At 42.4% G+C, this 72,089-nt stretch overlaps 1 long non-coding RNA gene across 1 annotated transcript; it reads left to right on the top strand.

Moving 5' to 3' along the window:
- Positions 1 to 56,877: 56,877 nt before the first annotated feature.
- On the top strand, positions 56,878 to 62,441 carry LOC310888797. The gene is made up of 3 exons (XR_014576169.1): positions 56,878 to 56,992; positions 57,653 to 57,746; positions 62,094 to 62,441. It is a non-coding gene; the product is annotated as an uncharacterized lncRNA (long non-coding RNA).
- Positions 62,442 to 72,089: the final 9,648 nt, after the last annotated feature.

Genomic DNA, 72,089 nt, shown 5'->3' with positions numbered 1-72,089 from the left:
CCTTCATTACTGAGTTTAGAGAGTAATGTGGTATTATTGGAACAGATGGCACAGCTGTGAGCAGCCTCAGCCTCAGCCCTCTCCCCCTGGGGGTAAATCCAAGTGCCACTCCTGTGCAAAGTCATCTGCTGTCAGCCAATGGACTGAATGGATGGATGGCTGCATCTAGCTTGTACATTCATACATGACAGCCAGGACAGCTAAAGTCTTTAAGAATGGGCTCCTTAAAGAGAAGAGCGCCTTCTGTAATCCCTTGTTACCTATGTGCAGTGGAAAGCGGGGAGGGGAAGAGGAAAGCAATGCCGTGAACATTGAGAACGAACTTCCTGTGCTGCTCTGTAACTTAATTGCTGAGATTATGGGGTATCATTATGTCAACTGCAATTGTCTGTTAATTTCAAGCTGGCATCTCTTCCATCTCCCCCCTCCTCTCCTCCCTGTCTTTATTCTCTCCCTCTTATTGAGTGAGTGAGTGGGTGTTGAGAGAGAGTGGCAAAGACAAGGGAGAACCATCCAGACACATTTTGATGATTATTAATTAAACAAAAAACAAAGGAAGAAACAGGTGAATGTGAAGGCAGGGTCTGTGCTGTCAGAATCCAAGAAGGGATTAGCTGCATGGCTATTAACACTGTCACAGCTTCAGGAAAGAGCAGCCTCACACCTCAGGAGAGTACTTCTGGAGCTTTCCCTTGCATTGAGTTTTCAGCTGGATAAAGGCACAGAGAATGTCCATTTATGATTAAGGCCCTGGCTCCTAAATTTATGTGACAGTGTCAGATTCATCACATTCCCTGTTGTCTATGTTTTCAATATTGTATACAAAGAGAGTGCACAGGCCCTCAAAATGCCTCCCTCCTGGCCTTGCACTGATGGAATTGTTTTCCGGGGAATGACGTCTAGTTTATTTGTGCACTCCTTTATCCACCTAGCGAATAAGCTAAGTTTTCTGAAAGGTTAATATTATTTCTGCTTAACAACATTCAGTCATGCCGGATGGTATTTTGGAACAGAAGCCAGAATCCAGATTAAAGAAGTATCTTGGGAACACCTGCTGGAGAACCATCAGTCCTGTAGACTCCATCAAAGCATCCTTCCATAGATCTGAGCATCTTTTGTGAGCTGAAGTACCTACTTGGGGGTAAATGTCCAGGATTGAATTAATATGTTAATTTTTAATTCTAGAAGCTAGAAGTAGAGATACAGAGCATTTAGTGATACCCATTATGTTTTGTAGTTCCTCCAGAGGTTTTCTTTCTGACCTTAAAAATCTCTCTAATTTTTTAAACAGGGTTTCCATCACTTCAGTGAACCTCCTCTTTCTGTATTCCAGTCTTTCCTTGAGTAAAGGTCACCAGGACTGTATTCAGTATTCTAGAGGAGATAACATAAATGGCTTGTATAATAGCATTAGCTTTTCCTTACCACTATCACAGACACCTATTTCACGTCTATTAGGACTGCATTTACTTTTTCCATAGCGATGCGGATGCTTCAAAGTCAAGCTGTAATCAAGTAAGACAAGCAACTCTTTCTCTTCCTTTGAACTTTACCAAATAAATGAATTTTGAGCTTTTTGTAAAGTTAAATTTTCTTAATCCTTCAGCATGCAATCTTTGATCTGTTGTTGTTTCTATTACTTCAGTTTCTGAGATCATCTCTTTCTTTTTGGATGGTAAATCATGACTTTTCTGCTTTGGCATTCTGTCTAAATTGTGCATCACTAGGAAATTTCTTTATCTTGCTCATGATTGGAACATATGGAACGTCAAACAAAGCAGCAAACACAAAAAACAAACCTCGCTCTTTTAAAATCCTTAAATTAAGATTTCAATAATATCAGACAAGTAAATGAAGCATCAAATGAGGTCCAGAGATAATTAAGCTTCCAGCTTAATTTAAATTCTATGACTGTCTAAGTAGTCATAAATAGCAGCAGATTTCAGAATCCAATATAGATGTATACCGGCAGCTTTGGTTGCCAAACGTAAAGTGACAGAGATATTTATTGTAAGTACCTAAGATTTGTATTCTTGTTTTCTTTTCACTCCAACTGTTAGGTATTGTTGCTTAATTTTCATTTCAGCTAAGAAAGTTGCATGAACTCATTTCTTTATTTGGAGTAGGCTAAGAATATGTGAACAGTTACTATGCTCAGCTGACAAACAATAACTCCTTAAAATGCCACATCTCTATTGATCTCTGAACAGTACTATATGGCAAAGATTTGTAGGCATCACAGAAAAGGTAGATTTTTGAAGTCGGGATTTACAAAAGGACGCAGAGGTAGCGACATGGAATTTGATTTTCAGGATTCTACAGCAGTGAATATTTGATCTCATGAAGGATAATATTTATATGTGTACTGGGTCTGGCTGGGATGTTAACTTTCCCTGCAGCAGCCCATACAGTGCTGTGCTCTGCACTTGTAGCTAGAACAGCAGTGGTATCACACCAGTGTTGTGTCTGCTGCTGAGCAGTGCTGGCACAGCATCAGCACTCTCTCTAACCCCCACCTCTCTAACTGGTGGGCAAAGATGTGAGAAAAGAAACATCACCAGGGCAGCTGACCTAAACCAACCAAAGGGATATTCCATACCATATGATGTCACACTCAGCAATAAAAGGTGGAAAAAGGAGGAAGAGGGGAGGGGTGGGCTCTCGTTGTGAAAACGTCTGTCCTCCTCCCGAACACCGGCTACGTGTGTTGAGGCCCTGCTTCAAGGACATGGTCAAGCATCGCTCATTTGTGGGAAGTAGAGAGTAATTTCTTTCTTCTGCACTTCCACACAGCCTTTACTTGTTTTGTTTTGTTTTGTTTTCCTTTTCCCCTCCCTTTTCCCCTTTCCCTTCTTCCCTTTAGATAAATTGTTTAATTAATAATAATCTTTCGTTAATAATTATTTTTTCCCTTTAATTAAATCATTGTTATCTCAACCTGTGAGTTGTTCTTTCCTTTACTTCTTCCCCTCCTCATCTAAGGAGGGGAAGTGAGAGAGTGGTTGTGGTGGAGTTCAGTTGCCTAGCATGGTAAAACCACCACAATATGGAAAAAAAAAATACAAGGGAAAATGATTTATTGTGTGCTTAGGATATTTTTCAAGCTCTTTGGAACATGGGAATTTGCAAACTGGATTAGAAACAAGGACTGTGTATTCCTACCTTAGAGAAAAATCATTTTCTGTTCAGATAAATTTGCAGAACTATTCTTGGAGCTGCCCAAAGAGATGTTTTCTTATTTTCTAATGTAAACTTGCTGCATGTTGCTGACAAATTTAAAATAAGAACCTAATCCAATCATTATGCAAGGGTACTTTAACTTTTCCACTTGCTTTATTTAGTTTTAAATCAATGGCATTTCCTAGAAATCAAAACGCTATAAGGGAGATTAAAGAAAATGGAAGGATTCAAACTAAGATACAGCACTCAGAGCTGTGATGATCATCAGACATTTTAATGGCCTTAACAGTTGCTGCAATTTGTGTTGAACTAAACTGCCAGGCAGACATGGAAACAAGTTTAGAAGGTGCCACTTTGCTAAAAGAAGTCTCTATTAACAGGGTAAGATACCACTGGGAACAGAGGCTTCCTGTGAATTGAAGCGTCTTTGCAAAGCCAAGCAACTCTTTAACATTATTTATGTGTTTTAGCTTCACACACATTGTTATTTTGCCTTAGTTTTCATAGAATCATAGAATATCCGGGATCGGAAGGGACCCACAAAGATCATCCAGTCCCACTTCTGTCTCCTCACAGGACTACCTAAAAATTAACCCATATGTCTGAGAGCATTGTCCAAACACTCCTTGAACTCCAGCAGGTTTGGTGCCATGACCACTTCCTGGGGAGCCTGTTCCAGTGCCTGACCACCCGCTTGGTGAAAAACCTTTTCCTATATGCAATTGGAACCTCCCCTGATGCAGCTTCATGCTGTTCCACTGGCCACCTGAGAGAAGAGTGCAGTGCCTCCCACTCTGCTTCCCCTCCTGCATATTCTTGTGAAAACAACAACCACAAAGACCATGTCTGCATGTCTTGCTGCAGGAAGACTTGTGTAGGAGCTGGTAATTATCATAGCTGACTGGCTCTCAGTTAAATCGGACCCAAAAGAACCTCACTGCTAGAGTCTGGTACTCAGGAAAAGCACATCTTACCTTGGTTACTTCACTGTGTTAACGCAACTTCACAGTTTCTGTACCCATAATCATAGAATCATTAAGGTTGGAAAAGACCTCCAAGATCATCTGGTCCAACTGTCCCTCTACCACCAACATTACCCTCTAAACCATGTCCCTAAGTATCACAGCCAACCTTTCTTTAAACACCCCCAGGGATGGGTTTGCATAGGGGCTCCACCCACAGAGACATGCCCCTATATTTATGGATATGCTTCCAACCATCTTTAATTTCCAGAAGTGCTCTCTTCAGATTTCTACTTTGTTTATGTGAATTCCATTCCATTTACAAGGCTGAAAGCATTAATATAAAGAATCTATAAAGAAGCTGGCAAGCAAAAACCATTTCTGGCTGGCAGGGTAATGGAAGATTGCTCTGTTATTTTACCAATAGAGGCTGATTAGCACTAATTACAGTTTGAGACATTGAGGGAAATTTGGAGTAAAAATGCAATATGTCCTTTAAAAATAACTATTGCAATAATAACGCTATTTGTCTTGAAGTAAACAGAACAAAGCAAAAAAAAAATAGGCTTTCCATTTACTGGACTTTTTCTTTTTAATGTGTCGTTTCACTGTATACTTGCATGTAAGCCAATTTATATTTGATGCTGTTTTGTCACCTGGGGTTTAAGCTGAGCAATAATTTCAGAAAGAACTGGACAGGACCAGGGAGACAGCAGAGAGAAACATGCAGAGAAACAGAGAAACAGAGGCAATGTATGTGAAGCATGGGCTGGACTGTGTGGAACTTGAAGTTGGCAATGGCAAAGTTGAGAGCCTCTGGGTAAGGATTAAGGGACAAACAAATAAAGGGGATGTCGTTGTGGGAGTCTATTACAGGCCACCCGGCCAGGACAACAACGCCGATGAATTATTCTTTGCAGAACTAAGAGATGCCTCGAGATCAACTCCCCTTGTCCTAATGGGGGATTTCAACTTGCCAGACGTCAACTGGGATCACCACACGGCTGACACGAGCAAGTCCACGAGGTTCAAAAAGCATCTAGACGATAACTTCTTGGTGCAGGTGCTAAGGGAGCCAACTAGGAAAGGTGCCCTCCTAGATCTGTTGCTGGAGACCGGAGAAGGTCTTGTGGGAGAAGTGGCAATTGGCGGCCGTCTCGGTCATAGTGACCATGAAGTGGTTGAGTTTAGAATTTATGGTGACAGAAGGAAAACTGCCACCAAAACTTCAGCCCTGGATATGGGGAAAGCAGACTTCAGGCTGTTCGGGGAACTAGTCAGCAAGGTCCCCTGGGAAACTGCTTTTGAAGGCATTGGCGTCCATCACTGCTGGTCAGTCTTTAAGCACTGCCTCCTAAAAGCACAAGATCAGGCGATTCCAAAATATCGGAAGTCAAGCAGGCGGGGCAGAAGGCCGGCCTGGCTGACCAGGGATCTTCTACTGGAGCTTAGGTGAAAAAAGAAAGTGTACGGCTGCTGGAAGGAGGGTCAAGTGACGAGGAAGGAATACAGGGATGCTGTTCGTGTTTGTAGGGAGAAAATTCGTGTGGCCAAAGCCCAACTAGAGTTGAAGCTGGCCATGTCTGTGGGAGACAATAAAAAAGGTTTTTTTAGGTATGTGAACAGAAAAAGGAGAACCAAAGAAAACATAGGTCCGCTACTAGATGGGGAAGGTCTCCTCACAGACAAGGACATAGGCAAAGCAGAGACGTTTAACGCCTTCTTCGCCTCTGTCTTCAACACTGATGATGGGCTTTGGGACCCAGGGTGCCCTGAGCTGGAGGACCATGACGGTGGGAATGATAAACTCCCAACCGACCCTGAACGTGTGCAGGATTTGCTGCTCCACCTGGATCCATACAAGTCCATGGGTCCGGATGGGATTCATCCCAGCATGCTTAAAGAGGTGATGGGGTGTGTCAAGCCTTAAATGTTTATGTGAATGCCAAAGAACCTTTTCGTTTAGAAGAAAGCGAATATGCGAATATGCGGGTTTCTGGCTGGGCTCGGGGTATTGAGTTAATTTGTGTTCGTTAAAAGAAAAAGGAGGGGAGGAGAAAGGGGAAGAGAAACGTAAGAAAAAGAATCGGGAATTGGAGGTCCCGGTATCACGACCTCCCTATGTCCTGCCCACGGCCCCCCCAGGGCCTTCGAACTCACAGTCTTCAGGGGAGTCGGACAGTGATGTCGATCAAGGGCCAGTAACTAGGAGTCAAATTAGAAAACGGAGACAGAAATCTCAGAAACCTGAGAGCGTGGGGGGGCTGTATCCGTTGAGAGAAATATCTATGGGAGGCCCGCAACCCGAAACGGGGTATGTGGCGGTCCCCATTAATTCTGGGGATGTCCACGATTTTAAGAAAGAGATGGGAAGTTTATTAGAAAACCCCCTCGGAGGAGCAGAGCGAGTGGATCAGTTCCTAGGACCCAATGTGTACACTTGGGAGGAGATACAATCTATACTGGGGATTTTATTTACCTCGGAAGAGAGGGGAATGATTAGGAGAGCGGGAATGCGAATCTGGGATCAACAGCATCAGCAAGGTCCAGCTGCAGATGTTAAGTGGCCACTGCAGAGACCTAATTGGAATAATCAGGACCCCGTACACCGTGGTCATATGCAGGATTTAAGAACCATTATTATACAAGGGATTAGGGAATCAGTCCCGAGAGGTCACAACATCATTAAGGCCTTTAGTGAACAACAACAACAAATAAAAAACAAAAAAAAGAGAGAGAAAAGAAAAAGAAAAAAAGAGGGATGAAACCCCGACGGAATGGCTAGAGAGGCTGCGTAAAAGCCTGCAGCTATATTCAGGGGTGGATCCGGGGACTCCTGTGGGAGAGACCCTGCTGAAAACTCAATTCGTAGCAAAATCCTGGCTGGATATTAGAAATTAGAAAGAAATTAGAAGAATTAGAATTAGAAGAAATTAGAGAAGATAGAAGATTGGCAGGATCGAGGTATCGGGGTTTGGACGAGTTATTAAGAGAAGCGCAGAAAGTGTTTGTCAGGAGAGAGAATGAGAAGGAGAAAGAACTAGCACGCCCCTCAGTGTTAAGTTTGCCAGATTTGAGGAGGCCGTTTTTTTTTTGTTTTGTTTTTTTCTTTGTTCGTGAACAGCGCGGAAGGCATGGCATACGGAGTGCTGGCCCAAGAATGGGCAGGGAGTAAAAAACCTGTGGCCTATTTGTCTAAATTATTAGACTCAGTTAGCCGGGGGTGGCCAAATTGTTTGCAAGTAGTGGTAGCTGCCACCTTGTTAGTAGAGGAAGCACAAAAAATCACTTTCGGAGGGGAAATCAAAGTAATATCTCCACACAATATACGTGGAGTACTGCAACAAAAGGCAGAAAAATGGATCACTGATGCCAGATTATTAAAATATGAAGGAATTTTGATTTCCTCTCCGAAATTAACATTAGAAACAACCTCCCTACAGAACCCTGCCTAATTTCTTTATGGGGAACCAAATGGGCCCTTGGGTCAAAATTGCTTCCGAAATATAGAAGAGCAAACGAAGTTGAGACCTGATCTAGAAGAAGTGGAATTACCTGTCGGTGAACAAATATATGTGGATGGTTCCTCAAGAATAGTTGAAGGGAAACGAAAATCAGGGTATGCGCTGGTAAATGGGAAAACATTTGAGATAGTAGAATCTGGACCCCTGAGCCCTAGCTGGTCGGCCCGAGCTTGTGAACTATGTGCCATCTTGCGAGCCCTAAAATTGTTAAAGAATAAAAGTGGCACAATATATACAGATTCAAAATATGCTTATGGGGTAGTACATACATTTGGTAAAATATGGGAAGAAAGGGGGCTCATCAATTCACAAGGAAAGGGTTTAATACATCAGGAATTAATTGCCCAGGTCCTACAAGCTATTAGAGAACCTAAGGACATTGCTGTAGTACATATAAAAGGACATCAGAGGGGCCTCACCCCTCAGGTTAGGGGTAATAACCTGGCGGATCAGGAGGCGAAAAGAACAGCATTAATGAGTATGAGAACTATAAGAGCGAGGGAAGATTGCCCAGACTGTGGCATCAAATGCGCTGCCTCTAAACGGTTTTTTACAGTCGCGAATACTCGATTAAGAATACATGGTCCAAAAGTTAGCCCCAACACTAATAACAACAAAGGTCCTGCTATTGTCGACAGTAAAGTTGTAAGCCAGGGTGAATAATTAAACCAAGATTCGTACCAATTCTGCCTAGCTTCATTTTCTCCTTTTCTTTTTTCTAATCCTTCTCTGAGCTTCATCATTGTATCCCTCACTACTCCAGTGTGGTCTGCATATACACAGCATTCCTCTTTCAAGGCGGCACATAATCCACCGTGTTGTAAAAACACCAGATCTAATCCTCTACGATTTTGCAAAACAACTTCTGATAGTGACCGTACCGATTTTTCCAGGGCAGTAATCGACTGTTCAACTCGAGTTAAGTCTTCATCTACAGCCACACGTAGGGAGGTGAACTCCTGGCTTTGTCTGACCAGAGAGGCAACTCCAGTGCCCACCCCGGTGCCTCTCAGAATTATCAGCGTTGCCAATGTTATAGCCGTGGTTGGTTCTCTTTTTGTTAGATGGTTCTCTGCTACTGTGTGCCGTGTATATACGTACTCTTCAGAATGGTATAGAATTCTTGGTACAATTATCACCTGTATACAGAAATCTTGGGATACATTAAAGAGTTCAAATGATAAACAAGGGGTAACACCTATCGATGAGCAGACCCATCTAGCGTTATTTGCGGGTATTAACCACCTTTCTCTACTTCCTGGTGTAACCTTCTCTGTAATACCGCATAGATGGAGCTTCTCACTAGGGATTGTACCTACACACCTGCCATTCCCAGTTACTTCCGTCAATGTTATTCCTACATCCCTTCCCCAATTGCATTGTGGAGGGTTGGGGTTACGTGAACGGGTGGCCTCTCCCAGATCCCCAATGGCGTCGTAATATGGAGGCCTTATTTCAAGACATAACCAGCAAGGTCTAGGTATGTTTGGATTTGTTTGATTCAATAATAACTAGCATCCATGATTTTCCACATGTTATTCTCAGTCATCCCTTCATTTTTAATTTCATATTTTTGACCTACTGATTTATTAATGACCTTTAGTGGTTTTGGGCTATTGGAAGTTTGTATTTCAAAAGCTTGTGTAGGTTGAATTCTTAAAACACTCCCTGACAGTTCTTGGTTTGGTCCCACCCGTTGGGGGTTCTTAGCCTCTTCTTTCCTTATATATATTATCCCTCCCCTGTCAGCTCCAGATTCATGAAACCTGATTCCCCAACGTTGTCCTAGGGTCCATCTTTGATCCCCTGGTTGGGTTACATTGATGTATATGAATTTGCAATCTGACCTGGAGTACTGTAGGCTTCCACCAGAGAGGGTGGTGTAATGCTGTAGTTCGCCCTTATGGTTACATCCTGGTGGCCCGTACCCCACCTTCAAATATCTGTCTGCTCCAGCTCCGGGATTCCAGTCTGTGGCGATAGTCTCACAATCCCAATAAGCACAAAAGTATTCATGTGGATAATTACAATACGGTCTTCCCGGGTTAGAACTTGGGCACATATAGAAGCTCAATTGACCAGAACGCGTTTGCTATATTTTTGCCCCATGTCACAAGGTTGCACAGTGAGACCCTAAAGCTAGGGCCCCCAGCGGTGGTTATTTGCTGCACAACAAGATAATCTTCCCATCTAATTAGGCTCCAAGTAAAAGGTCTGTGAGGGTGCGCAGACCCAGGAACAGTGAAAACAATTGCACCTATTATTATGTATCGCAAAAAGTGGATAGGGCTCATTTTTGGAGTTCTTTACCTGGCCACGCAGTTCCCCACCGTTTCACTCTCTGCCTCACTTGTCAGTTCGGTTGCAGCAAACTACAAGGTGCAGGTTCTTCTTGGCAGCAGTAGTGTTCTTCAGGGGAGTTTCTCGGTTAGCCGCGACCTCTCGACCTGTCACCGATCACACAGAGCCCCCCTCCTCCCCCTTTTTACGATACATAGACAGTGACAGTATATATACTTATCGAGGTCATTTCAGAGTGAGCTTTAAGTCATCAGGGCCTGCAACCGCTTCCCATTCGCTTGTCTGGATTGGTCCCTTCACACGACTGGCATGCGTCCACCCCTTCTCAGCCGTCCGGATAGCCTTCTCTGTGGTAAGTAAAACAACATAGGGGCCTTCCCACTGTGGTGTTAAAGATGTTTCTTTCCATGTCTTAATTAGAACCTTATCTCCAGGCTGTATTCTGTGGATTGCTATATCTAATGGGGGACGCTGTGCCACCAAACCTTTCGCTTGTAATTCCCTCCGTCTATTCATAAGCTGTATTAAATAAGGTCTTAATTGAATGTCCTGTACCTGGGGGTGATCAGATGGCATCTCTAAATCATAAGGCATACCATATAGCATTTCAAAAGGTGAGATTCCGACATCGGCTTGAGGCTGTGTTCGGATATTCAATAGTGCAAGCGGTAAACATTTCACCCAGGAGGTTTTTGTCTCTATCATAAGCTTTGTTAGTTGCTTTTTAATTTCACCATTCATTCGTTCTACCTTCCCAGAGCTTTGAGGGTGCCACGGAGTATGATATTCCCAACTTGTCCCCAAGGCCTTCATAGTTTCTTGGGACACTTTCGATATAAAGTGCGGGCCTCGGTCAGAATCAATTGTTTCTACAATCCCGTATCTCGGGATAATGTTTTCTAATAGTATTTTTACCACGGCTTGGGCCGTTGTTCTCGTCGTCGGGAAAGCTTCGACAAAGTGCGTGAGATGGTCTACAATCACTAATAAATATTTGTACCTTCCTACTTTTGGAAGCTCTGTGAAATCCAATTGAATTCTGGCAAAAGGTCGGTGCGCTAATTCCCGACCTCCTAACACCCTTTTCCTCATCTGTCGGGCATTCACTCTCTTGCAGACAAGACAATCATTCACGACTCGTTTTGCTACATTGTATATTCCAATACACATATATCTTGTAGCAAATTGATCCACTAGTGCTTGAGCTCCCCAGTGGGTATTTTCATGAAACCTCCGTAGCACTCGCAAAGCTGCAGACTTAGGGAGCATTTCCCGTCCATCAGGCAATACCCATTTACCCCCATCTGTTTCTTTTATGCCCATTTGAGCCATTTTATCCTTTTCTGGCTGCGTAAAACAGAGTAATGTATATATAGGTCCGTGTAAATAGCAATAGCAATGCGAATTTTTCCCTTCCTCCTTTTCCCAGAACGAGCAACTACATTGTATAGCATCGAAGCCGAAATCCTTCCAAAAGGCATAACATGGAAATTCCTTTAAGTTTTTACCCCAGTCTGGGCAATCTTCCCTCGTTTTTATAGTTCTTATACTCATTAATGCTGCTCTTTTTGCCTCCTGATCCGCCAGGTTATTACCCCTAACCTGAGGGGTGAGGCCCCTCTGATGTCCTTTTATATGTACTACAGCAATTTCTTTAGGTTCCCTAATAGCTTGTAGGACCTGGGCAATCAATTCCTGATGTATTAAACCCTTTCCTTGTGAATTGATGAGCCCCCTTTCTTCCCATATTTTACCAAATGTATGTACTACCCCATAAGCATATTTTGAATCTGTATATATTGTGCCACTTTTATTCTTTAACAATTTTAGGGCTCACAAGATGGCACATAGTTCACAAGCTCGGGCCGACCAGCTAGGGCTCAGGGGTCCAGATTCTACTATCTCAAATGTTTTCCCATTTACCAGCGCATACCCTGATTTTCGTTTCCCTTCAACTATTCTTGAGGAACCATCCACATATATTTGTTCACCGACGGGTAATTCCACTTCTTCTAGATCAGGTCTCAACTTCGTTTGCTCTTCTATATTTCGGAGGCAGTTGTGTCCTAAGGACCTGTTAGTGTTGGGGAGAATCGAATGGATGTTCTATTAATGTTTCTCAGGTGATGGATCATACGGTATAATTAAATATTATTAAATGTACTTACATTATCAAGTAATCTATGTATACTGGAAACTTAGGGAGTACATTGAACAATCAAAAGAATCGTTGGAGGGGAACCCCGGGAGGGAATAGGTACAACCTGACCTTGGATAAGGGCCTGGAAATGATGAAGTGAGTTGAAGCAGAACCGAGGAGCGGAGAGAGCATGCGTCGAATAGAAAGGTGAAAAGTTTAGCGAAGAGGAAGACTCCTTACTTCATCTGGACGACCACCTGGACGACCACCAGAGTGCGCCACGCATGTGCAAAGGGGAGGGGAGCTAATTAGAATGAAAAGCGAGGCTGATGTTGCAACCTGTAATGAATATGTATACCTGACGCAATGTTGTATGTATAAATAACGGCTGGGAAGTAACGGGACTGGAAGCCAGATTTGGGCACCTGCCCCGGCTTCCAGCGCTGAATAAAGCACCTTCATATAATCACTTGGTGGTTATGTGGTTGCTACGCTAACATTTTGGCGACCCAGATGGGACAGCGTGGGCACTGCTGAGGCGGATCGTGTCTCGGTTTCGCTCCAGCCGGCACCGAGGGATTCTCGGGGAGCAGTCGACCACAACCGACCTCCGCTGCTCACGACGTACCACTGGAGCGGTAAGCAAAGGTGCTTTCAACTTTGGGTATTCGGTACCGATTTGGTTGGGAAAGCCTGCCGGTCAGACGCGGCGAAAGCCACGCTCGGTTGGGCAGGGAGCTCCCGGGGTAAGCCTAGGCGCCGTCCGTTAGACAGAGCGAAAGCTCTGCAGGTTCGGCATTGGTGATTGTATTGGTTTGTGCTGAAGGGTCAGCACCTGGTATTATTGGTATGTAGAAAGCGTGCTGCTGCTCCGGCAGCTTCTGGGAAAGCACGCTGCTGCTCCGGCAGCTTCTGGGAAAGCACGCTGCTGCTCCGGCAGCATCTGGGAAAGCGTGCTGCTGCTCCGGCAGCTTTTGGGAAAGCGTGCTGCTGCTGCTCCGGCAGCTTCTGGGAAAGCACGCTGCTGCTCCGGCAGCTTTTGGGAAAGCACGCTGCTGCTCCGGCAGCTTCTGGAAAGTGTGCTGTTGCTGCTCCGGCAGCTTTCGGGAGAGTGTGTTGCTGCTCCGGCAGCTTTCGGGAGAGTGTATTGCTGCTCCGGCAGCTTCCGGGAGAGTGTGTTGCTGCTCCGGCAGCTTTTGGGTTCGTATCATAAGCTCAAAATGAAAAAGATTAAAGAAATTCTGGGAAAAGATGTACCTATCCCGCGGACATCCCCGCTGGGGTGTTTGCTAGCACACTGGAAAGAGGGAGGTTTTGGTCAAGAAATGTGGAAAGGAAAGCTGATTGATTATTGTAACATTTGGTGGCCACAGTATAAACTAGAAGACCAAGAAACTTGGCCTGAGAATGGGACATTGCAATATAATACAATTTTACAATTGATGCTATTTTGTAAGCGGGAAGGAAAATATGATGAACTGCCGTATGTGGAATTATTCTTTTATTTGCGCCGAAAGCCTGAATGGCAGCATGCTTGTGGAATAATGGTGCTTGAGGTTTCAACTGAGGAACGTTGTTGTGCATGTACTAAGGAGGGACGCTGTATACAGCATCAGGCAATAGAGAATAATAAGTATTATGGGGAAATGAATAACGGAAATATTGACTTGGAAGCTGCGCCGTCGGCTCCGCCGGAAGAGCCAGGACAGGGAGGAAAAAAAAAAAAAAAGGAAGATAGCAGTAGTAATGGAGAATCCCCGACTTTAGCCTCCCCTGTGTCACATAGGACCCGGCAACAGCGAAGGGCAGGAGAAACTATAAATGAAGAGGGAGGGAAAATAATCGCTCCCCTCAGGCAAGGAGTGGGGACAGAAGGACCGGTATATGTCAAGGTGCCTTTTTCAGCTGGGGATTTAATGATATGGAAGCAAGCAGCAGGCACCTACAGGGAAAACCCAGATAAAGTAGCTAGGGTAATGAAAATGATAATTAAAACCCAAAATCCCGATTGGGATGATCTCCAGGTGATCCTGGATACTTTGATGGATTCAACAGAAAAGGACATGGTATTGCGGGCAGCCAGAGAGAGAGCCCGAGAAGATATACGAAATGGATTAGTGCTTGGAAATCTAGATCAAAACTTCCCCACCGAGGATCCCCAATGGGATTATAACACAGGGGATGGAATAAGGAGGCTGAAGAGATATCAAGATTGGGTACAAATCGGGGTACAGAATGCCATGCCCCGGACCATAAATTGGTCAAAATTGTATAATGTCAGGCAAGAAAAAGCGGAATCACCTTCCGCCTTTTTAGAGAGATTGAAAGAAACTGCTAAGAAATATACAGATTTAGACGTAGAGACTGAGCAAGTTAAAGCTCAGTTAGCACTCATTTTCCTGGGACAAGCCCAAGAGGATATTAGGAAGAAATTGCAAAAGTTGGAAGGTGCAGATTTGAGAAATTTGGATAGGCTGTTGGAAATAGCCTGGAAAGTGTATAATAGCAGAGAAAAGGAAACGACAAAAAGGCAACAACAGAACTTATTAGCAGTAATTCAAGGGAGAGAACATGCAGGATTAAGGGGCAGGGGAAGGAGGAAATACGGCCGTTCTTACAACCCCTTGATTTACGGTTTGGAGGTAAAGAAATTACGCATGAATTTTTATATGTACCAGAATGCCCTATTCCTCTTTTGGGACGGGATTTGCTAACTAAACTAAACGCTACCGTAATGTTTGAAGATGGAGAATTGATTATGAGAATCCCGGAATCAAAAGTGGGACAAATATTAATGATTAAAGAGAAGGCTGTTCCTCATATCCCAAAAGAGGTAGAAAATGCAGTAATGCCTGCAGTTTGGGAAACGGATGTGCCTGGAAAATCAAAAGTAGCCCAGCCAGTAAAAATTGAACTTAAGGAAGGGGCACGACCGGTACGGATTAAACAGTACCCGTTGAAGCTAGAAGCTAGGCTAGGAATAGTAAAGATTATAGATAAATTTCTTAGCTACCACATTCTGGAGGAATGCAAATCTGAATATAATACCCCAATTTTCCCAGTAAAGAAACCTAACGGGGAATACAGGCTAGTGCAGGACCTTAGGGCAATAAACGAAATAACAAAAGATATTCACCCAGTGGTGGCTAATCCTTATACATTGTTAACATCTGTAAAAGAGAAATATAAGTGGTTTACGGTAATTGATTTAAAAGATGCCTTCTTCTGCATACCCATTGACAAGGATAGTAGAAAACTTTTTGCTTTTGAATGGGAAAATCCACGGAACGGACGAAAGATGCAACTGACCTGGACAAGGTTGCCTCAAGGATTCAAGAATAGCCCGACCCTCTTCGGCAGTCAACTAGCTAAAGAAATAGAAGATTGGATTAACCAAGGACAGATTCAGGTACCAATGGATCGATACGTGCTGTTACAATATGTGGACGATATATTAATAGCTACCGAAGGAGAGTCAGAATGTATTCAGGTAACTATTGATATTTTGAATCAATTGGGACTAAATGGGTACAAGGTTTCTAAACAAAAGGCACAAATCGCGTGCACAACAGTAATTTGTTTGGGATGTGAAATTTCTCAAGGACAAAGAAAATTGGGAGTTAACCGAATACAAGCTATTTGTGAAATCCCCGAGCCGCGAAATTTGCATGAACTACGGGCTTTCCTAGGTATGGCCGGGTGGTGTAGACTGTGGGTAATGGACTATGGACTCATAACAAAGCCCCTCTATGAAACCCAAAAGGCCTGTACATTCACCTGGGGAAAGCCACAACAAGAGGCCTTTAAAAAAATTAAAAGAAGCCCTGATAAAGGCGCCTGCCTTGGGCTTGCCGGACTTATCAAAGGACTTCCAGCTGTTTGTGCACGAGAGACAACGATTGGCATTAGGAGTACTGACCCAGCGACTTGGGAGCTGGAAAAGACCTGTGGGGTATTTTTCTAAACAATTGGATGCGGTAAGCGCCGGATGGCCCTCGTGTTTAAGGGCCGTGGCAGCCACAGTCCTTTTAATACAGGAAGCCAGGAAGCTCACATTAGGGAAACGAATTGAGGTGTTCGTGCCACATATGGTGACTACGGTATTGGGGCAAAAGGGGGGCCATTGGCTATCGCCCAGCCAAATGATGAAATATCAAGCTATACTAACTGAGCAAGATGATGTAATCTTAAGAACTACTAACTTATTGAACCCAGCAGTGTTTCTAGGAACAACTACGGAGGAAGGAGACCTCAGTCATGATTGCATGGAGATCATCGAATATACCTATGCCAGCAGAACAGACTTAAAGGATCAGCCTCTGGGGAAACCGGATTGGGAACTTTTCACGGATGGAAGCAGCTTTGTGGAAAATGGGACTCGTTATGCAGGATACGCGGTAACTACATCAAAGGTAGTGTTTGAGGCAAATTCCCTACCTCCGGGGACTTCAGCCCAACGAGCAGAAATAGTCGTCCTGACACGAGCCCTGGAACTAAGCGAGGGTAAGAACGTGAATATTTGGACAGATTCAAAATATGCATTCGGGGTAGTTCATGTACATGGGGCATTATGGAAAGAAAGGGGAATGCTATCCTCACAAGGGACTAATATAAAATACCAGGAAGAAATATTGAAATTGATAACAGCTGTACAGAAACCCCAACAGGTGGCCATAATGCATTGTAAAGCCCATCAAGGAGGGGCGTCAGAGATTGCAGAAGGTAACAGACTGGCAGATTTGACGGCCCGGAAGGTTGCGCATGAAGTATGGAAAGCAATGGCTCTAATTCCATCGAAGGTAGGCCTCTCTTGTTTTAAATTACCTAAAGACCCAAAGTATTCAGCAGAAGACGAGAGACTTGCAAATTTGATGAAGGCCCAGAAGAATCCTGACGGATGGTATGTGACTGCGACAGGACAACTTATAGTGCCTCCTATAGTAATGCGAGAAATCTTACAAATAAAACATAATGAATGTCACTGGGGTGCAGAAGCAATGGTGACCTATTTGAAACGAGGTGTCATCTCGGTACACATGTTAACAATGGCAAAGTCAGTAATGTCAAAATGTGAGCTTTGCTTAAAGAATAATCCGGTAGCAAGGAAACATGCTGAGATGGGAAGAACTAGAGCTGGGATAGAGCCTGGAGATTACTGGCAAATAGACTTCGTGGAACTGCCTAAAGCAAGAGGTTATAAATACCTATTGGTAGGGGTTGATACTTTTTCAGGATGGCCGGAGGCCCTTCCCTGTCGCACCAACCAAGCAAAGGAAACGGTAAAATGGTTACTACGGGAAATAATCCCTAGATTTGGTGTACCGTTGGGTATTTCTTCAGACAGGGGACCACATTTCATTGCCAATGTGGTTAAGGAGGTTAGTAGGTTACTGGGAATTACCTGGAACTTACATACCCCATGGAGGCCTCAATCTAGTGGTCAGGTAGAGAGGATGAACCAAACTTTAAAAGGACAATTAAGCAAAATCTGTCAGGAGGCTAAGATACAGTGGCCACAGGCCTTACCGATAGCCTTGCTAAGAATTAGAATAAAGCCAAGAAGTGGGATGTCAGTAAGTCCCTATGAAATCATGTCTCCTGAACCGAACCCGAATATGCATGTTACCGGTACACAGGATGTATATAATTATGTTTTAATAGTAATGAAAATACTTGCTCTTGGTATGAGTGAAGTATTTTCAAAGGGGGGAAATGTTAGTGTTGGGGAGAATCGAATGGATGTTCTATTAATGTTTCTCAGGTGATGGATCATACGGTATAATTAAATATTATTAAATGTACTTACATTATCAAGTAATCTATGTATACTGGAAACTTAGGGAGTACATTGAACAATCAAAAGAATCGTTGGAGGGGAACCCCGGGAGGGAATAGGTACAACCTGACCTTGGATAAGGGCCTGGAGATGATGAAGTGAGTTGAAGCAGAACCGAGGAGCGGAGAGAGCATGCGTCGAATAGAAAGGTGAAAAGTTTAGCGAAGAGGAAGACTCCTTACTTCATCTGGACGACCACCTGGACGACCACCAGAGTGCGCCACGCATGTGCAAAGGGGAGGGGAGCTAATTAGAATGAAAAGCGAGGCTGATGTTGCAACCTGTAATGAATATGTATACCTGACGCAATGTTGTATGTATAAATAACGGCTGGGAAGTAACGGGACTGGAAGCCAGATTTGGGCACCTGCCCCGGCTTCCAGCGCTGAATAAAGCACCTTCATATAATCACTTGGTGGTTATGTGGTTGCTACGCTAACAGACCCATTTGGTTCCCCATAAAGAAATTGAGCAGGGTTCTGTAGGGAGGTTGTTTCTAATGTTAATTTCGGAGAGGAAATCAAAATTCCTTCATATTTTAATAATCTGGCATCAGTGATCCATTTTTCTGCCTTTTGTTGCAGTACTCCACGTATATTGTGTGGAGATATTACTTTGATTTCCCCTCCGAAAGTGATTTTTTGTGCTTCCTCTACTAACAAGGTGGCAGCTACCACTACTTGCAAACAATTTGGCCAACCCCGGCTAACTGAGTCTAATAATTTAGACAAATAGGCCACAGGTTTTTTACTCCCTGCCCATTCTTGGGCCAGCACTCCGTATGCCATGCCTTCTGCGCTGTTCACAAACAGAAAAAACGGCCTCCTTAAATCTGGCAAGCTTAACACTGGAGGGCGTGCTAGTTCCTCTTTTAACTTATTCAGCCGCTCCTCATCTTCCCTAGTCCATTTCAGCAACCCGTCCCTAGTGAGTTTTTCATAGAGAAATTTTACTTTCCCACTATAATCCTCTACCCATTGTCTACAATAGCCTATTAATCCCAACAATTGCCGTACCTGCCTTTTAGTTCGCGGGGGCGTTAAAGCTAATATTCCACTGATTCTGTCAGGGTCTAACTTCTTAGTTCCCTTACTTAACTGGTGCCCCAGGTACTTTACCTCTTGCTCCACAAATTGTAATTTTGATTTTGTAACTTTTAATCCCTGTAGACAAAGAAAATTTAACAGCCTTATGCTCGCTTGTCTAACAGCAGTTTCATTCTTTCCTGCTAGTAATAAATCATCTACGTATTGTACTAAGGTTACTCCTGGTACCCTGTCATAACCCCACAGAATTCGTTCTAATGCTTGTCCAAACAAATTGGGGGATTCGGTAAACCCCTGGGGAAGTACTGTCCACCGCAATTGTTGTTTTCGGTGGGTATCCGGATCCTCCCATTCAAAAGCGAAATAATCCCTGCTCTTTTCTTCCAGGGGACATGCCCAGAATGCATCCTTCAAATCTGTCACACTATACCATCGATCTTCCGGGTGCAAATGGCTTAGCAGGGTATGAGGGTTAGCTACCACTGGAAATCTAGTTACTGTTCTTTTATTAATTTCCCTTAAATCGTGAACCAACCGATATTTACCATCTTTTTTCTTTACTGGCAAAATTGGGGTGTTAAAGGGGGACATACAGGGTTCTAATAACCCTTGTTGTAGCAGTCATTCGATCTCAGGCTTTAACCCTCGTCTGCCTTCCTCAGACAGGGGGTATTGTTTAATTCGTATTGGCATACTTGGGTTGGTTATAGTCACCTTAAAAGGTGCAATATCCAATTTTCCCACACTGTCAGGAGTATACCAAACTTCTGGATTTATATCTTGCTCATCCTCTACTCTCAGAGGACACAATTTGACTTTCAATTCCTTATCTACTACTTCCAGACTTATACCTAATTCTACTATTAAGTCCCTACCTAATAAATTATAATCTGCCTCAGGTACCAAAAGTAAAGACCCTATCCCCAGTTTCGAATTAGATTCAATCAGCACTTCTTTTATAACGGGGATCCCAAACAGTTCCCCTTTGGCCCCAATCACCTGTACCTTCTCCGTTGATATTTTGCACCCCCGAGGCAGAACTTGGACCATAAATCTTTCGGCCCCTGTATCTATGAGAAACTCCACCTCCTCTCGCTGGGGACCTACTTTTAATTTTATCAAGGGCTCAGTGTTATTCCGGGTCCCCAGCAAATAGAGCCCCTGACACCCCTAATCTTCCTTAAACATCCTCTCATCTTCCATCCTCTGTCGGCATTCCCTTTTCATGTGACCCTTTTTGTTACAGTAAAAGCAAGTCACATCCCTCGGCCTGCGATCGATTGGTCTGTCGCTCCCCACCTGCCTCCAACAACCCACTCCAGACCCCTGTTTGCACTCAATCCTCCTCTGTCCTTCCCTGACCGCTGCCACCATCATTCGCACCTGTTTTTTCTCCTTCTTATTCTCTCTCCTGACAAACACTTTCTGCGCTTCTCTTAACAACTCGTCCAAACCCCGATACCTCGATCCTGCCAATCTTCTATCTTCTCTAATTTCTTCCTAATATCCAGCCAGGATTTTGCTACGAATTGAGTTTTCAGCAGGGCCTCTCCCACAGGAGTCCCCGGATCCACCCCTGAATATAGCTGCAGGCTTTTACGCAGCCTCTCTAGCCATTCTGTCGGGGTTTCATCCTTTTTTTGTTGTTCGCTAAAGGCCTTATTAAGGTTGTGACCTCTCGGGACTGATTCCCTAATCCCTTGTATAATAATGGTTCTTAAATCCTGCATATGACCACGGTGTACGGGGTCCTGATTATTCCAATTAGGTCTCTGCAGTGGCCATTTAATATCTGCAGCCGGACCTTGCTGATGCTGCTGATCCCAGATTCGCATTCCCGCTCTCCTAATCATTCCCCTCTCTTCCGAGGTAAATAAAATCCCCAATATAGATTGTATCTCCTCCCAAGTGTACACATTGGGTCCTAGGAACTGATCCACTCGCTCTGCTACTCCGAGGGGGTCTTCCAATAAACTTCCCATCTCTTTCTTAAAATCGCGGACATCCCCAGAATTAATGGGGACTGCCACATACCCCATTTCGGGTTGCGGGCCTCCCATAGATATTTCTCTCAACGGATACAGCCCCCCCACGCTCTCAGGTTTCTGAGATTTCTGTCTCCATTTTCTAATTCGGCTCCTAGTTACCGGCCCCTGATCAACGTCACTGTCCGACTCCCCTGAAGACTGTGAGTTAGAAGGCCCTGGGGGGGCCGTGGGCAGGATATAGGGAGGTGGTGATACCGGGACCTCCAATTCCCGATTCTTTTTCTTACGTTTCTCCTCCCCTTCTTTTTCTTTTAACGGATACAAATTAACTTGATTCCCCGAGCCCAGCCAGAAGCTCGCATATTCGCTTTCTTCTAAACAAAAAGGTTCCTTGGCATTCACATAAACATTTAAGGCTTGGCACACCCAGTCGTCAGACGACCCAAACACGGGCCAATAAAGACAGTCGCCTTGAATTTGCTGACCTCCCCAAACTTCAACACAATAATGAGTCATTTTTACTTTGTCCTTTCCCTGCCTAGAAGGGGAATCACTCCAATTCTTAATCATTAACCCCAGTGGGCTATCTGGGGGAATAGGGGGCAACCTAACACTAGGCATTACCCCACCCATGGGACCAGAAGGCTTACTCTTCTTCTGTCCCATCTTCCGGAGCGCCTTTCACACACACACACACACAGCCACTTCTCCCTGGTCGTGGCCCAGTCCCTCGCGGGATGTGGGAACCGCACTACTGAGGGGTCCGCACTCACTTCGTCCGCAATGGGACGTCTCACATAGACACGCTCTGGGATCACCAACCCCAACCGAACGGATCACCGGCCTATACTTACCCACCCCGTGTGTTCTTTCGGCCTTCGTGCACAAAGATTTCCTAGGGGTTTTGCCGGCTTTATTTGCTTGCTGCCCGAAATTTAGGGTTCGTCGGTAGAGGGCCCAAACGGGAATAGTCCCGACGAAGGCCGCCGAAATCAGCGGGGCGCCCCCCTCGATAGGCTTCCCGATCAAATTACCTCTATCCTAGTCACGGCACCAAATTTGTTATAAATTACTCTTTTAGCCATAAAGAATTAATTTATTGAGTAAGCGATCAGCAAGCAAAACAGCGCTGGGCGGCCAGGGAGTCCATGCTCCTCCAAACGGCGCGCCCCCCCCCCCCCCGCTTCACAGTACCCTTTTATCACTGAGTTCTTCCGGGGTTACGTAGCCCCCTTCCTGGTACTGCGGCTGCTTCGATTGTTGCTAGGGGGTCGTCTCTGGTCCCTCTGGTGGTCGCACGGATGAAGGCAGTGTAATGGGTAAAGCCTTGTTTGTTCATTAAATGTTGCTGATAGGGGGGTTTCAACGGTTGACTGCTTATACCCCCAATATCCTGGTGAAGGAAAAAAACAAGTATGGGAACTTTCCTGTAGAAGATTTCCTGTAGTAGCTAACCCACATACTTTGCTAAGCCAGCTGTCCCCAGCGCAGAAATGGTATAGTGTCATAGACCTAAAAGATGCGTTTTGGGCATGTCCTTTAAAAAGGGAATGCAGGGATTATTTCGCCCTCGAGTGGGAAGATCCTGCAACCCATCGGAAACAACAATTAAGATGGACGGTGCTTCCCCTAGGATTCACGGAATCACCAAATCTATTCGGTCAGGCATTAGAACAAGTATTAGAGAACTATGAACCAAATCCTGAAGTAACCTTAGTCCAATATGTGGATGATTTGCTGTTAGCAGGAGAGAGTCAGGAGGCAGTCAGGACAGAAAGTATCGAGCTGCTAAACTTCTTGAGCTTAAAGGGACTAAAAGTATCAAAGTCAAAATTACAGTTTACGGAGGAAGAGGTGAAATATTTAGGACATTGGCTAAGTAAGGGTACTAAGAAACTAGACCCCGAATGAGTAAATGGGATTTTGTCACTACAAGCGCCAAAAAGCAAAAGACAAGTTAGGCAGCTGCTGGGATTGTTAGGATATTGTCGGCAATGGATTGAAAATTATAGTAGCAAAGTGAAGTTTTTGTATCAGAAACTGGTTGGGGAAGGATTAATGAAATGGAGCCAAAGCGATGAGCAAAGCCTGATAGACTTAAAAATGGATTTAGTGAACGCTCCTGTGTTAAATTTACCTGATGTGAAGAGACCCTTTTATCTATTTATCAACATAAAGGAGGGGACAGCGTTCGGGGTCTTAACTCAAGACTGGGCAGGGAAAAAGAAACCCGTGGGATATCTTTCTAAACTTTTGGACCCCGTGAGTAGGGGATGGCCCACCTGTCTCCAGGCAGTGGTTGCGGCTGCGCTCTTGGTGGAAGAAACGCATAAAATCACCTTTGGGGGCGAACTGAGGGTATTGTCACCTCACAATATAAGGGGGATCCTGCAGCAAAGTGAGTAGTACAACGCCCCCCCCTCTAGAGATGGCCATACACAGGATCAAACCAGGAGACCAGGTTCTGATAAAATCCTGGAAAGAGACCTCTTTAACTCCTCGTTGGGAAGGACCCTACCTTGTTCTACTTACCACAGACACAGCTGTCTGGACAGCCGAGAAAGGATGGACTCACGCTAGCCGAGTTAAAGGACCAATACCGGAGGAACGGTGGAGAGTGGTCAGCCGACCCGGAGACTTGAGGCTGACCATGCGAAAAGGGACTGAAGAGTGAATTCGTAATCGTATGATCGGTAACCCTCTCTAAGGAATAATAGGTTCACTGTAAACGAAACTGGGAAGTAGGGGAAGGGAAATTCTTTAATGTACCCAGACCCATACATCAGAAGGGTAACGCGCCTAAGGAGGAGTGAGTAACTGGGACTGGGAGTGGCTGGAACAGGGAAATCGGTACCTAGGCCCCTGAAGATTACCCTTGCTGCCGTGAAGAAAGTGAACCCCGCTGCTTGAGGCAACCAAGTAGGCGGGCGAGGCAGAGGGGTACAACAGTGGGGAGAGTTATTTGGTACCCACCCCTATTTGAGATGATGGAGTCCGGCCGAATAAACCGCCCTAGTACCCACCATAACTCGAAGCCGCCTCCCCAGAATTCTAAAAGGACGTTGCCCTTCTGGTGTATGTTGGCGCTACCTCTCCTATTGAATATCCCCTGTCCAGCTGGGGCCGACCAGGGATATTCGCACCAGCCCTTTAAGTGGAGTTTAATTAGGTGGGAGGACCAAGTTATCATTAACCAAGTAACTACGGCGGGTGCACCAAGTTTTCTCACATCCCTTTGTCAACTGGCACCCACAAGCCTGTGTCTGAACCAAATAGATTTCTACCTCTGCCCCAGCTCGAACCCAGGAAGGGGCCCTGTGGAAATTGATGCAAGTAAGCTACCAGCCGTCAAATGCTACCAACCCTCACCTGACTGAGCGGTGCTGGCTCTGTTACGGGGTAAGGCTGCCCTTTTACGAAGCTGTGGGGGTCAATGAGAAGGCCCGACGGGTAAATGGATCCAATCCCTCACAATGTATGTGGGGGAAGAGGGTCAGGGCATAACGCTGACCCAAGTGACTGGGAAGGGGAGATGCGTGGGACAAGTCCCACCCGATAAAATGCACTTGTGTGCAAATCAAACTAACATCAGAAATATAAAGAAACCGGCGGAATGGTTATTACCAGGGAAGGATGCTAGGTGGATATGCTCAAAGATAGGAGTCACCCCTTGTTTATCCCTGGACTTGTTCAATGGGTCTGCAGAATTCTGTGTTCAAGTAATAATCATCCCAAAGATACTCTACCACCCAGAGAATTTTATGTATGACAATCAGATCAATCAAGAACACCATTTGACAAAACGGGAACCAATTTCCACACTGACAGTGGCTACCCTAATGGTTTTGGGGGGGAGGTGCAGGGGTAGGCACAGGAGTTGCTTCGCTAATCAAACAGGGAAGAGAGTTCACCTCTCTACGAACAGCTGTGGATGAAGATTTAGCCAGAATTGAGAAATCTATCAGTGCTTTAGAAAAATCTATAAGATCATTATCTGAAGGGGTATTACAGAATCGCAGAGGACTAGATTTATTGTACAACAAGGGGGATTGTGCGCCGCACTCAGGGAGGAATGCTGTGTATATGCTGATCATACTGGAATTGTGAGGGATACCATGACCAAACTTAGAGAAGGATTGGAAAGGAGAAAAAGAGAGCGGGAGGCCCAGCAAAGCTGGTATGAGTCCTGGTATAATCACTCGCCGTGGCTCACCACTCTGTTGTCAACAATAGCTGGCCCGCTGATTTTATTAACCCTAGGACTGATGTTTGGTCCTTGTATCCTTAACAAAGTCATAGCTATTGTTAAAGGTAGATTGGAGGCTGCTCATCTGATGCTTATGAGGACAAAGTATGAATCGATAAATGATAGACCCCTACTAGAGGAAACATTAATCCTGAGTCAATTAGAACTAAATAGATTTAATGAACAAAATGATACAGAGAAAAAGGGGGGATTGTAATGGGTAAAGCCTTGTTTGTTCATTAAATGTTGCTGATAGGGGAGTTTCAACGGTTGACTGCTTATACCCCCAATATCCTGTTGAAGGAAAAAAACAAGTATGGGAACTTCCTGTTAAGTTAACAATTGCAATAGAAACCAGCTCCAAATAAGGGCAAAATGGCATTCCTCCTTGCATGGGAACACACATACTGCAGCAAAGTCACGACCCCAACGCAGAGGAAGACGACGATCTTCATCCCCACGACCACCAGAGGACTGATGAAGACCCCCTAGCAACAGGCCGCACAGTCGTAGAAGACACCAGGAGGTGCTACTAAACCCGGAACTACTAGGCTATAAATCAAGACTCTGGCAGGCTTAGGTGCGCGCCGTTGGCGGAGCAGGAGACTCCCCGGCCGCCCAGCGCTGTTTTACTTATCGCTGCTTGCTGAATTGCTCAAATAAATAGAAATTTGATCTACCTTACCCACGATGTGTCGGGAATGATTTCTACCAAAACTAATTTATAACAGGCAGTAGTCTTCCTCTGCTTGGTATGTGGTGTTTTTCCCTCCTTAACTGGTCATGTTGGTTTGTCTTAAGATAGGACAGTGGGTTATCGGTTTTGCAATTATAGTATTTACACAAAGTTCTCTCAACTTTCCATCCGAGACAGCAACAGGCAGGGAGCCTCAAGGTCCTTACAGCCACCTGGCGACTCCCTTTGTCCCTTCTTAATATAGCCATGGGAAATAATGAACAAACATGCTTCATACATCACAATAAAGATGTTGAAGAGCACCGGACCCAAGACCGACCCCTGAGGGACACCACTTGTGACCAGCCTCCACCCAGGCATAGAACTGTTGACCACAACCCTTTGGCTGCAACCAGCCAACCAATTCTTTATTCACCTAACAGTCCATCCTTCAAATCCATACCTCTCCAATTTAGAGAGAAGAATGTGGTGAGGGACCATATCAAAGGCTTTGCTCAAGTCCAGGTAGATGATATCCATCACTCTTCCTTTGTCCACCGATGACGTCACTCCATCACAGAAGGCCACGAGATTGGTTAGGCAAGATCTGCCTTTGGTGAAGCCGTGCTGGCTGTCTCGGATCACCTCTTTATCTCGTGCATGCCTTAACATGTCTTCCAGGAGGATCTGCTCCATGATCTTCCCAGGCACAGAGGTGAGGCTCACCAGCCTGTAGTTCCCCGGGTCTTCCTTTCTCCCTTTCTTAAAAATGGGAGTAATGTTTCCCTTTTTCCAGTCACCAGGGACTTCACCCGACAGCCATGATTTTTCAAATATGATGGAGAGCGGCTTGGCAACCACATCAGCCATCTTTCTCAGCACCCTGGGATGTATACCATCTGTCCCCGTGGACTTGTACACATCCAATTTCATTAGGCGGTCCTGGACTTTTTCTGCTGTCACAGTGGAACAGAATCCGCTCCTCTCACCCTCTCCTCGAGGTTCAGGGTCCTGACAGACATAGGAAACTTGACCACCAGTGAAGACCGAGGCAAAGCATTTATTGAATACCTCAGCTTTTTCCATGTCTGAGGAAGCCAGTTCTCCTGTCTCGTTTATCAGAGGGGGAACACTCTCCTAAAAAAATACGGAACGCTTCACAAATTTGCATGTCATCCTTGCGCAGGGGCCTTGTTAATCTCTGTATCGTTCCCATTTTAGTATATGTGATGCCGAAGCGAGCACAATTTTTATTCTGCTGTAGATGAAAAATAAAACTCCTTTATGTGTGACTGAAAAAAAAAAATAAAAAAGAGGAAAAGTATAATAACCCAGGACTAAGATATGTTGTATAAATGAGAGACATTGAGCTTTTAGACCATTTTCTCTTAACATCAGTTGTCAGTAGCATAAACTGCTGTCTCTCCTGTTCAAGCTGTTCAACTGCATCTTAGTTTAGTCTTTAGCAATGTTGATATGGTGGCTAGGGCTCTCGTGTACCAGGTGAGGGGTGCACATTCATATCTGCTCCAAAGTAGGTAAATCAGGGCTTGTAGCCATGCTGAAGGCCCTTCTCTACAGAAGTTTCTGTAGAGATTACTTCCTGATAAAACCTGGTAAAACTGAGGCACTCTGCAGTCTGTAGAATGTATTCTGCAGGAAGTTTTTGGCTGCAGGGAAAAGATGTATTTCACCAATAAAATATTTTCTGAGAAGTGTAGACTTATTTCTACGTTTTAAAAATTGCAAGGACAATATATTAACTAAATCTAAAACTTGTAAATTGAAACTGCTACAGCAAATGTAAGTGTCCAAGTTTTGTAAAATTTAAATTCACTATGATGGGTGCTCAATATTATGCAATGGCATGAGTAAACTGAAGTCTGTTTAGTTACTAATTCACTCCCTCCGAAGACGTAGATAGTGGGCTATTGCTTTCTGTAATTCATTTCTATTGCAGGAGAACACAGCAGAGTGAAACTCTGGGGGACATTTGTCTTCCATATCAATTATCCTTTCCTTTCCCTAACTAAAATTACCCAATCAGAATTCCAAGAGTCTTGAACAATGACTTCCAGTACACACCGCAGAATGTCTGAGGTTGGCAGAGACCTCTAGAGGTCATCTTGTCCAACTCCCCTGCTCAAGTAGAGCCACCTAGAGTAGGTTGCCCCAGACCATGTCCAGGCAACTTTTTAGTATCTCCAAGGAGAGAGACTCCACAACCTCTCTGGGCAACCTGTGCTGTGCCAGTGCTCAGCCACTCTCAAAGTAAAGAAGTGTTTCCTGATGTTCAGAGGGAACCTCTTTTCCTCCAATTTGTACTCATTGCCTCTTATTCTGTCACCGGGCACCACCTGAAACAGCCTGGTTCCGTCTTCTTTGCATCCTCCCTTCAGGACACTGACATTGATGAAATACCCTTGAGATTTTTCTTCTTCAGTCTGAACAGTCCCATCTCTCTCAGCCTTTCCTCTCTGGAAGGAATTGTCATCTTCCATCGCCTTTGTAGCCCTTTGTTGGACTCTGTCCGGAACATCCATGTCTCTCTTGTACTGTGGAGCTCAGAACTGGACTCAGTACTCCAGGTATGGTCTTTGAGTAGAGCAGAAGGATCACATCCCTCGACCTGCTGGCAACACTGCCTAATGTAGCCCAGGATACTACTACTAACATTTCTGGGCACACTGCTGGCTCATGCTCAACTTGGTGTTGACCAGGAAACCAGGTCCCTTTTTTGCCAAGCTGCTTTCCAGCTGGGTGACCACCAGCATAACTTATTAACTTATTTTTTCTTCAGGAGGTCATACATTGAATCTCTGCATTTTATTCTACAAAAATGATCTGGACACTCCACTCCATTCAGTTGCATAGCCATTCTATTAATCTATAAGTAACATTTTTCTAAGTAATTGCATAGTACAAATATTAATTTGTTACTACAAGTTGCATATAAAGATATTTAAATCTGGTTAGAGGGTACAGTTGAATTAATGTTTTACACTACACTTATGAACTCAACACACATTCTTTGCAATCTTCAAAGCATATTTTCATATATATTTTTTCCATAAGTCAAAAATAATATATGTGAATAAAGAAATTAATTGTGGACAAACTATGGAGTAATTTGCTTTCTTTACTTTTGGTAAGGTAGTGAGAATACAGTTTACTTTATATTCTTGCTGGATCTGCATCAGCAAATAAATGATATGTTGCCATGATCATATTTGTCAGTTCAGCAACATACTTTAGCATAGATTTTAAAACCATTCAAGTACATACTTACTCTGAGCACACATTTACAGTCCATTGACATTCAGACATTTTAGGTCTACTATGAATTAAAGCATGTATATAAATAGATTTAAAAAAATAATAATAAAAGGGGAAGTAAGTTCTTCTATACTTTTGGTTAGCAGGCAAAATAAGAAATTATTTCCAAGGATTAAATCACAGAATCATAGAAGCATAGAATGGGTTACGTTGGAAGGAGCCTTAAAGATCTTCCATTTCCAACCTTCCCGCCACAAACAGAGATAGCTTCCACTAGATCAGGTTGCCCAAAGCCCCATCCAACCTGGCCTTGAACACTTCCATGGATGGGGAATCCACAACTTCTATGGCCAACATGTTCTAATGCCTTACCACCCTCATCATGAAGAATTTATTCCTTATACCTAATCTAAACCTACTCTTTTTTAGTTTAAAACCATTTATCCCTTGCTTGATCACTGTACTCCCTGTTAAAGAGTCACTCTCCAGCTTTCCTGTAGGCCCTCTTTAAATACTAGAAGGCCGCTATAAGGTCTCCCTGGAGCCTTCTCTTCTCTAAGCTTAGTAACTCCAACTTTATAAGCTTGTCTTCATAGGAGAGGTGCTCCAGGCCTCTGGTCATCTTCATGGCCCTCTTCTGGATCCAGTCTAACAGGTCCATGTCTTTCTTATGCTGGGGGGTCACAAAGCTCAATGAAGTACTCCAGGTGGGGTCCTATGAGAGTGGGCTAGAGGTGGAGAATCACCTACCTCAACCTACTTGCCACACTTCTTTTGATACAGCCCAGGATATGGTTGGCTTCCTGGGTTGCAAGCACACATTCCTGGTTCGTGTTGAGCTTTTAATCCACCAGTATGCACAAATCCTTCTTTGCAGGTCTCTGTCCTTTCATTGCCCAGTCTGTATTAATGTTCTGGATGGCCTTGATCCAGGTGCAGGACCTTGTACTTGGCATTGTTGAACAGTATGTTGTTTGTGGGGGCCAACTCTTGAGGGCCATCCCTTCCCTTCAGTGTGTTGACCACACTACTCAGCTTGGCACCATCCACATACCTGCTGAGGGTGCGCTCAATCCTATTGTCTAAGTCACCAACAAAGACGTTAAATAGCACCAGTCCCAGTACAGACCACTGAGGAACACCACTCATCATTGTTTTCTACCTGGACGTCAAGCCATTGACTTCAACTCTTTGAGTGCAACCATCCAGCCAATTCCTTAGCCATTAAGTGGTCCATCCAATTCATTTTCTTTTGTTTGCTTATAAATTCTGTTTGCAACTTCCATTGCTGCATTTAAGATTCTGTCCTGTTTCAGTGAGGTATTTTCTTGACATATGATTAACACTTTTGCTAATTTTCAGGTTATTGTGAACCTTATCCAATGATATTTAAATCAGTGAGTTTGGAAATAGACTTTTTCCCTCCTTGTACAATTTAAAACAATTCCCCTTGACTCTAAACATTTTAATTTCAAGTATTGTCAGGGTTTCAGCATCATATATCTATTAGCCTATTTTGTGAAGAAAGGATATTTCTAAAACTCCAGTCCCTATAACATATCTACACACAAACTGTGAGTTTCTCAGTTAAATCAGATTGAAATTAGAAAAGTGTCTATTCTTTTAAAACTGTATGCAACCATTTCATCTGTTAGCTAAATTGCATTAAGTGCTGGAAATTCTCTGAAGTCTCATGTGATTAAAACATCCGGCCTCAGAGGCAAAAAGCTTTCACTTGCATAAATTTCATGCCTAGAAATACACAGATATTTTTAAATGAATAAAAGAAAAAAAAAGTGTTTGTTTTTTTTTCAATGAGAACTATTAATATTTTATAACTCATTGAAGAGCTGCCTCCTTTTCTCTTTTTTTCTTGACACCAGAGAGGCTATTAGCTCTTTATTTTTATGTCTCCCATTTCCTCACCCCTACCGTGCCCCACAACCCAAATAATAACAACAACTTCAATCTGCCTCTTCTTAGTCGGGACACCATACTCACTATCTTTCCACTTTATTAACTTAAGCATTGCTTTTTGAAGCGAGTAAAATTATAAATGACATGTAATCCCATGCTGGGTGGCAGAGGGCTGCTTTCTGAAGCTGTGATTGACTGAGGTGAACAGGGAAAGGGAAAAATTTGTTCTGAGGGCTGCAGAGTGCCAAGTGATATGTCATGGCTTCTGACAACAAGAGCAGCATTGTATTTATAATCAGTGCAACATGCTGAGAGGGCAAATTAAGCTGCAGGAAACCCAGCTGTGGCAGTGACATAAGGGGCCATACTTTACTCTATATCCTTTCATGGATGTTAACTTGTGCTGGAGCCACAGCTCCAGCAACGTATTTTGGGTCTTAGAGAAAGCAGTCTCTGCTCACAGATGAGGAATCACTCTTTCTCAGCTTGCGTGGCATGGATCCTTGTATTTCACCAAGCCGTTTAGTTCTATAAATCCAAACAACTCTCTACACTTATGAAAACTGTTCCAAAAGAGGTTGATAGACCCCACTGAAAAATTAGGCTCACTGTTCAAGATGGTCTGAAGTTATAAAATGAGGGCTAGTGCAAGCTCAGACCCAATAAAGCAAATGTCAAAATTATGTCAGCAGGAAAATATGGAAGTGACGCATCTTTAGAATGTGCCGAAAGCTCATGTTTATTCAAACATAGAATCAGTGGTATCTGCATGTGAAGTGACCTTAGAATTCTTTGAAAATCTCACACCTCAAAGAGACTATTCAGCTCAACTGAAGCACGTTCATGTTGGTAGATTTTACATCAGCGAGTAAAGATCCAAGTTCTCTTAGTTAAGATTAAAAATCTTGAAGTTTGAGATGTCATCCCCAAACTACATCTAATACTGCCTCTCCAAGGAGCTTTCAAGTCAGACACATAGTTAAAAAATATTGATGATTTCACCAATTACTCGTGAAAAAAAAAAAAAGGAGTGGGGGGAACCACAAAACAAACATGTATTTGAAAATAGACAATGGCAAGAAATGCTTTAACTGTTATACAATTGACTCAAACAACCTAAACAGATTTGTTCAAATCAAGCTTTTTTCTAACTCATCTTCCTTTAATTCTCTTCTTTCTAGTTTATTATACAGATCTTTTTGCTTGTGTAGAGTGCATGAACTACAGACATTAATTCAGCTATAGTAGAAAGAACAACTTTAAGGTTTTTTTCTCTACTCGAAGTGAGGGGTAGCCTCAAGTTTTAGCTTCTATGATGTTACAATGTAGACTGTGTATTTCTTATGGATCTTGGACCAGGCATGATGGTAACTAGTTGAAAATACAGCTTTTATCTTAATAGTAAATTTCTGATAATGGTGATAGAGAATCTGTCCAATTTTTTTTATTATATTAAGCATTAGCATTAACTGAGACATGCAAAAGTATATTTTAGTAGTTCTCAATTTCCAAATTTAATTCTTTCAAATCCAGGAGAGAACTCTCCCTGCCCCATGTGTCTGTCCGTCCATCCCCCCCCCCCCCCCAAAAAAAAAAAAAGAACAATTTTGGGCCTTAGAGGGAAACTTCCGACATGCTTTCCATGGAAAAAGCTACATTCTGGCATTCCTTATGCAAATTTCTGGTTTTATTTCAAGTTCTGTATAGACTTGAGACATTTGACTCTTATACTCTTATGATTCTGATTAAAAGTTTGAGCAGGAAGATGTTATGTCAAGCTAAGTATTTGCTAATGTACTTGGGATGAATACAAAATATTGAAACAATCTTTTCCATTATTATGTTCTTGTAGCCATAAAATGTTCAGATTTTTGGCCTTTCAAGCTTCCTCTTTTTTAGGTAAATTCCACTGAGTTCAATGCCATTAATTTGCTGTAAATCAAACTTTCATGTTCTGCAAACCATGTACACTTTTGAGGCTCCGGGATTTGGTATGGTATTTAAATCCTGTTCACATTGTCCTTTTGTGCTATCATTTGCTTACCAGAACTTGCCTGGACACATTCCTATATCTGAAAGCATGGCTCATTGTTGAAGTTGTCGGGGAGGATTTTCTTACAGCATCCATCATGCAACACCTTGGCCACACCAAATTTTAACTGTACAGATTCTAATCTATATGCTTCCTGTGAGCTGTTCGGGATCAAAATGCACACAGAAGTTTAATCATATTTGAATTCACAATAACTTAGGTGAGGCTTTCATGTCTAGCAGTTCAAAGATTAGAAAGATCTTATTTTGTCACAGACATCAATTAATTTATTCAGATGACATTTAGCTATCATCTAAAGTAATTGTATGGCTTCCATTACTGTATCATTTTAGTATATTCATCGCCATGAGGGTTCCAAGAAGCTCCAGAAAACTGTGGCCTGTGTTTATTCCACCTAATCATATGCATTTAGTTGAGAGGTCTGAAATAAAAGTCCAGTCACCTTGAGCTGTCTTCAGTACAGAACAGAGATAGGTGTCTCCAGACAGATATTTAGGTCAGAGCTAGGCTGAATCGCTCTCTGGAAGTGCCTCTTTCTCCATCAGCTACTGGGAACAATTAATTACAATATGATTGAGGCCCCTCTGCGATAGATTAGATGCTTCTGGACCCAGACAACATATCTAACAAAAGTGTGGCAGTGCTTAGAATGCAAACAACAGTCCTAACAAAACAAACAAACAAATAAAACAAAACAGACAAAAAAAAAACTACATTTTTGCTAGCTTCTGCACTGTTTTTTTCTCCTCATCCTGTTCTATTGACTTTGTGTTTACATTTTAAGTTACGATGGATTATTCAGTATCTTAAAATTAACATTTAAAGCTGGGAAGAGAGTCTTTCCATACAATACTGCTTACTCTGGGAGATCCCATATTGGCTTACAACATCTTTCCATAAACAACTCAAAAACAAATGAACAACATTCAGTAAGTACACTGTTATCTCCCTTATTTAGAATAAATTCAATACATATATCCATATGAGAAATGTTATAAGAACAGTAGAGAGTGATGTTGTTCACTTATCTACAAGAAAAATATACCAAAAAAAGGGATAGTAATCAACATACTAAAAAAATCTGCAGGAATATGTTTCTTGATTGAAATATGGTTTTGATCAATACTATGTATTTTTAAACAATGGTCTGATTTGAACAACTGAGAAGAAACAGTCATTTTACACCAATATTTCCATTTCAAAATGTCCTTCAAGAAAAGACATGTATTTTTCAAAGACAATGCAAAACGTTGCATAAAAAATTATGTGTATTCCTACTGGATTGTTTAAGATATTTTTGACATTTTTACTTTGACAATTCCAGTCTGAATCATTCATTGATTAGTCATTCGATGATAATGTTTACCTTGTGTTGTCACTCTGAAGAGAGATTAATTCTTCAATGTTGGCATTATTGCATTAAAGAAAGAAAAAAAATGTTTTTTTAATGGTGTTCAAAGAAGTGGCTGAAACAGGAGGCTAAGATATCTACAACAAATCAGGGTCTCTCCTATGTTCTTTTGCAGGCCATATGTCCATACAGGGCTGTCATTCAAGATGTGAGCATCTATCTCTGTTAACGTACAAGGTTCAATGATGTTATGTCCCAAACAGTTTTGATCCACAAATGATATAAAGCCTAATATTTCTAATGCCAATATCCATGTTCTCAGGACAGTTTAAGATTATTTTTTGTTAATGCCATAATTAATTGCTGGACAATCAGAACATCTCCTGTAGCACTAGACGTCGAGGCCATTTTTGGTTCATTTTGCCAGTGCAAGCAAGGACCTTTGTTAATTTCTGGAGCATATCAGCACTTGTGGACACATTTGTAAACATTAATTCAGTGGTTGGCAGATTTTGATATATTTGAGGGTCCCGACAAGTTACTGATATACCTGTTTTTATTATTTTGTATTATTTATTTTATTCTTTATTCTTTTAAATACACTACTTTAGAATTAATTTCCAGTTCATTCACAGAAGATTTAAGATGATAAACTATGTCAGACTCCATACTTCTGGCTATGGGTAGTATAATGATTTTTGCAGAAAGCCCAGAGTTAAGCTGTGGAATTCGTGGTGTAGGATGCAGTGCTTGTAAAAAGCACACATAAGTTGAAAAGGCAAAAGAAAATTCCAAGGAGGCTTGTACCACAAAGAGGGCACTTTTGACTCAGAAAGTTCCTGTGCACATAGACCACTGATGTCTGGGAGAATGTATAGGGAAAATATTTGTCCTAATCTCATTTGCTTCTCCAGACTTCTGCAATTAGTCGGTGCTTGAAGCAGGATACTGGGCTAGATACATTTTGGCGTGACCCACTCTGGCTACTCTTCTGTTCATTCTTCTGCTCACTGCTTGAAGGGATCAGAGAGCAGACCTTTGCTCATTCACACCTTGGCCTCTCTGCTGTGACTGCCCACAGAGGTCTCAATTAATAGCAATTTCACTGATAACTTGAGTGATGGGCTCCCTGATGGCTGAATTCTGTGCTGATCAAAGTCATCATTGCTCCATTAACTACACCACAGCAATGTCAATTTATACCAGTAGTGAATAAAGCCCCAAGTTATCGAAAAAGGTCTGTAATCACTACGTTCATTTAAAATAGGGTAGCAGGAGGCCACTGGGATCAGAGAACAACAGCATTTGTTATCAGTTGTTGTGCGAGAAGAAGTTCAGGGCTGTGCCCTTGAACAGAAATGGCTTTGTCTTTGTCCTGGTTCCAGTTAGGACAGAGTTAATTTTTCCTCATAGTAGCTGGTAGGGTGCTATGCTTTGGATTAGGATGAGAAGAGCGCTGATAACATGCTGATGTTTTAATTGTTGCAGAGCAGTGTTTACACCAGGCCAAGGACTTTTCGGCTTCTCGCTCTGTCCTGCCAGCGAGCAGGCTAGGGGTGCAGCAGGAGCTGGGAGGGGACAGACCCAGGACAGCTGACCCAAACTGGCAAAAGGGGTATTCCATACCATCTGACGTCATGCTAAACAATATATAGGGGTGGCTGGCCGGGGTGGGGGGCCGGCTGCTCGGGGATAGGCTGGGCATCAGTCAGCGGGTGGTGAGCAATTGCATTGTGCATCAGTTGTTTCTTACACATTATTATTATTAATACTATTATCATTATCACTATTATTATTATTGTTATTATTATATTCCTGTCTTAATAAACTGTCTTTATCTCAACTCACCGGCTTCACTTTCCCATTTCTCTCCCCCATCCCAGAGAGGGAGGGGGGAGGGTGAGCGAACGGCTGTGTGGTGTTTAGCTGCCAGCCGGGTTAAACCACAAGAGTCTTCAATTTATTCAAATGATATAGGCATATCAATGGGAGTGAGAAAAATTTTGATGAAGAATAAACACATTTCTGTAAAGTTTTGTATTAAATAAACAAGTATTCTCAGATGAAAATAGTAATGAAAGAGACTAATTTTTAATATTCCACCATGGCTAAAACTGACCACATTTGGATAAAGGCAATTGGGTAACCAATTAGCTGAAATTCTTTACAGTCAGTTTTTGCAATATTTTCTGACATCCCTTTCTTAATCCATTCTTTGAAATGTATAATAATAATAAATAGCACAAATAGCAAGGTGTTTTTTTTTCCCCCTTGCTTGAAAAATAATGCTGAAGGAATTGTTTTGCAGTTGAAAATTAATGTAACCCATTATGTCCAGGAAATTTCTTCAATATATTATTTGCCAAGCCTTTGGTCCTTGTGAAGAAAATAATTTTATCTAATTTTTCACAACTGAGCCAATGATTGTTTAACCTAAAGTGCCATTGTGACTAAGTAGAGAAATATCAGGGTTCTTGGTCATTTTATTGGAGCTCAGCTATAAAGTCTACTAGGTTAGCACTGAGAATCACAGAAATTGACACTTCAGAAAGAAAAAGTCTCAGAGAATATAACAGAGGATTTAAAAAAAAAAAATCATCTGACTTTTTTGCACTGCTATAGAGCCTTAAATAGAAAATTATATTTTCACTATAAAACACAGAAAGGTGGATAAAAACACTATAAAATGTTATAATTTTCATTTAAATGCTATAAATGTTTGGAGTTAATTTCTTACATGCTTATCTATTTGATAGTCCTTGTAGAAAACTATTATTATTGCTTTATTGTTATATCCTTATCACGAAGGTTTTACAATCCCTAAGTGAAAATGTGGCCCTGATGTTAACTCTGGAGACTGTAAAGTATTGTTGATTTAATGTACATGGTTAGTATTTTCAAATTACCCACGAGGATTTAGATAAAAGCCTTCTACTAAGTTATGTGGCTCAGGTCCTACTGTAGGCACTTATGCTTGTGTTCAACTTTATGTGCTCTTAGCTGTTCCACTGAAATCAATAGCTCAGAGCTATAACTCAAGCCAATTGACAATTCTGACCTGCAATTTTTGTCAATACTCTGAAATTCACCTATGGAAATTTACCTCTTCTGCCAAGGTATTTGATTCAACCTTCATCTGTTGTGTTAAGATAAAAATTCAAAAGTACACATTATAGGAATGGCACCTTAGATTTCTAAATCAGAAGCAGATTCCCTCTAGAGTTATCTTTTGCCAAGCTAGCTTAAAGTTACCTCACTTAAGATAACAGCACTATATTATTTCTTTCAACAGCTTTGGAACTGTCAAAATTCAACACTTGCATGATATCTAAGTGACAAGAGACATTTTTCTTGTAGTTCTAGATGCTTATTTAAAATTCAAACTAATAAGAATGGAACAATCTCAACAAAAAGCTTGATATAGAAATTAAAGTTTTCCAAATGATCCAGTTAAATATTTTTGATTGGTTCTAAAAGCACGGAATAATATATAACAAGCTTCACAAATTGCACTTTTTCTCAAAACTCAACATGGCAAAGATTTAGGAATGAAAGGCTTTTTTTTTTTTTTTTTTTTTTTGCCCATGTCTATCTGTTAGGCACCCTGTTAGAGGGTTTAGGGCTCCAGCTGTTTTCTGTCTTTGCTACCCATCCATATAACAGAGTAAGAGGCTGCTGATTAGAGAGCCTTCCTAACATGTTGTTCAGCTACCATACACAGCATGGAAAAGCCTAAAAAGAGACCTAAGTACTACTGGAAATAGATTTGATTTAACAATTGTTTTAGCAATGTTAATCTCACCTAGATATGAGCAAAAAAATGGCTTTGAGAAAGCCTGAAAAAGTCATCTTTAGGTTTTCAGAAGGAGCTCAGGAGTGGGGGAGATTATTATTTAAGTAACATACAGGCACCACAGTTTTAGGAACAAAATGCCTTGCTAATACACAGGGCAGTACCAATCTGAAAGGGACCATTCAGGCTTGCTCTAGACACTGTCTTGCCTAAAGGTCTCATATATCATCTGGAGAAAAGGGAGATAGAATAGGTCACAACTTTGTTATTCTTTTTTTATTATTAGCTGGAATTAACCTTTGTTGTTGCCAATCAAAATAAAACACAAAAAGAGATAAAATAAGTAGAGGGAGAGAAAGAGGAAAAGAGCACATTTTGTCCTTGTTCTACTGGAAATAAACAGGTAAATATTAATGTATAGGTTAAATGAAATATAAGCAGGGAAAAAGCAAAGAAATCTATGGGAGAGAGAAAGAAAGAGAGACCATACATGACTAAACATTTTATGCAGACTTTCAAGGCTGAGAACAAATTTAACAGCCTTTCAGAACAGAAGCTATGATTAAATTTGAACTTTAACCATGCTAAATCTTAGGGGTGCCATTCTACAATAAGAGCAAGAAAATGCAAATGAATTTAAGTCAAAGGGAAATTTTTGATTATACAATACGTTAGTCAGATACACACTTAGATTACAGTGATCATTTCTAAAGGTAGCTAAAAAGTGATCATTACAGTGATCATTTCTAAAGGTAGCTAAAAAAATCTCTAATGCCCTAAGATTTTTTACTGCTGATAGAATCAGTTACCCCATCAGAGAATAAGAAGGCAGCATGGGGTAGTCTTGTATTAACTGAAAGGAGTTACTCAGTCCACCTTTGAGAAACAGCCATATATTACAAGAACCACATCTTCTGGTTCTCCTCACCATGGAAGCTCTGAGTAAGAACAATTTTCTCAGGGTTAAACCAACAGATACTCAGGGCCTTTGGCTCCACTGCTCTCCCTGTGGCCAATCTGCTGCTTTTTTTTAACCTTCAAGATTGCAAGAAGATCCCTGTAGCACTAATACTTATATGCTCAGACACAAATATGCCAGTCAAAGAAATAAAAAAGAATAGATAAGCTTGTTTACTTATACTCTTCCTCTCATAAATAATTTAGATTAATTTTTTTTTTTTTCTGGGAAACTAATGCTTGAGAAATTTGATGAGACCATGAAATCAAAGCCTTAACTTGGTCAAAGATCTCACTAACATTTCTTTTCTCCAAGGTTTTAACCTGCTGTTATATTTAGAAAAAAATAATCAAGATCTGAAAATTATAGTGTTGCACTGAACATTTTCATCATGTGTTAGCACATTCTCATGACCATTTTATTTCATTTATATCCCCTAGTTGAGGAAAAGCAGTTATTTTCCTTTGTCATTGATGGGAAATTAGAGTCATATCCCTTAAACACTGACACAGATTTTCTTCCACAAGACAACTTTTGTCATTTAACATGTTCCAACTTCACCTTGAGGTAGTTTATCAAAATAACTTGTAGGACCATTGATTAAGTAAGATACAAAATCTTCATGCTGGGAAAAATGGAATACACTATGGTTAATGTTAGCCTCATGGACATCTGTCTTTGTTCAATAGACAATGAAAAAGCCTATGAAAATAAATCTTTGGATTTGGATTGGTCAGTCTGGACTCTGAATCATCCCACTGAAAGACATATCTCTCACTATCACTATAGCAGAAGGCTGGGCATTAGCCATATTAGTGGGAATGCCCCATCTTGCCCTCAAAATGAAAAGCAAAACAAAACATACCAAAAACAACACGGAAAAGTAAAAGCAAACACAAAACAAACAAAAAACAAAAACAAAACAAAAAACAACAAACAAATGGATAGACCTATCCTTCGCCTCACTCCTTATATTCAAATATACTCAGAACGCAAAGTCAAGCACTTAAAGGTTAGCAAATTCCTGACCAGCAATTAACTCTAGATGATCTAGTTGACTAAAGCTTAGATTCTTGTAGCAGTGGGGAGACAGTGTTTCTAGGATCACCTGATGAAGTAGAGTATATAACAGAGTAAAATGAGTTTTTCTTTAGTTCTGAAGGTTCAGGGTACATTGACACTGCAGACGTCAGTCAGTGAGTTAAGGAACCACTAATGGAAATCAGTCTTTCCTACGAGAGTGAGGGACTGATCTCTTATAACCAAAAGATGATCCCAGCCAACAAAAGATGACAGTGCATGGGTATAAATTTATCAAAGTTTTGAGTACTCTATCCCATATTTTCATGCTCTGTATGAGAACACTTCATTTATAGTGACATCAAAATGCTCATCCATGTCAGACCTCCATCAAACCTTAGGCCACACAGCATCTAGGAAATTCATGCATTAGGCCCTTTGCTTATTCTAGCTAAACTTTGTAGTTTCCTTCATATTCCCTTTTATATTATTAGTTTTATTTTTGTACATTATAGTCCTGACTGCTGTAATTGTTTGTTTCTTTGTTTTCACTTGCTGAACCACAGTGGAGTTTTGCAATAACAGATGAAAAATATACTGTTTTGGAAATATCATATTTCATATATTATTTCTGAGGGTGTTATATTTGGAGATTTTTTTGGGGGGGGGAGGGGGAAGAGTGGGGGAATTGTAATTTATTGTCTTACCATGAAAAGAGGGGGGGAAAACATAAATACAAAAGGTATACAATACAAAAGTATAGTGGATGTTTAAAATCCTTTTCAAGTGTAATAATTCTTTCACATTTAATTTAGAGTCACCTCTGTGTTTTGAATTATATAGGAATAGACTGCAACAGCTTTAGTTCAATTCACAGAAAAGTGTGTTTTGGGGGAGGAAGGAGTAAACCCTCCCCATTGCCCTACTTAACTTTGCTGCATTTGGGATTACAGCAACTACTCACCCAATATTACTTACACCCAGTGATGAGCTGTCTTGGCTCCAATCACAATTTATTCAACACCAAGAGAAGCTGTCCAAGCACAAAGCAGTAAGCCCTACGAGGGAAGAGGTAACTTTGTGCCTCCTTAGAGTGCAGGAGGCAATAGGAAATAATCATACCCATCCAGCTATCAATGATTTCTGTAGTTTGTTCCTAAAGCTGTGTGACTGCATGCTGCCCATTGGAATAGAGTTACAGGTCCCTAAAATTATGAACCATCCCATAGCACATATGTGCTTTATCTGTCTCCTGCTCCTGTGAGCTGTCTCCTGCTGCTTACTTTCTGCCAGGAGCCCCATTGCAGGCATTTGACTCATGCACAGACACTGTAAGGCACAACTCAATACAATACAATCCAAAAAAACAACAAAACAATCCAAAGACTACAACACTACGTGAATAAATATTCCATGGAACTCATGCCAAGGTTACATGTTTAACAGTTCTCCACTTTATTGTCAATCTTTTGAATCTCTCAGAGTGAGGGCAGACATTTTTATAGCACTTTCTGTTTAGCATTGGACATTTGAAGTGGCACAGCAGAAAGGAAGGCGCGTTTTTAGCTATAAATTGTTTTGCAATGTGAAAGCTGCATAGTAATGAATAAGGTTTTTTTATTTCCATTTTTCTTCTTTACCCAAGGAAGGACAAAATCATCCTGAAAACACATTAGAAGTCAATGACAAATTAATAGAAAATGCTGACATTTGGAAATATCTTTCTGAGAAAGTTCTCTAAGTACTAGTTTTCAGAATCTATTCCACTCATGTAGATAAACCTGGAGGCAAGGAGCATAGGTGATGTCCTTCATACTGATTGAAAAATCGAATCTCATTAATATGAAAAGGGCAGTGGCTAAGTTTTTTTTATCACCAGAATACTTGTATTTTTTTCAGATTATTTAATATTATTATTGATAATAACTACCAGTGATATCTTCACATTTTTTCAGTACCTTTTTCACTCAGATGGTCCCAGTGCTTGGGCACCAGAATCACTCCCCTAATCATGGGCATGCAGCCTTGATTTTTATCTGTGACCTGCAATGCTGCACAGCAAACCTGCAGACAAATCCCATGAATACTAAAGCATTTTGTGCAATTCGTGTGAGCAAAATCTTCAGTTTCAAGCTTTAGTACAAAGAAGTGAAATAGCACAATCTTAACTGGAATACCTCAGAAACTTCAGGACAGTAATGGTGTATCTTCCATGTTAAAAAGTTACACTTGTACTTAATATACATTACCTGACTTAAGCTTTGCCCTCTGGATATGAGCCATCTAGTTGAATATCTGAAGTTGATATCATTTCTAGTTGAAATCTGTGCCCTCTCTACATCTTGAGAGGAGGGAAGGCTCTCCAGGACATCCATAGTTCCACCCTGAGGTTAATACCTAAGAAATCTGTCATGAAGAACCCTCAACTCTCCACTGAATGTGGAAGAAGCCAAGATAACTGCTTGATTCAAACATCCAACTTTAAGATGTAAAAAATTAGTTGATCCAAGTCTTAACTTAGTTGAAAATATAATGTTCAGAATCCCTGTTAATTATGTAGATCATATATTGGAGATTTTATATGGATACATAAATGTACACACGTGTGTATTCATATTTATATATGCGAAGTTTTATATCGATTATAATAAGTGTATATGCCTGAGGTATTTAGGAAAGTACTTAAGAAGACTGCTTCACACTAAATTGAATGTTTCAGACTCAATTTGCTTCACGAATAAATTTGGGAAACCTGAACCTTATCTGGTGAAAAAATGAGTGCAAATCAATGACTAATAGGAAAAAAAGAAAAAAGAAAAAAAAAGAAATATATATTTGTAATTATAGATATCCATTTGTTAGCTAAATATAACTGGCTGAAGTATTAAGCTTAAGCAGCTAAAGTGAACGTGTAACCTTTTCAGAACTTGTGTTTTATAATGAAAGTTTTTACAGAGATGATTGCCTTCATCAGAGCTACTGCTCAAGAAAAAGTATTTGTTTTATGAAAGAAAAAATCCAAACACAATAAGGATGCTGGATCTGAGTTTTGTTTCCATTGAACTATGAACATGAGGTTGAATGTAAGTTTTACATTGACTTGACTGTAGTTGTCACATGAACTTCCCATTTTGTTGAAATATTATAACATAGGGAAAGACACTGAGAACACCTCTATGCCTGAAGGAAGAAGGCAGGTTTCGTATCATAGGTTTGCTCTCTTTGGGGGAAAAGGCACACGAAAACAAACCAACCATATACAGAGGTAAAAATACTTATTTTGTTAAAAAAATGCACAGCTTAAATACATTTTATTTCAAAACCAGAAAGCTGAATAGTATGGACTTTTTGCTGCAAGCAAACACTTCCAAAGGAAATTTCCATTTTCTAGGTTTACTTTATATACAGATACAGATAGGCATACACATTTCTTTAACAGTCAGGTGTGGTGGTTTTAATCAGGTGGGCAGCCGAGTTCCACATGGCTGTTCTCTCACTCCCCCTCCTCAAAGAGAAAGGGGGAGAAAATACAATGCAAAGGGCTCAAGGACAGGGAGATCGCTCAACAGTTATCATGACGGGCAAAACAGACTCAGAGCAGGGAGATAGTAAGATTTATTGCCTATTAATAACAAGCTAGAGAAGTGAGAAACAAAGGAAAGGAAACAAAAACACCTTCCCCCCATAAACCCTCTTCCACCTCCTCCCCCCGAGCGGCGCAGGGGAACAGGGAATGGGGGTTGCGGTCAGGCTATGGCACTTCACCTCCGTCGCTTGTTCATGGTCACTATCTTCCCTTGCGCTGTGGGGTCCCTCCCACAGGATGCAGTCCTTGCTGAACTGATCCTGCGTGGGCTTACCACAGGCAGCAGCTCTTCAAGAACTGCTCCAGATATGGGTCCGTACCACCGGGTCCATCCATCAGGAGTGAACTGCTCCAACCTGGGTCCCCCACGGGCAGCAGCTCCTGCCAGGTCACCTGCTCCTGCGTGAGCTCCTCTCCACGGGCTACAGGTCCGGCCCGGAATCTGCTCCGGCAGGGGTCCTCCACAGCCCGCAGTCTCTGTCAGTGCAGGTCCACCTGCTCTACCGTGGTCTCCTCCATGGGCTGCACTGTGGAACCCTGCTCCACCATGGTACTCCATGGGCTGCAGGGGGACAGCCTGCTTCACCATGGTCCTCCCCACAGGCCACAGGGGACTTCTGCTCCGGCGCCTAGAGCACCTCTCCCTCTCCTTCTTCACTGACCTTGGCGCCTGCAAGGCTGTTTCTCACTCCTCTGTCTCTCCCAGCTGCTGTGTAGCAGCAGGTTGTTTTTTTTGTTTGTTTTTTTTTTCCTTTCTTTCTTAAACATGCTCTCACAGAGGCTCAAACAACATCGCTTATTGGCCCGTCTATGGTCAGCAGCAGGGCCCTTACCTTAACATGGGGCAGCTTCTAGATCCTTCTCACAGAAGTCACCCCTATGGCCCCCTGCTTGCCAGGTAAAAGTACTTATTTTGTTAAAAAAAAGTACAGCTTAAATACAGTTTATTTCAAAACCAGAAAGCTGAATAGTATGGACTTTTTGCTGCAAGCAAACACTTCCAAAGGAAATTTCCATTTTCTAGGTTTACTTTATATACGGATACAGATATGCATACACATTTCTTTAACAGTCAGGTAACGAAAAAAAGAATAACCAATTCAGCTAACAAACATTGCTTAATATTTTCTAGACACTGTGTATTTTCTACAAGGGGCTAGTGGAAAAATCCTATACAGGCAGTTATTTAGGCGCTAAGAAAGTCTTTGGTTTTTAAGCAGTTCTTCACCCAAAGCAAAGGTGGAGGAAAGGGTGAAGAATGCCAAATGTGAAGCCAGGAACAGTAATAATAGGTATATTTCTATTAAAACTGGCACAACACTGTGAGACAGCCTTTATGAGGCTACATAGATCGGCTGCCTGAATCTATATTGTGAGCTTTGGGTAATTCCAGAAGAGTACCTGTTCAAAATATATTTATAGTACACCTGCACTCTAATGTAAGCACATCCAGGACTGCTCTTTGGCACTGAACCTTCCAGGAATGGAGCAATTATCATGTGAACGGTTCCCTAATACTTCAGAGCAGGGTGTCATGCTGAGATTGCTTACTGAGAGGGAATTCTTTGGACGAAACCACCCCATGAACATGAATTAATTTCAAGTGTTTCTGCCCTGGCACTATTTAAATTACTATAGTAGACTTGGACTTTAGGACCATTCTACTAATGTGGCAGAAATGGGAAGCATTAGAGCTCATGGCTAAATTTTGACCTGGACCAAACCACTCAGGAAAAAATTCTTGATGTAAGACACCAGTAAGAGAAATGGGGATGGGACCTGTTCAAATTGCAGGGGTATGGATAGAGAACCACAAGTTCCAGATATTCATCCCATTTTGAGCACTCATCTAGGCAGTAAGTGTGCCCAGAATGGAATGTAGAAGAAGAAGAAAAATGAAGTTTGGAGCTTCATTAGTCTATGAGGAAAGCAAAGAGAGAAGGGAGAAGCAAGCAGGAAATTCAGAATGTACAGAGGGCAGGAAACTGCTTTGAGCAAGCTGGAAATTGCCAGAATGGGACATTTCCTAATGAGTGCCATGCCATGATTTGTAGGCCATGAGGTAGAAAGACCCCAAACTCACATTGCAGAGCTTTTGAAAGGTGCTATTTCCTAATCAGAAACAAATTTTATGGCTTGTTGGTGAACAAATTACCAGAGCTGCTTTTCAATCCAGCAGCTATTCAGACAAAACAAAATGCAGCAAACTAGTGGGGGAAAGAGGGGTGGGGAGGAAAAGGGGAAAGAACAAAGCACAGTTCACAGGCAGCACTGAGAACAGGACATATTGTTCTGCCAATTGTTCCTTTAAGCATGGATAATCATGTACAATTATGTATTCACTTTAAGAGGATTCTCCATGTGGAAAATGTTCTTGAAAGGTTTAAACACCGTGAATGATCCAAAACTCATCACAGTACCAAGGGAACATGGGCAACTTAGAAAGCAGCTATTAAAAAATGAAAAGCAAGAGGGAGACAGTAAAGGAGAAGAGAGCTTTGCAATTTGATGCAGACAAGATTAAGGATATTCTGAGTAGGGCCAAACAGCCTTAACTGATGCAGCAAAGGTTAAGCTGTCTTTTGGACACAGGAAAGCATCTTTTAGCATGTTCTCTCTGAGTGAACAAAAGTCTGGCTAAACTAGTGGTAGCTGTAAATGTGGGAAAGAAAAACTCCCAGGAAGAAGACTGCCAAAATATTTGGTGCTACGTAGGTATGGCCCTGGGGAGGAAATGGAAATGATTTCCAATGTGTATAGATCATAAAGCTCCCTGAATGTGCCAAATACAGTTAAATGAAATACTTTCCTCATTTTTAACATTCCTCTCTCTTTTTCCCCTCCTTGCCTTTAATCCTCCCCCCCCCCTTTTTTTCCTTTTTTCCCTTTTTCTTTTTTTCTTTCTTCCTCTGTCTGAAGTCAGCCTGGAAAGAATCAGGCATGATAGCGGCAGTCCAATATTTTAGAAGCCAGAGCCGGTGAGGAGAGGAGCACCATGAAGTGAATGCATGAACTGCCCAAGCCAAGGATGCCCAGTTATCACTAGGAAGGCAGTGTTTTTCATGACTACCTGTGCTTGAGGAGATCATCACTTGTCTCACAAAGATACATTTAATATTCTTTGTATGGAATTTTTTCTTCTCAGATAGGCTGCTTTGGAAGGAATTATTTGCATCATTTCTAAAAGCAAAAACATTGTGTGATTTTTGATTTAGATCCTTGGCCTAGGCAACTACAGACCCATTGGTTGTTAGCAAAGTTTTAGAATATACTTTGAAGTAAAAAATATTAAAGATAGAAAGATAAGACAGATAAAATAGGAGATTGATTTACCAAAGATAGACTGCCAAACTGAACTGATATCACTCCATGATAAGATAACTGATTTTCTAGACAAGTTAAATTTAATAGATGTAATCTGTCTGGAGTTCAAGAAAACATTTAATATGGTCCATGCTAAAAATTATTATTGAAGCTAGAGGAGTTGGGAGTTAGCTGAAGAGTTAGCTTAGGAGCTGTAAATGTGTAAAGACCTAGCTGGTGAATTATTAGGCAAGGAGAATAGTATTCATGATCAGTTATTCTAGAACAATTTTTCCCTTTTCATTAGTTGGAAATGGGAGTATTCTATTTCAGATGGCTGGTGACACAAACCCAGAGGCTTTGTAAACACAGAGAAGAATCAGGATATTGGAGAAAAAGAAGTGACTGAGGAATTAAGTAATAAAACTAGAAAGAAAAATAGTAGGAAAAGTACTGAGACACAAATTATGTTGTATGTTCCTTCATGTTGTATGTTACAAGTTCTTGAAATGGAATAACTGAAGAAGGAAGAAACAAGAGGTGTAAATGGTGTTTATTAGCCAGTCAGAAGTTGTTGATCACCAATGTGAGGTATATATAAAATAATAATTATTATTATAATTCTATTCAAAGGAAGCATGGCTCCCGTTTCACAAGCCGGTCAGTGACCTCAAGCAGTATCCCACACTGTGGTTTGAAAAAGATATTAGGAAAAAAACAGATTAGATTGGACTGGAAGAATGATTTAGGAACAGAGAGAAAGGAGTAAGACAGATGATCTGGTTTAACCTGTAAAAAAGAAAGCTGAATAACAGTATATTTTTTCTCTATAAATAGATTGAGAGAGGTGAGGATATTGGGGCTGTTAAGAAGTTATATGAACTAGAGACAATGTTGGTGCAAAAAAAAATGATAATATGTATTTATTTATAAACAGTGAGGCTAAAGATTAACTTTCCAGAAGGAGAAACAGGATTTCCCCAGCATGAATGACTACGGAGAGTTAGGATTATGAAACTGAAGTCTCCTGCCTCAACCATAGGAGCAGCCTGGTAAGATGATAAACAACCTCCCAGGATCTGTCCCTTGCCTGTGGCTTACTTCGCTGCTTCACTGTTTTCTAGCTGCTGGACCCTCACAGAAAAGAAGCCAGACAATGACATGCTACTGTGTTAGTGTATGGTCAGTGTTTCTTCTGGAAGCTGTATGTATGCTCACAGACGAAAATTCATGCCAAGACAGATCATTGTAACTACTTGTCTACTTTCTCCGGGCAATGTTACCACACCTGCAGACAAGTTCTTCAAATTAAATTTGTAATTGTTGTATACTGCATATAAACAGAGTTCTTTCTTCCACTCTACTCTGAAGCAATGAAGCCACAAGAAAATTACATTGAGTTTGAATGAATCATCACCAGTTAGCAGGAGAAAAGCACTGTAAAATGGAAAAGTTGAGACACAAAACTGAGATGCAGTCAGAAGTTGTAGAAGTTGTAGGGGAGAAAAGAAAAAGAATAAAAATATTTCCTGTCAAAACAAAAAGAAAAAAAAAAGGACAAATGGAAACTTTAATCTTTACTTCATGGAATAACCCGAATTCTGGTGATTTCAGAATATAAATTTCTGGGGGCTAAGAAACCATCACACAGGTTCAAGTCTGAGTTTATTTTTAACCTTACTGTGTGACTTTGGGCAAGTTGCTGAGGATGAGAAACAAAAATATCCCATTGGATCCCTTTTGCCTCTTACCAGCAAGGTGATTCTTGAACCAAGTGGTCTGCAGATTACCAGTGAAGGGACTTAACAAATCCTAAATGTAATAACCTACAAAGCCCACAGGTTGAGCAGGCAGCAGAGCAGAGCTAGTCAAGAGAGAAAACAAAACCGCAAACGTGTCTGAACTCTCTTCCCCTTCTAAGGTGAAAAATGTCTAAATTAATGCTTCACATAAGGAACCTGTCCCAAACTGAAGCCTGAGATCTCACCTAATAGATGTCTGATGAAGAACCTGATGCATTGATACCGTCTGTCTGCTTTTGTGACTCTACTGTGAATGCAAGCCCACAGCTAGTCAGCACGAAGTACTGCACAGACCAGTAGTGACTCCTGTTAAATTCTACTCAAAGGTCGTCGATGTGTTAACTTTGCACTATTAGGCCTTATGTTGGATGACATGTTGACTGTATATACAGTTTAACTTCAGGCCACATCCAGAGTCTTCTACAGGTGAAATCGAACCAGCCTAAAATGTAAATCTGCCACGTCTATTTCAAGTTGAAACAAATGCACTTGCCGAGGCGATCGGCTCCAGGGCAGACGCGTTCTGCAGCAGAGCGGGGGATCGGGACAGGCAGGGCTTTTTTTCCGACATCGAGGCCGCTCGAGGGAGCCGCCGGGACCCAGCAGCCCTCGCGAGGGAGGCTGATGAGGCGTAGGCGGAGCCAGCAGCGCCCCCTCCCCGGCCGTTCAAAAGCAGCCCCTAGGGAGCGCGATCGACCAGGAGCGCGGTGAACAGGGCGGGCAAACAGGGCGTGGCGCGTCAGAAGGGCGGGGTGCGGCAGTTTGCGCGGCAGTTCCCGCAGGCAGGGCGAGCAGGGAGGGCGGAGGGGGCAGAGTTTCCCCCCCCTGCCCATAAGAACAACACCTTTAACGGCTGTTGACTGCTAGCTAGGCTGCAATGGTCTTCACCAGGCAGAGTGCTCTCTCTAGAAAGTCTGTAACCACCCAGACTGACTGCCTGCTCAACAATGCGGCAGTTCAGGTCTCTGGATGCAGGGAGTGTATGAGCCTGTTGCTGCCATCTGAGGGAGGCAGAGAGACTGTGTGTGTGAGGTGCGAGCAGGTGGATGACCTGGTCCGCCTGGTGGCAGAACTCAAAGAGGAGGTGGAGAGGTTGAGGGCTATCAGGGAGTGGGAGCGGGAGATAGACTGGTGGAGCGACTCCCTGCAGGGCCTGAAGGAGAGGTACCGGGGTGAGACACCCCAAATGGGGGTGGACCCCCTGCCCTGTCGCTGTCGGGCAGAGGGAGGGGACCTAGGAGTTGAGGAGGAATGGAGACAGGTCCCTGCTTGACCTCACAGGCGACGACCCCCCCTACCGGCCCCGCCTTCCCAGGTGCCCTTGAACAATAGGTTTGAGGCCCTGGAGCTTGAGAGACCGGTGGGTGAGGACGAGGTAGAAAGTCTACCCAGGAGGATGCCTAGGGCGAGGAAGCCGACTCCACGCCTCAAGACTGCCTCCACCAAGAGAGATAGAAGGGTGATCGTAGTAGGCGACTCCCTTCTCAGGGGAACAGAGGGTCCTATTTGTCGACCTGACCCTACCCGTAGGGAAGTCTGCTGCCTCCCTGGGGCCAGGGTCAGGGATGTTGCCAGGAAGCTTCCCAACCTGGTTCGCCCCTCTGACTACTCCACTCTTTTGATAGTCCAGGCTGGCAGTGATAATATTGATGAGAGAAGCCTGAAGGCTATCAAACGGGACTTTAGGGGACTGGGACGGTTAGTGGATGGAGCGGGAGTACAGGTGGTGTTTTCGTCCATCCCTGCAGTGGCAGGGAGGGGTACGGAGAGGACACGGAAAGCCCACCTGATTAACACGTGGCTCAGAGGCTGGTGCCAACACAGAAATTTTGTTTTTTTTGACCATGGGGCGCTTTACTCGACACCCGGCCTGGTGACCACAGACGGGTCCCACCTATCTCTAAGGGGAAAATGGATCCTAGCCCAGGAGCTGGCAGGGCTCATTAAGAGGGCTTTAAACTAGGAAAGAAGGGGGATGGGGCTGAAATTAGGCTTGTTGGAGCTGTAACAGGGGGACAAAGGCAAAGCTGGGGAAGAAGGCAATGGCCCAGCTGAAGTACATCTACACTAATGCATGCAGCATGGGTAACAAACAAGAGGAGCTGGAAGCCATCGTGCAGCGGGAAGGCTATGACTTGGTTGCCATCACGGAAACGTGGTGGGACCACTCTCATGACTGGAGTGCTGCAATGTCTGGCTATAGGCTCTTCAGAAGGGACAGGCAGCACAGAAGGGGTGGTGGTGTGGCTCTCTGTATTAGAGAGTGTTTTGATGTTGTGGAACTCGAGGCTGGGAATGATAAGGTTGAGTCCCTATGGGTTAGGATCAGAGGGAAGGCCAACAAGGCAAGCATCCTGGTGGGGGTCTGTTATAGACCGCCAAACCAGGATGAGGAGACAGATGAGGAGTTCTACAGGCAGCTGGCAGAAGTTGCGAATTCGTCAGCGCTTGTTCTCATGGGGGACTTCAACTTCCCAGACATATCCTGGAAGCACAACACAGCCCAGGGGAAGCAGTCTAGGAGGTTTCTGGAGAGCGTGGAAGATAGCTTCCTGACGCAGCTGGTTAGAGAGCCTACCAGGGGAGGTGCCCCGCTAGACCTTCTGTTCACAAACAGAGAAGGACTGGTGGGAGATGTGGTGGTCGGGAGCTGTCTTGGGCAGAGTGACCACGAAATGGTAGAGTTCTCTATTCTTGGCGAAGTCAGGAAGGGGACCAGTAAAACTGCTGTATTGGACTTCCGGAGGGCTGACTTTGAGCTGCTCAGGACGCTGGTTGGCAGAGTCCCTTGGGAGGAGGTTCTGAAGGGCAGAGGAGTCCAGGAAGGCTGGGCACTCTTCAAGAAGGAAATCTTAATGGCTCAGGAGCGGTCTGTCCCCACATGCCCAAAGACGAGCTGGCACGGAACTAGACCGGCCTGGCTGAACAGAGAGTTGTGGCTCGAGCTTAGGAGAAAAAGGAGGGTTTATAATCTTTGGAAAAGAGGGCGGGCCACTCAGGAGGACTATAAGGATGTTGCGAGGCTGTGCAGGGACAAAATTAGAAAGGCCAAAGCTCATCTGGAGCTCAATCTGGCTACTGCTGTTAAAGACAACAAAAAACGTTTTTACAAATACATCACCACAAAAAGGAGGACTAAGGAGAATCTCCAGAATCTCCATCCTTTACTGGATGCGGGGGGAAACTTAGTTACAAGGGATGAGGAGAAGGCTGAGGTGCTCAGTGCCTTCTTTACCTCAGTCTTTAGCAGCAAGACCAGTTGTTCTCTGGATACCCAGTACCCTGACCTGGTGGAAGGGGATGGGGAGCAGGATGTGGCCCTCATAATCCACGAGAAAATGGTTGGTGACCTGCTACAGCACTTGGATGTACGCAAGTCGATGGGGCCGGATGGGATCCACCCGAGGGTACTGAGAGAATTGACGGAGGAGCTGGCCAAGCCGCTTTCCATCATTTATCGGCACTCCTGGCTATCAGGGGAGGTCCCAGTCAACTGGCGGCTAGCAAATGTGACGCCCATCTACAAGAAGGGCCGGAGGGTAGACCCGGAGAACTATAGGCCTGTCAGTCTGACTCTGGTGCCAGGGAAGCTCATGGAGCAGATTATCTTGAATGTCATCACACGGCACTTGCAGGGCAACCAGGCAATCAGGCCCAGTCAGCATGGGTTTATGAAAGGCAGGTCCTGCTTGACGAACCTGATCTTCTATGACCAAGTGACGTGCTTGGTGGATGAGGGGAAGGCTGTGGATGTGATCTACCTTGACTTCAGTAAGGCTTTTGACACCGTTTCCCACAACATTCTCCTCAAGAAACTGGCTGCTCGTGGCTTGGACTGGCGTACGCTTTGTTGGGTTAAAACTGGCTGGATGGCAGTGCGCAAAGAGTCTTGGTGAATGGAGCCAAATCCAGCTGGAGGCCGGTTACTAGTGGAGTCCCCCAGGGCTCAGTGCTGTGGCCAGTCCTCTTTAATATCTTTATCGATGATCTGGATGAGGGGATCGAGTGCACCCTCAGTAAGTTTGCAGATGACACCAAGTTAGGTGCGTGTGTCAATCTGCTCGAGGGAAGGAAGGCTCTGCAGGAGGATCTGGATAGGCTGGACTAATGGGCTGAGGTCAACTGTATGAAGTTCAACAAAGCCAAGTGCCGGGTCCTGCACCTGGGGCGCAACAACCCCAAGCAGAGCTACAGGCTGGGAGATGAGTGGTTGGAAAGCTGCCTGGCAGAGAAGGACCTGGGAATACTGGTTGATAGTTGGCTGAATATGAGCCAGCAGTGTGCTCAGGTGGCCAAGAAGGCCAACAGCATCCTGGCTTGTATAAGAAGCAGTGTGGCCAGCAGGACTAGGGAGGTGATTGTCCCCCTGTACTCGGCTCTGGTGAGGCCGCACCTCGAGTACTGTGTTCAGTTTTGGGCCCCTCGCTACAAGAAGGACATGGAGGTGCTCGAGAGAGTCCAGAGAAGGGCAACGAAGCTGGTGAGGGGTCTGGAGAACAAGTCTTATGAGGAGCGGCTGAGGGAGCTGGGGTTGTTTAGCCTGGAGAAGAGGAGGCTCAGGGGAGACCTCATCGCTCTCTACAGGTACCTTAAAGGAGGCTGTAGAGAGGTGGGGGTTGGTCTATTCTCCCACGTGCCTGGTGACAGGACGAGGGGGAATGGGCTAAAGTTGCAGCAGGGGAGGTTTAGGTTGGATGTTAGGAAGAACTTCTTTACTGAAAGGGTTGTTAGGCATTGGAATGGGCTGCCCAGGGAAGTGGTTGAGTCACCATCCCTGGAGGTCTTTAAAAGACGTTTAGATGTAGCCCTTAGTGATATGGTTTAGTGGAGGACTTGTTAGTGTTAGGTCAGAGGTTGGACTAGGTGGTCTTGATGGTCTCTTCCAACCTAGACGATTCTGTGATTCTGTGATTCTGTGAAATGGATTGTGTGCCCAAATCTTATGTACATTGAACTTTCTCCAATAAGCAGGATTTGCAGGCATTAAAGATAATGGAACTACTAGTCTGAAAAAAAGAGATTTTTTGGAGGTATCAATGACATTTGTGTGCTCTGTGCCAGCACTGCTCAGCAGCAGACACAACACTGGTGTGATACCACTGCTGTTCTAGCTACAAGTGCAGAGCACAGCACTGTATGGGCTGCTGCAGGGAAAGTTAACATCCCAACCAGACCTAACACAACCAGCTACATGATACTGCGAATTTTGTGCAGTCTATAAATGAGGGTGACCAAACCATTTTCTCTGGATAGAGTAAATCCTTCTTACCCTCACCCTTCAGACTTCAAACTGAACTTGATCCCAACATACTTTCCTCCAATTTAGAAAAAGCTTCGTTCACTTTTAAGTTTCATTTTCATGTGAAAACGCTGTGAAATAGATTGTTCCTGTAGTATTTTCAACCATGACCTGAAGTAGAAAGTACCAGAAATACCATGAGAAAACCTAATGCTCGGTTGATCTCCACACAACTGAGAGATGTATTGAATTCAGGTGAGATTTTTGGGAGAGCAGGCAAATGCAAGGGTTCACTTTAAAGGGTAACTAAAAGGGGCTGGGCAAAATGTAACATAAGTACATTACACCAGAAAACATAAATCATTGGCCTTTTAAGTAAAGCAAGAATGAATAAATCTAATTTGAAAGACTTCAGGTAGTGATACTAGTTGTGCCTAGATTGCTGAGCTGGCATTGTGCTCCACAGCATTCTGGCCCTGAGTGTACACTAGGGGACACATTGGCGAGTATAGTCGATGAGTTCCTGCCCTATACTGTTTTTTCTTTTTCTTTTTTCCAATGGAAAATAAGGCACTTGGGGAGATGACACATACCCAAGCCTCCACCTGACAAGCAGTGTATGGTCAAAGTGTGCACTTCAGCACGATTGTTTCTTCATCCTCTGGTTTATATAGACTTTGCAATCACATTTTAACATAACTTTTCAAGTCTTGCAGTAACATTTAGAAGCCTCATTCCCATGCTACGTATTATAAAACCATGGGAGGAAAGAACTGTGTCCCCAGAACTTCCATTTGACATAGAAAAGGGTAATGCTGAGCTGGAAGGAGAGCAGTGGGAAACGATTTTGCATACTAGCCTTGGCATTTTGCCCAGACCATTCAACAGCTCTGTTTGCACCTGTTATTTGTATTATCCTTTGCTACCTACACCACTATGTAATGATGAGGGTTGGGAGTGCCCAGGCCTTCAGCAGTGAGGTTCCTCAGCCTGGACTGCAGTGATCCCATCTCTGATACAGATTGGCATGCAGGGTGATGTGTAAAACACACACATATTACTGTGCCACGTACTCCTTCAGATCAAAGAAAATTTGTCCAGGATTTCCAAGACCCTCTGATACCATTGGATGACAGAATTGCAGATAAATGGGATTTCTGAATCTGAAGGCTTGTGCAGCTATAAACTGTTGTGCTCCTGCTCAAGCCATGATGTAGAATATCTATAGACAGGGATGGTTTGACTAGGGACTGATGCGGTACTGGTGAATGCCAAACATCTGCTGGAGAAGGAAAGGGTGATGTGATGACCTCTGCATACTTAAATCCTATAGAAATTAATTCTGGGATAAGTCCAGAGAGCCACTATTGATTCTGACAGAATTATTCTGGATGCATAACCATGTAACTGAAAGCACAAATTGGCCCGATATGTAATCTGCTTCGGGATGAAAGGCACAATTTAAATGGAAGATGCTATTATTATTATTAATTTCCCTTATAGGGCTTGTAAAGCCCTTAGCTTTCATCTTCAAGCAGGAGAGGAGGGTGAAAAAAGAGATATTTTTTTTCTTAAAAAAATTAAACAAGATGTAAGGCTGCCATTCAAAGGATGTCAAAACCACCACCAACAAAAACTCACACCACCAAACAGCTAGAAACCAAGCAAAACTGAAGTAGATTTGACCTCAAAGGAGCTGAAATTGAGTTAAAGTTTACTACTGAAGTCAGGTTTCCCTTGGGGGGTAGGCTGCCATTTAAGCTATTTCTTCTCTTTTACTTGTACAGTATAATTCCCCTAATACAGTGCTATAGGTCAAAATAGAGCTCCGCTACAGCTGGGCTCCAATTTTCATTTACCAGAAAGAAAAAACTCCTCCTGTATAAAACAGCTTAGTATTATTTTGTGGAAGAATTGGCTTCTAAATACTACCTTGTAGAAGAATAAGGCAACCTGTATCCCGGTAGTCTGAAGTGAAAGTTACATCTTCAGGGCACTAGCTTTTGACAGATTATTCTCCTGAGTCTGTTACTAGCTCACTGTGTATCTCTTCATCACCATTTTGTTTTTAAAAAAAGTACTCTTAGTGTATCCAGTTAATTTTTAGATGTTAGCTTATTTTTATTTTCTTTTTACCTTTTCTTGAATTACTTTCTCAGTCTCCTTCCCACCTCTCCATTCACTTACAGCCATGTGCACACCATCTCTTCTGTCGAGATGAAAATCTGCACAGACTGATGACTGATTGGACTGTGGAAGGGGAATATTTAAGCAGCTTTTAGACCTGACATTGATAATGAAAGGAGCAAACTGACATTAAATATACAAACAAATGAAAAAAAAATACACCAGAAAAATCTGCATATATGCTTTACCCACTTTCTCTCAGTTATGGTACTTGTCAGTGCTTCTTGTAGCAGCAGGTAATAAGGAAGCTTGAGACAGAAGACTGATTTTTAAGTTTGTATGAGCCCCTTTAAAGACACACAGGGAGACTATATATCCCACTGTGTTGACATCAAGCTTTGTTTTTCCCTGCCTTTCCTGTGCTGAAAACCAGCTTGCTGCTGCCACAGAATTAGTCCTGGCAGAGCCTCTGTTAGTGAAGGGAACTAACTTCATACTCAGCTGTGGCTTGTTGAGGCTGGTGGACTGTGATATGTTATCAGGGGAAAGAGAGGGTTGAACCAAAGGCAGTTTTTGTGTTGTCTGGGGATGCTGGAGTGGTTTTGATATAGAGGTAATTCTCCTGAATTTGTTGCGTCCTGGAAAGATCCTGAGACCAAATTTAAAAGGTATATTTATAATGACCCTTTTCTGTGTTTCAATACTTGTTGGAAAATAAATTTTTGAAATGTCCATGCTTCACATGTGAAACAGCTCTGGCCTGTATTTATCTCCCTGAAAACTTAAGTGAATTTGATTTGGCTTCGTTTGGGTTGACCCTTCTCTTCCTTTGCTAAGATTTCCTTAAAATGTATGGGAACATTAAAACCGAGTGTCTACTTATTTAAGTGTGGTGGTTTTACTCAGCTAGGCAGCTGAGCTCCACTACAACCACTCTCTCCCTTCCCAAAGGGAAAGGGGGAGAGAATACAATGAAAAGGGCTCAAGGGTTGAGAGGTTAAGATAAGGACAGGGAGATCACTCGCAGCAGTTTTTTTTCCCTTTCTTAAATCTGCTCTCACAGAGGCACAAACAACATTGCTCACTGGCTTGTCTCTGGGCAGCGATGGGTCCCTTGGGAGCCAGCTGAAACTGGCCCTTATCTGACATGGGGCAGCTTCTGGACTCTTCTCACAGAGGCCACCCCTGCAGCCCCCCGCTACCAAAACCTTGCCACGTAAACCCAATATAAACAGTTAACGAGCTAGGTCTCATGGTTCTGAGTCAGTTTATTATTGCGTTGTTTTTAGTACTCTGTTATTCTTACTATCTATTGCTTTTTTGCTTAGGCTAAAAGCTTATTCCAGCTGGAGGGTTAGAAGTCCTGCAATTTTGACCAGAGGATTAAGAAATCCCAAAGTCTTGCACTAAGGAGACAGGAAGGTGAGATGAAGACAAAAAAAAAAAAAGAGCTTTCATAATCCTGTCCATCCTTGTTGTCATCTTGTTTGTCTGTGTAACGGTGCAATACTATCAATGAGTTCATGAGCATCCCCAGGTGTCAGGAAGTGATGGTTTTCTAGCAGCCTGGAGGTGGTGGGCACCTTCCTGAGGCACAGGGAACGTTTCTTATCCATCTGAGGTCTACACTAGTTGAAGTCACACTTCTCCTTTTGTTGTACTCTCTATCTTGATTACTAGTAAGGACTTAAAACAGGAAAAGAAAATTCAAACCTCTCTATCATGTCCTAAAAAAAAAGGAATAGTTATATTCAAAGTGTACTGCCATTAAAAACTTTGAAATAAAAAGAAAGTTAAATGGCTGCACATGTTGAGAGGATTCTTCAGGACAGTGTGTACATGAGGGCAGCATAAAGTGCATTCAAATCTTTAGCCAAAGTTCAGTGCTTAGGTTTGTGAAGAGCAGGTAAAAAAGCCTGAATAGCTGATGATTCAACATATGCATAATTTGGGCAGAGTCAGAGAATCTTTAAAAGCAAGTTTGCTGAGATGATCACTGAACAATCTAGAATTTTTTTGATAAAGACAGAACTTCTGCAATATCTGCTATTTCCTTTTCCTATATTGGGTTTTTATTTTTTTTATTTTTTTCCCCCATTATTTGTTGTTTTGATCCAAGCTGGTATTTAGAAGTCAAAATCCACAAAGTGTTGTGACATACAGTTTCTGTGAATCTCATCAACTTTCTCATTTTGGGATTTAGGGTAAAAGTATTTTTTGCTTGTTTTTTCCTGAGGCTGACACCAGTTATCATAGCTGAAGCACAGGGGTTCAAAACACAGAACAGAGTGGTTTCTCTCACAGTGTAGACTCATATGTTGGGACTTGATAACACAAAGTTGGGGACAGTGGATGTTTTTCATGACTTCAAAAGGCAACAGGGAAAAATTACTGGAAAAAAATCCACTGAAGAGTATGAAAAATGGTGGTAACATATCTGGATGTACAATTCCTGAGCTGTGGCTTATTAGGATCTGAGAGACTATGTGGAAGAAGTATCAGTCACTACTCAACTTGTTATACTCTTTCTTAGGTATCCTTTATTGACCACTGTCATAGACAGAACTTCAGTTTGACCCCATAAATCAGTTCTTCTGCACTTGTACGTGATATGAGAGAGAGGGAAAGAGAGGACTCCAATTATGCCTTAAGTCTGAATTAGAAAATTAACCTTGATTTTCTGAGCTGCAACCATGTTCCAAAGCCAAGGACCATCCTTCGTTTCTCATTACTCATGTTAACAGGCTGATGAAGTCAATACAGATGCACTGTTGACCTTTGTCACATGAGAAAGGGTAACAAGATCAGGGCCTTTGATGTTTACTAAGGTTCACAAACCTTTCAGGTGACCTACTTCCGTGTGGTGATTTATGGTTTCTCAATGAATCCAAGCGGAATTTCAGGGTTTTGATTAAGACTTCTTTTACATTTTTGCCTTTCTTTCCTTTCCCCAATCCACTCACCCTTAACTGTGTAGATTTGTGTTTGAAAGGAAAGCAGCAAACAACCACTTCTTGGCTGCTGTTTGCATGTGCACAAAATATTCTATGTTGCTCTTTTAAGAGGACCTTGTTTTACAAAGGATTTTAATACAAGCGTCCAACAAGGTAAAAAATAGTGACCCTTTGAAATGAAAAGATTAACATTTTTATAGATAGGAGAGGAAAATAGGCAACTTGCACTGGAGCATGAGAATTATTTTTTTCTTTTTTTTTTCTTGTTTTTTTTTTTTCTTCTTTACAACAAATAAGGTTTATGGATTGCAAAGAGGAGACTGCCCCATTAAAAAAATAAGTCTTTTACAGTATTTTCCAATTTAAAGCTGCATGCAAGTAGCACTCAGGGTCATCCAAAAAAAGTCTGACTCACTAATTTTTCAATTTAGTTTGTTAATAGCCTGCCTTTCATATAAGCACCAAGAACAATAACAAAAATAACTAAATCAATAGGATGATACAGCAATGCCTCACAGAGATTATATTTTTCAAATAAATATATACCATTCAGCCTGGCCTGCTTGACATCAAATTTATATACTCAATAATAAAGCATAATTAATGGTCACAAACTCTATTTTCTTTCACCTATTTCACATCTCAAGCATCTTCACATCTTAAAAAAAAAAAAGGGAGGGGGTAGGTAGGGGAAGAAAGGAGAAAGTGTTCCATTCATAAATGAAATGAACCCATTAAAAATAAGTCTCTCCCCAGCTCCCTACAAATGTCTCCTGGGGACTGGTGTGTATTTTATTAAGAAACAGAAGTGTGGAACATGCTTGCATTTCACAAGGTCTGTAGCTAGGTGATTTATCTTCTCTCTTTCCTCCTGCCAACTCCCTGGGCATTCGCTAACTTGGAGGGAAGGAAGGAGGAAAGGATCTAGGAGCCCCAATTTGCTATTGATATTGACACAGCTGTACTGGAGTCCACCTGTCTGTCTAACCCTCTGCCTTCCATGTGGACCTAAAATCTGATTTAGTTAGCTACTTTGAACTAAAGGTATCTAAAGACTTCTAAAAATGAAGTGGGGTGCTCAGTTTTCAGAAGGAAAACATTGAGTATGGGACTCCTTTATGAATCAAAAGCAGTTTGGTACTTAATTGATTTGACAGCTTTTGCAAGTCTCCCTGTCTGGTGGGAAGGGAAATGAAGAGAGGAGGTGTATTAATGCTGTCCATCTTCAGACAGGTAAACTAAGAGTTTCAGTTGTGTGTCAAGTCTTCCTTTTTAAGCAAATGAAAGAAATCAGACAAAGTCATTGAATGAATATCAGAAAGGGATTAAAGTATTACTGCCCTCCAACTCTTCATTTCCTTTCCCACAAATGATTCTCTCTCCTGGAGTGAAGTCAGCTGAAGGGACAATATAGTCAATTCTTGGCCACACCAAGAGTCACTGTGTTTCACAGGAGCTGCCACATGCCCGTAGTGTTTCTTTAAGCCAAGAATGGGCAGAGAAGCAGGCTCATTCTCCCTTCTGTCCACTCTACTACTGTGGCAGAATAGTAGGGTTGATGGAGACAGAGGGAAAATGATGAGATTCATAAATCATCCTGGTGAGGCTTGTCCTTGTTGTCTTTGACATTTTTCTTCCTTTTGTCTAGCAATAGTTCTAATATTTATTTATTTATTCATATTTGCTATACCTGCTTACTAATTCCTGTGTTAAATTCAGATAAAGCTCTTTTATGTCATAGGTTGACTCATATCCTGTCCAAACACAGGCAAGCTTTGTAGTGGAAACTTACCCCTGGATAGGAACTACACGTTTAGAGTTAATCTTCCAAAACTGGTGAAGCAATAGAGCTGGTTTAAGAACAGTAAGGCTGTTGTGAAGGTGTGATGGATACTTTCATGAGCACTGTTTAAAAATTACTCCTGAAAGGATAAAGGAAATGACCATGGATGTTTAGATAGTGGTCTACAACTACCCCAGCTCCTTGAATAGAACACCAAAATCATCAGTCCTGAGCCCTGTACTAGAAAATAACCACCACTGTTCCTGATAGAAAACAAGTAATTTATAGTATTTTACCATTCCAATCACAAATCTGATTCCTACTTCACTTCTCACTGGAAGCATTTCTGGGATGGGGATTTGATAGATTTTAGCTATGTGCAATCATTCCATACCACACATTTGTGGCAGGTGGAAATCCAAGTTACCCTAGTGTACGATATGCTCATGAAGCATCCAAGATGTGGAACAGATAGCAACAGAAAAACAGGAAGTAGGAGGGACCTGAAGAAGTTATTATCAAACACAGCCTGTTTTGGAATAATGCTAATCAACTATTTCACAGTTTTAAGCTACCTAGCAGTTAGTAATAGTACTTTAATTTATGTTTCTTACTGCTAATTTGAAATTGCAACTAATCAAACACAACAGTCTTATGTAACACATACAGTAAACATATGCTTCATTCAAGGAAAACGGAGGCACTGAAACATTTATCAGTCATTAGTGGAGAAATTGATAAAATCTAAGAGGCTTAACTCCTAGTCCTTTTCATGAAGCATGGTACTAGACAGCATCTTTTGGTCAGAAATCAAATCATAATAAGATAAATCTGAGTTCTGATTCACTTTTCATTCATCCTAAAAAGAAAGTAGAAAATAAGCATTGTTCCTGGAAGCTTGTGTCTGAGGTAAAAAAAGAAAGGAAAAAAAAAAAGAAAAAACAAACCTTCAGTATTTGGTCCTATATCACTGAGCAGGTGCTTTTTTTTTTTTTTAAATTTATTTTAATTTTTCTTATTCTTTTTCTGCAGCATTGTGCCAATATCTGGTTGATACCCAACACATTCATTATCCTGAATATCTTCTGAGCCAAACTCCACCCATAAATAGGGCTGCACTGACTCATAAATCTCTGCGGCTGGATGCCTGAAAATGCATGTAGAATCCACCACTGGGTTTGGACATAATAAATAATGAAAAATGAGGCTTGGTAGTTGCCATATTTTGTAATGAATTGTAGCTGGGAAAAGAAGACAATGAGTACTATCCTGAAACTTGCAAGATTAGATAGACCTATTTACAGAAGGGCTTATTTATGGCGGAATGAAATAGTCTTTGAAGAATTTTACTTTTCATGTAATGACTTAAAAATAAACATAGAAACTACCATTAAAAATAGTAATAATAATAATACATGCAAAGTTGGTACAGCTCTGTGTCTTTTGCAAATAATATAGTCAAATTAAAGCTTACAGAATGGATTAAACATTTTTTTTTCCTTTATCAGGACTAAAAGTTCCCCACAGAACAATGTCAGGCCTGATGAAATTTTGCCTTTGAAAGCAGAATTTTTACCTCATAGAATCATAGAATATCCTGAGTTGGAAGGGACCCATAAGGGTCATCAAGTCCAACTCCTGGCACCGCACAGGTCTACCCAAAATTTTAGACCATGTGACTAAGTGCACAGTCCAATCACAAAACAATTTCAGACATAGAATTGGAAGGTTTTTGTTTGTTTGTTTTGCACATTTTATAACATTTCTCTTACAGAAAATCTTAACAATAGTTTGTTAGTATCACAAATAAAATAGAATATCTCAATATCTGAATCTAGAAAGTTCAGTTTATTTCAATATTTTTTAAATTATTATTTACTCTTTTTGACCCTACAATTGTTATCCCACAGGACATTTTGCATTCTTATGTGTTGACTTCAGATCCAACATTGAACAATAATTATACAGCTAAATGAATAAGTCAGATTAACATAATATTTGTAGAACAGCAACTGCTAATTTCAGCTAGCTCTACTAGATATTTCCAGTGAAGGTTTAAAACCACAATATAAGAGTCATTAAAATGCCATCAGTAACAGTCACTAAACCATAGTATCTGATGTACTGCTTTATTTTTCTATGCCATATCTTTCATATTGTGCTGTGCCAAGTGTTGACTTTTTAATTGCAGTTGCAGTATGTCATCTAATTGGGCAATATTGCAGTAAGGAAAATGCTCTCCCAGAATCCAGCTGGAAGTTAATTTACACCCAAAACACAAACAGCTGAAATCCATGTTTCTTAAAATCTAGAAGGAATGGCAGAAATAGTCTCTTACTACAGACAATCTTAGATTTTCCAAGCTTTTATTTGAAAAATTAAAACTCAAACTCCTTCAGTTTTAAATAAATATTTGGGGTTCATTCCTTCCTTTAAGGAGAAATAAGATGTTATGTTTCATAATTTAATGTTTGTGTCAAAATATGTAGTTGTACCTCTCATCTTAAGCCTAGAAGCCTAGAAGAGAGGGATCTGGGGGTCGTGGTAGACAGCAAGTTGAATATGAGCCAGCAGTGTGCCCTGGCGGCCAGGAGGGCCAACCGTGTCCTGGGGTGCATCAAGCACGGCATCGCTAGTAGGTCAAGGGAGGTGATTGTCCTGCTCTACTCTGCGCTGGTGCGGCCTCACCTCGAGTACTGTGTGCAGTTCTGGGCACCACAGTATAAAAAGGACATGAAACTGTTGGAGAGTGTACAGAGGAGGGCTACGAAGATGGTGAAAGGCCTGGAGGGGAAGACTTACGAGGAACGGCTGAGGTCACTGGGCCTGTTCAGCCTGGAGAAGAGGAGGCTGAGGGGAGACCTCATCACAGTCTACAACTTCCTCGTAAGGGGGTGTGGAGAGGCAGGAGACCTTTTCTCCATTAACACCAGTGACAGGACCCGCGGGAACGGGGTTAAGCTGAGGCAGGGGAAATTTAGGCTCGACATCAGGAGGGGGTTCTTCACAGAGAGGGTGGTTGCACACTGGAACAGGCTCCCCAGGGAAGTGGTCACTGCACCAAGCCTGTCTGAATTTAAGAAGAGATTGGACTGTGCACTTAGTCACATGGTCTGAACTTTTGGGTAGACCTGTGCGGTATCAAGAGTTGGACTTGATGATCCTTAAGGGTCCCTTCCAACTCAGGATATTCCATGATTCTATGATTCTTTTATTGTAGACTTTTAATCCTCCAAATATATATATATTTATATATTATATATACTCCAGAAGTCAGTTTAGCTGCTGAAATCTAAGAAGGCAGTACTAAATATTTAGCTTCTAGTCACCAAGTTGAGAAGACACCCAAATTCAGTCCATCTGAATTCTGAAATGCAAAGTTACAGTTGTAACTTGCAGATGTGCAAACCCTTCAGGAAGTACTCAATCCTACAAAAGAGGAGGGGATGTAGTTTCTAAATCACAGACAGGCCCCATTTGCATGTACTAAAGTCTGTGTGATTTTAACCTTCAGCATAACAGACAACATCATTCACATTCTGGGGCTCAAGTAGCAAAGAAGTACAATAATTATAGCACTCTCTGAAGAAGCAGAAGTACAGGGTTCAAGTGTGCATCTTTCCTGTCCCATGAGAGGTCTTCAGTTCATCAGGGAAGGTTTGAGAGTGTTAATCAGAATTAACCTCAATGTGAACGTGATGGGAATGGTTTAAAGACCTTTGTGAAAGTACTGGCTTATAAATTAGGTGGTCTTCAATCAGCTGTGCTTGCTAAAGAACCCAAGCTAATTCACTTGAGGCCACTTGGAGGAATTTTCACCCAGGCAACAGGTCATGGGGTTCATACATATCCTCCTCTAGACAAACCTGACTGAGATTTCAATGGTCAGCATGAAATTCTGAACAAATGAACTTGATAAGTATGTATTCTCGGCTGGCCATGAAGGTATCTTGTCTGAGAATTTGTTTTGAAATGTTTTGTGTACCTCAGTGGACAACCATAAGATCTCCCCTGAGCTTTCTCTTCAACTTAAACAGAGATGCCGCACACTCTATGCTGCAGCTTCCTGACCAGCCTGGAGCTGCTTTGCTGGACTCCATCTTGTCAGTATCTTTCTTGTTTGGGGTCACAGTACTAGTGGTATTAGTCTCAGGTTTTGATCCCTGAGGCATATCAGTAATATCCAGCTGCCATCTGTAAGTTGTGTGGCTAATCAGAACCCTTTGAGCCTGGTGGTCCAGCCAATTTTCCATCCAAGTTATGCCCCAGTTACCAAGTCCATAAATCACTAACATGCTATAAAAATACAATGAAAGACTGTCAGTCTTTTTTAAAATCAGGCTAAGCAGTGTCCACTTCTCTCTGCTCACCCACACAGAGAGTCATCCCATCCCAGAAGGCAATGAGTTTGATCAGGTATAATTTGTCTGCTCTAAATCCGTGCAGCCTGATTCCAAACACTTTGTCCATCCTGTTCGTGGAAATGATAACTATGGGGATTGTCTCCATAATCTTGTTCCACAATATCTGAGTAGTGGTCATTCCGTTTCTGAATCCACACCTAATATTAGTAAAAAGGAAACAAAAGTTTGGAGAAACCTCTGTTTCTGTTCTTAGCTACTTTTTGCTGTCCTAGTAGCTGTCAGGGAGCAGCAAAGGCTGCTGAGTGGGATGGCAAGGCAGGCAGGGCAGTGGCCTCAGCAACAAAGGGCTCAGTCCCACAGTACTCAACCTAGGAGAGCAGAGCAGGTCTGTATTTAATATGTATTTAATATGTTAACTGTATTTAATATGTTTCTCTTTGCAGTATTGCTGTGAGGAAGCAGTGACAGTCCTATTCACAGGTGGAGCCAGTAGCATATGCAGATATGAAACGGTTTGCAAGAATCCCACAAGAAATCTGAAGAAGGGGAAAAAATAGAAACTTTTTCTACAAGGCAGGACAGGAAAACATGCAGTAATTTTTAAACATGCAAGTTTTTAATCCATCCTTTTTTAAAGGTGGAAGTCTTTTAATATGCCCTAGTTATGTTAGCTCACTGTTGTCTTTGAATTAGAAAATGCAAATTGTCATCATGGCGTGTCTCTGAGATGAAGTCTGGTCAACCTGAAGAGTCAACAGAGCAAACTGAGTCTGTTTGTGTGTACACCTGTGAAGTCTGAAGCCTCATCTAATGCACTAATCACTGTATCATCATCCCTTTCTGTTTTTAAACCGTTCGCTACCAGTATCCTACCATGACTGAAGTCTCTGAAATCATCTTAATTGTCAGTGCAGATTATAACATAACTGGAAAGAGGCATGTTTTGGTTTTATGGTCTAACAACCGTACAACATTTTGGGTGGCTTTCATCCCATCTAACTTCAGCTGTTGTCAGTTTGGACCAGGTTGATCCCAGATATAAAAGATTTTGGGGAAGAATTATTTATTTGACCCATTTTAGAGATCTATTCTGAGATAAATTAATTGCACCCTACCACTGTCTAATTCTTTTACTGACAATCAGCGCAGATGGAGTTTAAGCAGGATCTTTTACAATGTCGACATTTAGTCAGCTGAATCTCATGCACTGAAGCAGGGCAGGTAGCCAATTTCATCTTCCTCAGCTACATGCTGTTTCAGTGTGAGCATCTGATCAATTTATTAATCTAGCTGCAAGATTTTTCTCTAATTAACAGGACTTCATTCTATCTTGCTGAAAGAGGAATGTGATATTCTCCAGTGGGATTTGTACTGATACTCCTCCAAGTGCAAGGCAGGTCCCATGCAAGCACATAAGAACATCAATTCTTTTCTTCAGGGCTAGCAAGTGGGATAGGTTTTCTGGACAGAAGAGAAACCCTTCCACACATCTTTTAAGCCATGAAACTGACAAATTCCTCCTCTATGAAGCCAGTTTCTGCTAGAATTTCCTTCCTTCCTTCCTTCCTTCCTTCCTTCCTTCCTTCCTTCCTTCCTTCCTTCCTTCCTTCCTTCCTTCCTTCCTTCCTTCCATCTTCTGACACTTTTATATCCCCTTCTACTGTCCAAAAAATGTGGCAGTTAGGAAAAACAGGTGATAGCAGCTTTCATTGCTGCTCAGAACCACTGCTTGATTTTGAAAGATCATCATCAAAGGGGTTAGAAATGTACTCATCCTGGATTTGACCAGACCATGCATTTATTATCCAAATGAAGGAATTATGATCAATAGCCATGGGCAAGATTTCCATCACCCTGAGAACTGTATGTTCACAAAAAAGGAAGATGTTCCCCTGTCTCAAAGACATTCTAAGACAGCAAACAGGCAAGCAAGTGTAAGGGAATAATGGGAGAATAACAATTTCCACAATGGGCAATACAGTTGCAGTTCTTGAGCAGTGCGACTGTTTATTTATTGTGTGTCATGATTATTTCTTTATTGGCCTTGAAGCCAAGGATGAAGAATAAAGGAGAATTTGAAAGAGGATAATGAGGCAGACCTCAGCAACAGTACTACCCAACAGCAGTAAGAGCCTTTTGTCAATGCTTTATATGAGGATGTTTTAATATATGAGGTAGCAAAGGCTTCTGAGCCTGTGTGCCCAACTAATACCTAACTCTGGGGATTTGAGTTTGGTGTGGGTAATTATCCAGTACCAGTGCTACAGAACTAAGAGACCTCTGGCCATAGTCTTTCACTGAGATTTCAGGAGTGGTTACAAAGTATTGGCAAACTGATATCAATTGTGAGTGAGTTTTAAAAACTCAGTGAATTTAAAAAAATATCAGGGAAGTTAAACATGGTCTGGGTTTCCCATAAACCTTGACATGGCACTGCTAGGTTAACGGCTGGACTTGATCTTGGAAGTCATTTGCAACCTCAATAATTCTATGATTCTATGACTCTAACCAGAGACAATTGTAGAGATATATGTATTTACCATTTCTCAAGGGCCAGCCATATATTCTAGTGGGCTTGTTCATGGTCCATGTTTTCTCTTCATCCTCACTCAGCATCCTACTGTTGAAGTTCAGACACTTGACCGTAATTACCGTAATTGCAGAATTGCAGTCAGCACTTTCTGTACCTTTCCTGCCCTTCTTTTCTTAGAAAGTTGTGGGGTTTATTTGTTTGTTTGTTTTCTCATATCCTTTCCAAGCCTTATGATGGATTTACTTGAATTTCCAGACCTCATGAAGTTTCATAAAGAGCTAAGCCATAGACATGCAAGGACTAGCAGTAGGCAGGACATGGCAGAATCGTGGAAAAGTAATGGAGAAGTGTGGAATGAGAAGTAAGTAAAATGAGAAATAAGGTATGAAAGGGTGATGGTCTTTAAAAGTGCAGAACACTATGCTCCAGGACCACTGACAGTGAACCTGGACTGGTAAGGATCCAGTCATGCCATTTTCCACTTGGATTATGTATATATTCTGTACAAGATGTGTAACTCAAGTTATGTATTTCTGATATTTTCTTTGTCCCTGGTGCCTAAAAAAAAAGTTCCGTTTTGGCCCCATTTCATGGTAGGCATTTCATTTCATCAAGCACAGCTTAAGATATGATTTATTTTTTTTTAACCTACATTTAGTGATCCACATGTGGGCAATGCACTATCTAAACTAGTCAACTAGTTATTTAGTCACTTTTTATAGTCATCAGAGAAAATGCATGTCCACGACTGTTGTGGTTTAACCCGGCTGGCAGCTAAACACCACACAGCCGTTCGCTCACCCTCCCCCCTCCCTCTCTGGGATGGGGGAGAGAAACGGGAAAGTGAAGCCTGTGAGTTGAGATAAAGACAGTTTATTAAGACAGGAAAATAATAATAACAATAATAATAATAGTAATAATGATAATAGTATTACTAATAATAATGTGTACGAAACAAGTGATGCACAATGCAATTGCTCACCACCCGCTGACCGATGCCCAGCCTATCCCCGAGCAGCTGCCCCCCCCATCCCGGCTAGCCACCCCTATATATTGTTCAGCATGACGTCAGATAGTATGGAATACCCCTTTGGCCAGTTTGGGTCAGCTGTCCTGGGTCTGTCCCCTCCCAGCTCCTACTGCACCCCTAGCCTGCTCGCTGGCAGGACAGAGCGAGAAGCCGAAAAGTCCTTGGCTTGGTGTAAGCACTGCTCTGCAACAATTAAAACATCAGCATGTTATCAGTGCTCTTCTCATCCTAATCCAAAACATAGCACCCTACCAGCTACTAGGAGGAAAATTAACTCTGTCCTAACTGGAACCAGGACACCACCCCTTATTCCATACCATTTATGTCATGCTCAGGTTACACTCTTTCTAATTAATCACCATTTTCATCTATGATATATAGCAATCATGGTAGTGATGACATACAGTATTATATAATAATTAACATACTACAATTCAACTCATGGGCTATTCTCACCCAGTATTAAATCCCCTTGAGGTACACACCGGACCTCCCCATTCTTTTGCATTACCCACCAAGTGCATCCAGGTCCCTGAGCAAAAGCAATTGCACGAATGGGTTTGCCTTTTCCTGAGGCAGGAGTAGCCCAGACTGTCTTACCCAGCATGTTTCTTACGTGCACTACAGGAACTTTATCCCCTTCTACACTGCATAACAGGTTTGATTGGGCAGGTCCAGCTCGGTTGGCAGATCCCCTAGTATTGACTAACCAGGTGGCCTTTGCCAAATGTGTATCCCAATTTTTGAATGTCCCAGCACCCATTGCTTTCAGGGTATTCTTTAACAGTCCATTGTATCGTTCAACTTTCCCGGAGGCTGGTGCATGATAGGGGATGTGATACACCCACTCAATACCATGTTCTTTGGCCCAAGTGTCTATAAGGTTGTTTCGGAAATGAGTCCCGTTGTCTGACTCAATTCTTTCTGGGGTGCCATATCGCCATAGGACTTGCTTTTCAAGGCCCAGGATAGTGTTCCGGGCGGTGGCATGGGGCACAGGATATGTTTCCAGCCATCCGGTGGTTGCTTCCACCATTGTAAGTACGTGGCGCTTGCCGCTGCGGGTTTGAGGGAGTGTGATGTAATCAATCTGCCAGGCCTCTCCATATTTATATTTCAGCCATCGTCCTCCATACCAAAGAGGCTTTGACCGTTTGGCTTGCTTGATTGCAGCACATGTTTCACAATCATGAATAACCTGTGCTATAGTGTCCATGGTCAGGTCCACCCCTCGATCACGAGCCCATCTGTAGGTTGCATCTCTACCTTGATGGCCTGAGGTGTCATGGGCCCATCGGGCTATAAATAATTCACCTTTATGTTGCCAGTCCAGGTCCACCTGAGCCACTTCAATCTTAGCAGCCTGATGCACCTGCTGGTTGTTTTGATGTTCTTCAGTAGCCCGATTCTTGGGCACATGAGCATCTACATGGCGTACGTTTACAACCAGGTTCTCTACCCGGGCAGCAATATCTTGCCACAATGCCGCAGCCCAGATGGCTTTGCCCCTGCGCTGCCAGTTGTTCTGCTTCCATTGCTGTAACCACCCCCACAGGGCATTTGCTACCATCCATGAATCAGTATAGAGATAGAGAACTGGCCACTTTTCTCGTTCAGCAATATCTAAAGCCAGCTGGATGGCTTTCACTTCTGCAAACTGACTCGATTCACCTTCTCCATCAGCAGCTTCTGCAACTCATCGTGTAGGACTCCATACAGCAGCTTTCCATCTCCGATGCTTTCCCACAATACGACAGGACCCATCAGTGAACAGGGCATATTTCTTCTCATTTTCTGGTAGCTTGCTGTACAGTGGGGCTTCTTCAGCACGGACCACCTCCTCCTCTGATGATATCCCAAAATATTTGCCTTCTGGCCAGTCCATAATCACTTCCAAGATTCCTGGGCGACTGGGGTTTCCTATTCGAGCCCGCTGAGTAATCAGTGCAACCCACTTGCTCCATGTAGCATCAGTTGCATGATGTGTAGAGGGGACCCTTCCTTTGAACATCCAGCCTAGTACCGGCAGTCGGGGTGCCAGGAGGAGCTGCGCTTCAGTACCGACCACTTCCAAAGCAGATCGAACTCCTTCATATGCTGCCAATATCTCTTTTTCGGTTGGAGTGTAGCAGTCCTCAGATCCTCTGTATCCCCGACTCCAAAACCCCAGGGGTCGACCTCGAGTTTCCCCAGGTTCTTTCTGCCAGAGGCTCCAGGTGGGACCATTCTCCCCGGCTGCGGTGTAGAGCACATTCTTTACATCTGGTCCTGTTTGGACTGGCCCAAGGGCTACTGCATGAACTATTTCCTGCTTAATTTGTTCAAAGGCTTGTCGTTGCTCAGGGCCCCATTCAAAAGCATTCTTCTTACGGGTTCCTTAGTAGAGCGGGTTTACAATCAGACTGTAATTTGGAATATGCATTCTCCAAAACCCCACGACACCTAGGAAAGTTTGTGTTTCTTTTTTGCTAGTTGGTGGAGATATAGCTGTTATTTTGTTGATCACATCCATTGGGATTTGACGACGTCCATCTTGCCATTTTATTCCTAAAAACTGGATCTCTCATGCAGGTCCTTTAACTTTATTTTGTTTTATGGCAAAACTGGCCTTCAGAAGGATTTGGACTATTTTCTTCCCTTTCTCGAAAACTTCCTCTGCAGCGTCACCCCACACAATGATGTCATCGATGTACTGCAGGTGTTCAGGAGCTTCCCCCTGCTCCAGCGCAGACTGGATCAGTCCATGGCAAATGGTAGGGCTATGTTTCCACCCCTGGGGCAGCCGATTCCAAGTATATTGGACTCCCCTCCAAGTGAAAGCAAACTGTGGCCTGCACTGTGCTGCTAGAGGGATGGAGAAAAATGCATTAGCGATATCAATTGTGGCATACCACTTGGCTGCCTTTGATTCCAGTTCATACTGGAGTTCTAGCATGTCCGGCACTGCAGCACTCAGTGGTGGCGTGACTTCATTCAGGCCACGATAGTCCACTGTTAGTCTCCACTCACCATTAGACTTTCGCACTGGCCATATGGGACTATTAAAAGGTGAATGAGTCTTGCTGATCACTCCTTGGCTCTCCAGTTGACGAATTAGCTTA

The sequence above is a fragment of the Anser anser genome (genome assembly GCF_964211835.1).
Source record: "Anser anser genome assembly, chromosome: W".
NCBI lineage: Eukaryota > Metazoa > Chordata > Aves > Anseriformes > Anatidae > Anser > Anser anser.
Note: the sequence above shows the minus strand (reverse complement) of the source record. Positions and strands in the feature narration are given on the sequence as shown.